At 56.7% G+C, this 69,430-nt stretch overlaps 1 protein-coding gene across 1 annotated transcript; it reads right to left on the bottom strand.

The window, feature by feature from the left end:
* Window positions 1-22,928: 22,928 nt before the first annotated feature.
* NALF2 (NALCN channel auxiliary factor 2) lies at window positions 22,929-47,402 on the bottom strand. The gene is made up of 3 exons (XM_064462719.1): window positions 46,550-47,402; window positions 24,202-24,373; window positions 22,929-23,624 (listed from the first exon to the last, which is right to left on the bottom strand). Exons 1-3 carry the CDS (start codon window positions 47,330-47,332, stop codon window positions 23,209-23,211), a joined length of 1,371 nt encoding a protein of 456 aa, XP_064318789.1. The 5' UTR covers window positions 47,333-47,402; the 3' UTR covers window positions 22,929-23,208.
* Window positions 47,403-69,430: the final 22,028 nt, after the last annotated feature.

Genomic DNA, 69,430 nt, shown 5'->3' with positions numbered 1-69,430 from the left:
AGCGGAGCCCACCGAGGGGTACCGAACCCCCCGCCCACCTCACGCATCGCCCCTGCCGCGCACCCGTCTCCCACCCACGGGCATGCCCAGCCGGCCTGTGGCGAGCACCGGCTCGGGGAGCCCGACCTCCAGCCCGCGGCTTCCAGCATCGCCTTTGTTCTTATCTTTAAGCAAACAGAGCAAAAAGTTACAGAGCGAGGCTGAAAATAACTGGCCGGGCGGTTGCGCGGCGGGGTTCTACATCGCTGGCGTTGGAAGGAGGCTAGACAAGGGGGGAAACCGAGGGGGCGGTTTGCTGCGGCCCCCTTGGGACCGTGAACACCTGAGAGCGCGGTCACGTTAGGCAAATAAGCTCTCAGAAATGAGCTGCACTGCCAGGCGCCCGCGTGCGGGGAGGGCTCTCTGCAATCAGAAATCAGGGGAGGGAGGATTTTTGAGGGCAGGTAACAAAGACATCCAAAGCCTGGGGCTCAGCAGGCAGAGCTTAATTCCGTAGGTGCCGCTTGGAAGGCGACTGCAGCTGAGCGCTGGGCGCTCGGCAGGTTTGTTGCACGTTTTGGGGCATCAACAGTTGCCTTCTCCAGCTTTTCTGAGCTGCTAGAAACAAGTCGAAGGTGGAAAGCAGCTTGGGCAAAAGTTAAGCAGGAAAAAGCGCGGGATTTGAGAGGAAAGACTGTGAACGTCAAGAAAGCAGGCTTGAATAAACCATGAGTTTGGGTATGTGTCCCTCAGAAAACAAGGGGTGGGGGAAGCCGTCCGGGGAGTTGCCGGTTCCTCACTGGAGTTAGAGCAATGGCACATCTGCAGACCATCCCAGTGCAAAGCGAGATAGAAAGAATAGCATGAGATCAGCTTGGTCATCTCGAACACAATGAGGAACACGCACAGAAAGTATAAATCAGAGCAGTCCCTAACACCGAGCCTAAGAATAGCGTGAGCTTGTGGGGACAGAGCTGGAAGGCGCGAGGCTCCGGCGGCGGGGCAGCGCGAGGACAGACAGCAAGCGGGGCGGGAGATAAGGAAACATCGAGTAGGGCACTAAACAAGGAGAGAAAATCCAGGTGGTTCTCAGCGAGGAGGAACGCGGACAGCTGATATGGGAAGCGAACAGAAGCGTTGGGTCTATTTTAGTGAGAAATTGTATTTAATTAGGAAGAAAAACCATCCAAGTTTCAGGCAGGCAACTGCTAGCAGCGGTGACAGAACCGGGGAAGGGAAGGCGGAGCGGAGACAGAAACGCTAGGGTTTTTGCAGATAGCTGGACCTGATGAGGATGATGTTTTAGCCAAATTATTAGGGGTTATCACTGGGAGTTTGAGGGCTCAGGGAGAGCTTAAAGGACTGGTTGAGGGTGAATAAAATGGTGGGGAATCATTACAGAGGCCACAGAGCTTGGCTAAATATCCCCAAAACATTACAAATTACCAAGGAGGTAATTACCCTCCATCACACCTGGAGGGTGAGATGGAAGGGAGGGCAGCTGACGGGGGTTTGTCGAGGGAGACCTCGTCAGGCCGATCTGACCTCCTCGGCGACCACCTACAGCAAAGCCGCTTCGTGGCGATTCCCACGGTGCTCGGACGTTCCTGCTGCCGAGGGGTTCCCTCGCCTGGGTGGCTGTAGGGCCCGCCGGCCCCCAGGGCTTGCCTAGAGCAGAAGCGGGAGGGAAGCAGGAACGCGCGGCGGAGCAGGGGAGGCGCCTGACGTGAGCACCTGCACCGCAGGGAGCAGTTTATCGATAGTTTACTGTCGAGGAAGCAACAGATCCAAAGGAGCTCTGCCAAAGTCTTTGCCGGTCCTACTACCAATCCGTGTTTGATCTTGATAATGAAATAGAGAGCGAGACGAATACGTTTCTGTGTGATGCCCGCATGCCGCGGGCCGCAAGGGAGTTCCAACGCGGCGTTAAAAATGATCCTAACAAATCGGGGAGGTGGCCTGAAGAAAACAGGATGCAATTTGAAAGAATAAAAAACGAGTGCGAGGGTCTTAATACGAGCCCGAAGGCTGCGGAGGGTGAGGCAGGGGTGGCTAGGTGGCACTGCTGAGGAGCACTTCCAGCTGGTTTTAGAGGCTCAGATAATGCAGAGCAGATCGTCAGCGCTGGGGAAGCAAGCACTGCGAGGGACTGACAGAATTACCATCAGACCTGTGGGGAAGGGTGGCGGCACCGAGGGCCGTCGCCTAGCAAATCCCCGAGGGCCGGGATCCCTGGGTGACCGATGGCAGCCATCAGAGCTGTGGCTCCCGGCCTCGCGCTAGACGCACCGTGGGAAGGCCTTGGGTGCCCCGTGGTGCCCCGGGACGTGCCCTGCGAGCCCACCTCAGAGGGAGGCACCTTCTGCTGCAGGGCCGGGCTGGGGGAGCTGGGTGGGACCTTGCGGGTCCGTGTTCCCGTGCTCCGCCATCCCGTGGGTAGGGGGATTTTTCCACGAGGCTGTCCTTTCCCGGAGAAAGCCTTCCAAGTCCTGGAACAGATTGCCTGGGAATTTGTGGGGTCTTCATCACTCAGTATTTCATAGATTACAGCTATAAAGAATATTATAGTTGCTGTTTATCCTGCCTTTGGGGAGGAGGATGAACTAGATGACCTCTTTGTAGTCCTCGCTAGCCTTATTTTTTCTGCAATAGGGGATTTTTTTTCTTTAAGTTCTGTGTAATAGTCATGAAATTTTATGAGAGTCTCTGTTTTCATTTAAGAAAGAAATGTTTCCTTAATATTTGTGAAGAAAAAACTGGAAGCATTAACCACTGCCAACCCTCACAACTCAAGAGCAAAAAGCAAATGAAAGCAAATGGACCCTCTGTACAAAGTCCTGTAATTATTTTAGGAAAATTTATAATTATTTGAACGCTGAGGGTTGTTGCTGTTTTTCAAGATCGAGACTCAAATTATTTAGAAACAATGGTACATTGACCTACTCAGACTTGCGATAGCCTAGTTCCCTTTTCAAGAGTAATTTATGTTACTTTTAAGATTAATTTTAGGGGTGAAGTAAGCCCAGAAGTCCCTGAAATACTTTGAGCTGTGTATGTTCACAGGGTCTTAAAGACAAGCCCATGTTGCAAATGTCACTAGGTCCAAGCTGCCTACCGGGGTCAACCAGTTAGTAATATTAACTGGTTATAAGAAGTGAGTTCACCACTTCGGCTCCGGTCTCATTAGGGACGTTTGCCAAGTCCTCAAAACAAGGTACTTCTGCCTCCGAGAGTAGATCATCACACAGCGTCCCACCAATTAAAAGAAGTCCATCTAATGCTATAATTAATATGGGTTATAATTAATACATGTCACCCCAGACCTGAGAGGGATCCTCACGCGTTGACCCTGTGGCACCGGTCAAGCCCCACGGACGGAGGCGTTGCACGGCGCCTCCAGCATTTTAATTTAAATTCTCTTGCACTAAGCGCTGCCGCCAGGTCCAGGCTCTGGTGGGAGCGCGGGGCGGAGAGCCCTCCCCTGCCACGGCCGTTTCCCTTCTGAACCACGAGTCCCCCTTCTCTGCCCAATGCAACCGGTGCCCTTTATTTTACAAGTTTCATCCCTTTTTGCTATGTCATACCTGATAAACTTTGTTATATGGATGAAGAACCCCAGAGGTTTACGTTGTCTTCTGCAGCCCAGCCTCATTGCTCCAAGGAGTCCCGGTCCAGGAGAGGCAGGAGCCAGAGGACCGCAAAGCCTCGTGCTCGTAACGGCTGCAGCAACGACACAGATTCGTAATGCTTTGGATGGGCTGATCAAAGGCAGGGTCCACAATAGGAAAATAAAGAACAGTTCTCTTTAATCAGAAAAATAATATTACTTCTTGCACAAGGAAGAGGTCCCCCCACCCAAATTTTGCCTCTTTATATCTGCTAGAGTTTATTGGGTCCAGCTGCCCCTGCTTTTCCTCCCCGTGAACAATGGGGAGAAATCTAGGAAAAAAGGAAACATTCCGAAAGTTAAGGCATTGCTCCCTCGGGCCCGCGTCCTCTGGAGGGTGGGCAGGGGCCGGCGAGGAGGAGAACCCACAGAAGCGACTGGCCCCTGGTGCCCGGGGGCTTCTCTCCATTCCTAAACTCGCTGGCTTTTCCAGCACCACGGTGCAAGGGAGCCTTCCCGCCCGGGCAGGACGTAACCAAAGATGGGAGGAGAGCTCGCTAGGGCAGCCTTGTCGGTTTAGAAGATCTGCCTTTCTTTTGGAATGGTAAAATTCTCTCAGCATGACACAGGGCACTTTATGGCAGGTCCAAGTGCCCGTTGCTATGCATGTTTAACAGATCAGTGAATCTCTTAGAAGGCCCTTGTAAAGAAGATTTTAGCCCATTTCCCATTTACATTTTGGCAACAGCTGTAATATTAGCAGCAGCAATAGGATAGATTTTAACATGTGTGACCTAAAAGCTTTGGAATTCATGACTTTCCTTTGAGGAAAGCTCCACTAAATTGCAGGAAAGCCATCTCTTACTCTTTCGGTGATGTTAGCAGCAACGCTAATACAATAAAGTCTCCTGAAACCTGAAGTCATAGCATACCGACAGCGTGTCCTCAGCCGTGTTCATAAGCCCTTAGGGCAAAGGATCCTGACTTTTATAAAGCCTCCATACATCACTGCAGTTACAATTATCTTTCCCCAGCGAGAGCCAGGATGTTCCATACGATCTGGTTTACTTAAGATTGTCTTTTCAATAACCGTGAGCTCTGCCTGTGCAGTAAAGGTAGTTATTAGCGTCCACCTGCTTCCGTAGGGGCATGGATTGAACAATATGCTCATGTTATAGGAACAACGTGTGCTAAGCAATTGCATTCATGGGATGCCTCTCTCCCGGCTCTGTCTACGACTCTTCTGAGACTTTCCCTCTCTCAGGCCGTCACTATTGTGTCTGGAAATTTGTCTGTCCCTCCCGTCTTATCCGTGAATTCTTACAACTGACATTTAAACTGACACCTACCGAGCTGCTCGTCCCTCTCGTCGAACTCTCCTGCACCAGGACCATCCCATTCCCCCCACCTGACCGGCGGCCACTGTATCAGGCTTCGACGAGATGTGCAAGGCAGAGGATGATTAGAAAACGCCCGATATCCCAGCGTCAGCTAAACAGCCACTGCATTTTAAGCCTGAATTAATTTTTTCCTCACAAGCGCCGGGCAGTGTTTACAGAGCACGGTGTGCACAGCATCACTCAAGGGTCCCTTTTCTACATCGTGAACCATGAAAAAAGGAAAAGCAAAACCTGCCAGTGTGCACTGACAGACATTTTTCCTTTGAGGTGCACTAATAGTTAAACAGCAGTAACAACAACAACAGTTATGTATGCTTGTCCCCTTTTTACAGGGAGAGAGAAAAAAATGGGTCTGTTGACTCTTACTGTGCTTATTTACACATATTCTTCCCCTTGTACTACAGACCTCTAAGAATTAGCAGCTTGTTGACTTCTAGCTTGCCTGTATAGACAAGCCTTTGCTTTCTGTTTTGAGGGAAGATGGAGGCCCAATTGCTTAGCCAGCTTTGCTATTTAGTTTCAGTACCGAGTATACAAGGAGGAGGTTTGGCCAAAGAAGGCTAAGTTAAGCCTAAACACAGCTTCTTCTAGAGAGGGTAACTAGGATGTTGCTCTTGGTTCTGTTGTATGTTTATTTATATGTTATTTGGTGATAATGAAAAACAAATGTTAGGAATCTATTCAGTTCTTAAACTTTTATAGACTTATTGTCTTTATTTTCAACTGTGCAACTGTCTCTCAGCCTCCCCCTCCCTCAGACACATGGAAGTGCAGTCGGTGACCAGCGTCAGCTGTGCTCTTACTCATCCTGGCTGGAACAATGATATTCCACACCACATTATACAACCGCCCCGGTACTCGCTGCCTCATCGCCCCCGACCCTTCGGCTCCCCACATCCCAGGTTTCTCAGGCGAGCGGGCAGCGGAGGAGTCTTCCAAGTTATTGTCCTGGAGTGACGGTTTCAGGATTCGCTGTTGCCAATGAAAGAGGATATGGTCTTTGCCTCAAGGAATATAAGTCTTATATGAAAGACACCCTTTCAGAAAGCCCAGAGCCTGGTTTGCCCCTTGCTTGTATCAGTAATATTCAGTCACCAGCAGCCCATGTGAAAACAGGGAGGAGGAGGAGGGAGCTGCACCGTCCAGCTAACGCTTAGCTTGACTGGAGGACCATTGCCAGAGGATGGCAGGAGTTTCCTCAGGCCCCAGCGTTTCTGGCGCAGATGTTTGCCTGACCCGTCTGCCGGGGAACACGGCTCTGGATTTGCTGCTCCCCTCTCCCCCCGTGCTCCTTGGGGGGCGGAAAGGAGCCACCCCACAGAGCCACGCTCCCTTCGTCCGCGTGGGAGACCCCCAAAACATGCCCCTTCCCACCAAAACCGAAGAGAGTGACCGCCCTCAAAGCAGAAGCAGATGAGTCTTGCAGCACGCTTTGCCCATACCGGGGCTCAAGCTGTGGCCCCGCTCCATCTGCAAATGATTTCGGTCATTTGATATTTGTCTCTGTTAATGCACGGCACAAATTACCTCTTTGGAGAAACAATCCTGATTAAATTATTATCCACAGAATTTAAATCTCTGAAGCAAGAGAAGCAGAAGCCAGAAGAGGCTGACACGCACTCACGCCACAAACCTAGGGCAGGGACATCTCCCATCAGCTTCCCCTCTGGCTGGAGGAGACATTTCAGTCGTGAAACCGGGACGACAACTTGCTCTGCGGGGATGAGTCCACGCACAAGACCCAGTACTGCACTGGCGGAGTTAATTCTAAATTATATGAGCTCAATTTCTGTGAAGCACGTGAGCTCCAGTACTACCCATCTCTCCACTGGTACGACCCAGCCTGTGCAAGGCTCTTCCCAGCCCAACACACCTGGAGGTTTGGTACTCACCTGACTAAACCGATGCGCTTGCTGCGCCTCGCAGGAAAGCCGCAGACTTTTCTCGCACCGCTGCGGTTCCCCAGGGTATTCCTAGATGTCCATCAGCACAGGAGCCGTGACACGGCTCTTCCCGAGCTTTGCTCCAGGAGGGCAGGGGCTTTGGGGTGCCCCGAGGGCCTGCCCAATGTCCCACCTCCCCCTCGCCAATCCCTTCTCACAGGGCAGGGACTCGCAGGAGCCGCGGCCGCGGGCTTGCCGCGGCGAGCGCGCCAAGCACCGTCGCGTGTCACGAGGGGAGCGCTGTGGGCTGCGGCGTCTCCCCTTTGTCACCCGGTGGGATGGTCACACGAGCCCACTTGCCCTCCAGAGCCACCCCTGGAGCCGCCAGCCCCAGGTCCCTGCGAGGAGCCCTCACCCTGCCCTGCCTCAGGCACACCTGGCCTGCAGCTTCCACGTCTCTGATGCGCTGTGTATATAAGCCACCGCTGCTTCGCTATTAGCATCAAAAAGCCCAGGGTCGAGGTGGCCTCGGCACTGGCCTCCTTCCTAAGGCAGCTTTAGTTATGGCACAGTAGCACACCACATCTCCCAGGTCACAGCCGCACGGATGATTTAGGCTGGCGTAAGCAGCTCTTCTGGGATAAGCAGAAAAGAAAAAAAAAATGAAACAGCGTTGAAGAAAAATAAATAAAGAAAAGAATTAAAAATCATCCAGATTGCCATGGTTTTTGGTAACACTGTGACCCGTGTGTCCTTGTGCCTGATGCCCACAGGCGTCCACGTGAATACACCACCTCCCGGCAGCGTTCCCTCGACGGCCAGGGCAACGCTGCCGTGCCAGACGTGGGGGGTCCCAGCTGAGCCCTCAGCCCTCGCGCAGCCTCTGCCTGCCCAGCAAATAAAGCTGCAGGGTGGGAGATGGTGGAGCAAAGCCCCCTCGTGCCCCGGCTCCAGCGTTCCTGAAAGCCACATGTTTCTCGCTGCCCCCGCAGAGGTGCCAGTGGGGAGGAGAGGTCAGTAGCTGTTGGGAGCCAGGGACCAGAGTCTTACCACGTAGTTTTGGGCTAAACTCAAACTTTTAAGCATCTCAGGTAAGGTAGGGTGAAGTCCAGGGTACAGAACTGAAGCCCTGGCTTTGAAAAGGATAAATCCAAGGAATGTATATCAAAGCAGGAGCGGTCATAAGGAGGACATATGGAACTGTCTTTTTCTGCTCACTTCTTAAGTTATTGGAAACTGCACACCCAAGGCCCTGATCCAGCTACGGGACCTCCGCGCAAGGGGCTTGGTTTCCAGGTGACCTGGGATTTCAGTGATTTGCAATCTCGAGACTGTTAATATTACATGACAGCAATAACCAGGGGAAGGAAAACCCGAGCGTTTGTTCTTAGATGCATCCCAGCAGTTGCAGATTTAAGTGAGGAGAAAGATCACAAGGCTCAGATGTAATATCCTATAGTAACACAGCCTTAAACCAGCAATTTCCTCTGCGGAGCCCACGTCGGATCAAGGCTTGATAAAGAACGCCATTTGAGCATTGATTAGAGGATTTGGAAAGGGGCAGTAGCCATTTGTTGTGGTATGGAATAGTAAAAATGAAATTGCTTATTACAAAGGCATATTTCAAACAGCGAACAGATACAGCTCTAATGAGTGCCATTTGCCTTCATCTCTTTTATTACGGGTCCAGCAGTCATGGCTCCACGAGCTCTGGATTGCTAGCTTTGGGAAATGCTGCATTTCTAGGCTAAACCAGCCAATATAAACATGTGTGTTTCATCTCGGAATAAAAAAAAAATAAATGATTGAAAAATAGCAAACCATGTAATTTTTGAAAGGAGTAATCCATTTGTGATTTTAAACAACGTACTTTTGGATATGAAGGCCGGTTTCTCTGTATCCATCGGACGAAGACATCTGCTTCATTTCAGAAACGATCTGACGAGGTAAGACTTGACAGTTCTTTGTTGAAATCTTTGCTATCTCCTTTGTATATCTAAATTACACTTATTGATATACAATGTTGACGTTTTTGTAATACTTCTAAATCTCATAACCTTCTGTTTCAAATTCACAGTCTTCTACCACTTAAACTATTATTATTTTTACCAGTCCCAAGGGTGTGCTAGAGTCTCTTTGGTACAAATTAGAAAGGCTTTTATGAAAAACTTACAGTTTATAGAAAAGAGGTTCTCTCTTTGGCTTCCTAACTCCACCGTCCCCAATGCCAGCGCAGTGACGGTTTCTAGTGTAGCCTCACCCAGAACGGCTCTCCACGGCATCTGGCGTTTTAGCACTGATGCTAGACTTGTTCACAGCTAGGCTCGGAGGATCTGAAGTGGTGTTAGAAACAGAAGCGATTTTCCCCAAGAGATTAAAAAAAAAGCCAAATGCTGACAAGCTTGTGAATACAAACATGTCAGGGGATCTTCTGACAGCAAGACTTTCCTCTGAGCTGGTCACAGACTTACCTGTGGCTTTACTGTAGGCCGGGTGCTAAGCTGGGCTTAGCATCAAACAAGTGGAGAAACATTTTGGGGGAAGACCGAGCACTAACCGGTTTTGCAAGGAATAAATGCCCGGGTAGCAATGACCGGCTAATCCCTGTGTAGAGAAGGTGTGGGTCAACCCCGATTAGTTTTGGATCAAAGGTCAAATCAGAGGAAAGAAGGCTGAGTGATAGCGGGGAGGGTGGTGGGGAGAGGCTGAGAAAGACTGGAGGAAGAGGAGTGCGGGAACATCCTAGAGCCAGCCTCGGAAAAGGCAGCAGATCAAACATGAAGGGTAGCTAGGAGGCATTTCACACTGAAAAACATGAGTGAGACTGGTAGGGAAAAGGAAAGCGGGGCATAAATGAGGTGATGTGCCATAGAAAATACAAAGATAACCTCTCCCTAGTGTGGCATCGCATACAGCAATTCCTGTTGCTCGGTTCGGGTCCCTTCCCTTGATGTTTCCACAGCAAGGTGAGGAAGTTCAGTGTCATTTGACATCCCTTGGATTTATCAGGTCTGTGATCTTTGCTTGCACTTAACACATCCCTCTTAAAAGGAAAACCAGATCCTACACACTTTTCCTTACAGGAAGCTGCCCAGAGGGCAGTGCGAGGGCTGGACCCATGCTGGGTAGCACTGGAGCAATACACATGGCAGTCACGCGGCATGTCCGTGTTGCTCCCCTAACAGGACACCAAATTCACCTCCAGAGTCTCCTTCTGTGAACCCTCACCTTCACCAGCTGAAGGCTCTTGACTGCTCTCGCCAGGAGCGAGTGTTCTCAATGTACAGCTGATTTCATAACGGACCTTTGTGGAGGAGGACAGAAACAGGACGCTGATCAGGGTGATGGCTGGAACGGGGCTGCCAGAGGGAAGACTCTTTGGGGCCCAAGAGGAGCGAGCAGGGGGTCTGACAGGGAATAAAAACCAAGAGCTGACTTCTTCTTGGATAATGCAGTTGGACTGGAAATAACTCATAACTAAGCATGTCCCGCTTTCCAGTTCTAGTTGCTTATTAGGCCAACAGGAGGAGGATGAGGATTGTGTCCAGTCCTTCCCAAACTCAGCCTACAACATCAAGCCTAACCTTACTCGTCTCCTCTGCTACTATTTAAAGAGAAGTCCCCAGGATGGGACCAGCACATTCCTGCTGACCACCACCAAATCTCCTTGGCCGTTGGGGATCTACCCTTCTCTAAGCTCCAGGAACATGATGACCGAGGCACTTCCAGTGCTTCACTCTCAGGCTTTTGAATTTAATTTGTTCTTTTTTTCCCACCCAGATTACTGGGACCTACTTTTTCACCTGATGTGGTTTAATTAACAGGGCTTTTAAGTAAACTTCTGGCTCAGGGCAAGCTCAGGAGAGGGGACAATCAACCAAGTCCCATGTGGCACCAGCAACACCTTCTCCTGTGCCTGACCCTCTCCTTGAAATATGCATCTCTATGAATATAGATGAAAGAAAGAAAAGGCATTTCTACTGTGGAGGTGGAAAACACCCCCCTTCCCAGCCCTTTCCCATCAAGGAACTTCACTTCAATACAATTAAAACTGAATTAATAAAGACACCAATGTTTTTAGTGGAGGAAACACATCAGTATGACCTTGCTCTTCCTCAGTTACCGAAGCAGATCTAGCAGAATGGCAGCATCAAGGCCGTGATCCAAAGTGGGCAACGGAGAGACCAGGAAAAACAGTGAGAGAGAGAAAAGTCACACAGTAAAACCCGTCTGGCTCGTAGCATCTTGCGTATAAAATGGTATAAACCCACCTTCTACAGCCCATCCAGGCAACTCCTGCTCTGCCATGGCAAGGGGGTTCCTAGTGAAAAATAAATTATAAGCTCTTACTTAACGCAAATTTTAGACAAAAAGAAGAGAACAAAGGAGTCCTCCAGGCAAAAAATGCGGGAAATTATGATCATTAATAATTTCTTCAGCTCTTAACTACAAGATTTTCATCAGTTTTCTGAGGCGGCATCACACTAACTTTCCAGTCACAAAATCCATAAACCCACAAAGAAAAAACCCCAAAAAGACCTGCTTGACCACATAAAAACAAATGAAGAAGAACTTGCCAACATCAAGGCGCTCCGATTTGAATGTATCCAGAACATGCAGTCTTTGAAAGGCCTAGAAACATCCTTGGGCTTCCTGGTAGGTGGAAAACTGCCCAAAACCACATTCTTACAGTGAAGAGTGAGGAGGACAATAAAATACAGTTTGTCTTCAAGATTCCTAGTGTCACGTGTTCAAATGTTGGTGTGAAAGACGAGGCCCTCATGCACAGTTTTAGATCTACACTAACAAGTTGCCTAATTTTCACGAGTCCCAGGTACTCCTGTGCCCAGGGAAGACGGTGAAGCTTCAGGAGCTCTGAAGTCATTCAGAAATAGAGTTACACAGTCAGCACGATTTTGGGATGCACGTGCTTGAAAATGATACTTCTTTCTTCTTTGAGAAACCAGAATGCAGATCCCTGTGTGTCATCTATTAGACTATATAAATAAATACCGAAACAAAGGGAACTCCTAGCTCACACCCAGAAGAGATGCTGTTAGAAATCCAGACCCTACCCATGATTTCAGTGTCTGGAGAGTCCCATCTCGCACCTCAAAGCGTTTCCAAGCCTGGAGTTTGATCTGGGTCTGCAGTGCTTTGTACTGTTTTCTCAGGGGTGCAGCATTTTCCATGCTCTTTCCAGCAGAAATATTTTCACACTGCCCATTTCAGTTTTTATAGAGTCACAAGGCAAATTTACAGCTGAGAAATTTCTCTCTCACTCCACATTGCCTTCCAGCTTTAGTGTCTGCAGGCCTATAGGCATGAAAATTTATACCCTCTTAACTCGCATCAACTTTAAATGGCTGCTAATGAAATCTCTGGGAACCAGCACGATCCCGGGTGGATTTTTGGCCGCTGCATCAGTTCAGGCTCAATGTGGCCAACGAGACCCTTCCCTGCGCTTTGCCCAGTGCTCATTGCAGGCTCAGAAACAGCATCGCAGCCTCCCAGGCTGGGCAGGCGTGTGTCTTCTTGCCCCTTTCTCTGGCCCCATAAGTCTTGCCTTCTTTTTACACAGTCTCCAACCCCTAACAGAAGCCACCCCCTTTCAGGGCATCCTGGGGGGAGACGGGGCGCACACATGGTACCTCTCTCCCTGGAAAGGCAGTGACTGAGGGGAGAGATGGTTGGCGTCTGTTAAACCAGGAGAGGCCTGGAGAACATGGGTGAGGGATGCTACTCAGACACGTGGGCATTAAAAGGGGTGGCCAAGAACAAATACCTTCTGGAGCATGCAACATGGCACTCCAGCAGTCACTGCTGCAGGACGGGGGATACCGGGGGAGTAGCTGGGTCCAAGAATGCAGGTGCACAAATTCAGCAGTTAAACATCAATCTAGAGCTGTTACATAAAGAGATACCAGGAAACTCCCTGTATTTGGCTCAGAAAAACCCATTAACTGCATGTTGATGTACGGTTATTTCAGGAGCGTGTTTGCCCTGCTCTTACACAGCGTCCCTAGGCATCTGCTGCAGCAGCACACCCCGCACCCTGAGCCTGGCCCAGCAAAGCCACCCTACAGCGTTATTTCCTACAGGCTCAGCAAGCAGCTCAGGCTACACCTCCCACCCTTTGGCTGTGCTCCCCCTCCCAGGCCAGGCCCTCAAGCTTTTAATCTCCAGCAGCAGGTCCATTTTGAAAGGCTTTGTAGCTCATCACCACCACCTACCCATGGCCGAGCGCGGCGGAGGAGCCCGCCGGTGCTTTCTCATCCCTGCAGCAGGAGGTTGGTAGAAATGGGTGACGACACGTGGCTTGCTGGGACCCATCCTGCCAGCAGTGCTCCCAAAGGGAAAAAAAGTGATCCCAAACTCATTTTCTGGGAGATCTGGTGCTTTGTGTCTCCTGAAGCTATTTACCAGCTTAAGCGCTTTGCAGGACTCTTATATGTAGTTTCTAAAGCCCAGCTGAGGCCCAGAGCTGCTCAAATTGGGTCAGTTCAAGACACACCCATGAGGAACCACTATTAAAAGAACATTACAAGCAAGTGGAGGAGCCTGCAGATGTTAGGAAATGGCCGAGTTGGCTTTAAGTGCCTGCAGCAGGATATGTGCTAACCTGAGCCACCTGAGTGCTATGCTGAGATGGCCTCGGGGGGATGCTTTTCTGTTTGCTGTGCATGATCCCCTCTGTGCCAATAATAAGAGACTCCCCCGGTTCTGTTTGCTGGCTGTCATGCTTCTACATCAGAAATTCATGTTCATGCTTTGTCCTAGAAACCATCTTGACTTTGCCTTATTTTTACTCTTTGGCAGCACCAGAAAACCAAAACAATAGGCTGGAACAGAGCAGGACAAAAGGGTTTTAGAACAACGGACCCCACCGACCCTGGTTTGCAATGGCGATGTTTCCGTACGGCATCTACGCTGCCCCCTCGCTTCCCTACCAAAGGTGTGAAGGTTACCTGAGAAATCTGGTGGGAATTCGCTCAGTTATTGCTGCTGGAGACCTCGTGGGAGGTTGTAGATGGCTTAATGTGACTGAAGAAACAAGTGAACGGCATGGCTTCAGTTAAAAATGGGCTGGATAATGTTAATGTCTAGTTGCCCGAGCAGAGTAGCACCGGGATGCTCTCGGCTGCCCCTCCGGGCACCCCGAACCTCCCGCCTTGGGTTTTGTGGACAAAGAGGCAACCGGGTGGTCGCGTCAATGAAATGGCTGCCTCTGAAAGGAGGTGCGATGCCATCTTCCACCCAGCTAGTGGATACCCCGAGCACAGCGGTGTGGAAATGAAAATCAGGCACCAATCCGTCCGCTGCCGCTGACGGCCAGGGAAGAAATGCCTGTGTCCGCGTGTAGGAAGGTGTGCCGCTGCCGGCAGGGGCAGGCAGCCCTGGGATGCTCCGGGTTTCGCAGCTGAAGGGCTGAATGTGTGTGTTGGCTCTGCGTGGGGCGAAGGAGAAGAGCCAAAAGCGTCCCTGCAGGCGAAGGGAGAGGGGACGGTGCAGCAGCGGGAGCCCTGCGCGCAGCCCCCCGGGCGCCGGCAGCCCCGGCTCCGCACCTGAGCGCAGCCCTTCCAGCACAGCCTCCCGCTCCCGGGCCAGCTCCTCTCTTCGAGGAACTCCCGTGAATATATGTTGGTTTTTTTCCTTTCTGAGCCACAAAGGAAACCTGTCTCTTGCAGACGATTTGCTTTGGGCAGAGAGGAACGAGAACCTTGTGAGAGGCCAGAAAATGACGCCCTCCATTCTAGCCATGATGTATCCCGCTAATTATTCACTCGCTCAGCCCCTCCTGCCGTTCCATACCAGCCCCCCACTCCCCAGCCATGCCCTCCGTGTCTTCCCTCCTGCACCCACCACTTCTTCTCCTCTGCCCTGGTTTTACAGCAGAGCCGATGCCCCCCAGCGCCCTCCCCCTCGCCTTTGCCTTCCGCACCAATCTCCTTTTTAAAAAAATTATTTCCCTCTCCATCCAATTTCATTCCTTTTATTTTTTTTTTTTTCCTCTCTTTTCCTCGTCTTCTTTCCAAACTGAGAATTTTCAGCTCGGGGTAGGAATGGCCAAAGTGTAAATTCAGACTTTTATTACATGGCCTTTTGCAGCCTGGCATGCAGCATTCAATTTGGAGCGGAGTGTCCTAGCTCTGTTGCATGCCGAGATCTGTTGTCCAGATGAATTAATTCCAGATTATATGTGGGTGTGGACTTCAGCTGGGCAAAATTTGGATACCCTGGTTTAGTCATTATTCTCTGATGAATCTCTTGGTGACAGTCTTTGCCCCTATTGTTCTGAGGTGAGCCCCATGGCAAAAAATGTGAAGGCAAGAAACAAAAGAATATAAAGAAAGGTTACGAAATCAAATTCAGTAAGGCAGGGTTATTGTCCCTCCATTCCGCCTCCTCTGTCCTCCATTTGAGATTGGATTTTGCAGGAAAAAAAAAAAAAAAAGCCCCGTAGGACAGACAGAGGGACCGGGTTTGCAGGGCAGGTTGTGGGGGGAGCAGGGGGCCGGCAGCCCGTCCCGCCGCGTCTCCCCGGACGGCGAGCAGCCCGCCGGGACCTACACGGCCCAAATTAAACCGCAGAGAAAGGGAGGAGGAAGTTATCATCAATTCTTAACATTTTATTTCTTTACTGGGTTAAACAAGGAGCGGAGAAAACCTCTGCCCCAAAATACAACAGAACTGAAAGCATTACAGGTACAGAGACTATTGAACACAGAGAGTAGTAGGATAATATCTTTAATACAACTGAATTATAGCATGGTTTTGTGTTTTTGTTGGGTTTTTTTGTTTGTTTTCTGTCAAACCATTTTGGAAAATAAATGTAATAGGAACTAGTGCAAAAAAGTTCTAAACATGAAGCACAGTGTATAAAATGGCATAAGAAAACTGTCCCCTCGAGGACACAGTCACTTTCTTATGACAGAGGGGAGAAAGAGAAACAGAAGGGGGGTGGGAACAGAGAGGGAGGGTCCGGGAGGCAGAGGAAGAAAGCTGGAAAGAAAGAGAAACCGGGCAGGGGGATTAGAAAGAATATTTTGACTTCAGCAGTATGTTTGTTGGTTTTTTTGTTGGTTTTTTTTTCTTTTCACCTCGCCACCGTGTACTGTAAAAGGACCCTTTTCTGTAGGTCTGAGCTCTGTAACCACCGACATTTCACAAGCACTTGAGAAGGGTTCGGTCACAAGCAGCCTGGTCACACACACACGCACAGGCAAAGCCATCCCGGCGGGGGTCCCCCCGCGCCCCTCGCGCCTGCCGCCGCGCCGGGACCCCCCGGCCCGGCTCCCGCCAGCAGCAGAGGGGCGCAGAGACCTCGCCCCGGCTGCCAGAAACAGCACCTCCCGCGCTCCGATGGAGACGGGCGAGAGGGCACGGGCGCCTTCCTCGGGGCTCTCCTCGCTACTCTCCCCTGAAACGGTTCTCGCTGAACCGCGGCGCTTGCTGTTCTCGCTCCGTGGCATCCCCGCCGGACCAGCGCGTTTAATTTCTTCCAAATTTAACCTCCCACACGAACATGTGGGAGTATCTCTGGTTTTGAAGGCATCCCGTAACTGTGATGTCTGAATGCATGGGAGGCTAGAAGAAGCTGGATTTGTTTTGGTTTGGAAAAGAAAACAGAGCTTGGTTAGTGGGATGGCTGAGGACCTAGAGAAGACGATGTGCTTCCCGCCAGGCAGCGGGACCTCAGCAGCGAATTCCCAAGGGGAACGCGCCCAAGCGGCTCCCAAGGTGTTTTATCCTGGACTGGAACCGTCCTGGTAAGAAAGGCAGCTCTCCAATTCGCTTTCACCACGGAGCCGCTCAGCCTGCTGCCCCCAAGAAATTGGCTGGATGCTATTTTAAGTAGAGCTGGTTGGAATTCCTTACAAATTGCTATTCTCTCCGAATCCACTGCCACCGGTTCCAACTGTGCGAGCAGAAAAAGTGTGATTGATTTCCCTCCCCCCCCCCCATTTTTTTTTTTGAAAATGAAAGGTTTTGTGGGAAAGGGCCGTTCTTGATCCATTTCTCAATTTGAAAAAAAAATCGGTCACAATTATCAATATGGCTTGTTTTGACAAGTTTCAAAATAATTAAAAAACCAGTCTGCCTTGAAATGTCTTTTTGTTTTGCAACTCAAGCACGTACAGTTCCCAAATACGTTTAAAAATGGCAAAACCACCCCCAAATTTCATAAGCCAAACCTAATGTTTTTTTTTTGGGGGGGGAGTTTCAGTTTACAACAAGCGAAGCTGTCGACCCCCTGGCCTGAAAAAGGATCGGCGTTAAACGCTAACGAGGCTGGAAACCACTCCTGACCTTGTTTCGAACAAAAGTACTAGACACGCAGCCTATGAAGGGAAGCTGGTCTTTAGTAACGCAGCCCATCTCCTGCCCGCGAACACCCGGTCCTGCGCGCAGGGGCTGAGCTTTGCTCAAACCCCAACAACTTTTAAAAGGAATTACATAATTTTCTTTTAAAATCACCCTTAATTGAAAATCACCTATCCTTCGCGTACGGCCACAGCGTTTCCTTTGCTCCCTCCACCCCAGGGGGGGCAGAACTGCAGGTCGCTTTGGACACTGCCCCGGAGCCGCTGGTAGCGGTGGCCTCCCTCGCAGGGTCTCGGCGCGGCTCTGCACCACCCGGGGCACAGGTAAGACCCCTCCTTCGCCTACGGCCAGCGCTCCCCGCCCCGCGGGACGAGCGGCCGCCAGCCTGCGCCCGGGGCGGACACGGGCCACGTGTGGGACCCCCCCAAGGACCAGCCCGTGGGTGGCGGAGCGAGCCCCGTATTTGGGAGGAGGATGCTCTCCCCCGCTCAGCCATGGGGAGCGCGGTCGGTGCCGGCTTTGTTGTTTGAGACGGAGCCCGGGGCTGCAGGAATGGTGTAAAACACCTGGATTCTCTTGGCTGGCACTCAGAGCACGAGCAGAGCAGGCTTTCCCTATCCCCCTCCCTGCAGAGACGCACAGGGCTGGAAGCAGTCGCCCCAAAAGAACACCCAAAAACCTGATGAAAAGCTTCACTCCTGAAATAAAACTAAACGGTGCTTGGACCTGCGCAGCCCCCCCCACACCCCGGGCTGCCGTGATCCGAGAGCCCTCCGCGGGGGGACAAGGGGTGACTGCGGGGTCCCTAATGTAGCCTCACCCCGCTGGGACGCCCAAGAGCTGACTTTGATGGGCTAAAGTAGATCGTTATTAACGTCCTGCCTAAACATCAGACGCTGCCCTTCCTAACTTTTCAAATATAATTTAAGAGAGGTTTATACCCCCACGGATGGGAAGCTGCGGGGCAGCTCAGAAGTCCATAAACAAAATCGTCTGCCACACCGCATGGATTTTAACAGGGATTTTTGCAGAATCGAGTATGTTTCTGTCCTGATTTTGTCTCTCCCCATTTCTATAGGCATTCCGTTCCGGGGTGGTAGCGAGGTATCATATTATAATTTATCACAAGGCGCTGCATGACTTTCTGAGGGCAGAGCCTTCCATCCCAAGGCTGAGCAGAGGACAGTGCCCCTCCCTGCAGGACGGGGGTCCCTGTCCCACCGGCAGCGCAAGCGGCCCCGCTGCGTGCTGTAAATCACCCGCCTCCCCTGCAAGCGCGGCGCGGGGAGGCCTCGCCGCCCCGAAGGGAGGTACAGAGCTGGGCAACGAGACGCTTCATCGCAGGGCCGAGGAGGATCCTGCCCCGGGAGCAGCAGATATCAGGGAGTTTCTTTTTTCTTTTTTTAAAGGCGGGCAGAGGAACCGTCTCCCAGCATCGCCTGCAGTCCTGAGTGGCAGTGAATGAACTGCCCTGACATCTCCTATTGAAGCACAGCAAAATGTGTTGAACAAAAACCATTTCAAGATGTTTTCTGAGTGTTGCCAAGTTACTCAACATGTTCTGCTTTAGTTGTCAGATGCTTTCAAAGTGATTTCCCTAACTCAGAGCACGAATGGTGAGGGCTCTCCCTGGGAATCTTTTGCCTGGGGCTACCATGGATCTGTATTTTCATAAGAAAAAGGCCCAACTAACGATTAATCTTCACCAGAGGAAGCAGGGCCTTTCTTTGGGATTTTTCTTCAGTTATTTTTAATTAATTTGTACAACTGGCAGTTACATTAAAGTGCAAAACCCAGCACTAACGCTCCAGCTGGGCAGGACCCGGCTACCTTTCCTCCCGCAGCCCCATCTGCTCTGCCCTCCCGCATCCGGACCCTGCCCGCAGCATCACCCCTCGGCTCCCCGGTGCCACGGGGCAGAGAAAGCCTTTGCCAGGGAGGAATCACTGCTTTCCAATGGGCATGATTCTCTGAGCAGAGAGAAGTTTATCCACTGAAGGAAAGGTCGGGTTTTATAAATTAATCGCAATATGTGGCACCTTCTTTAGGGAGAAGAAATAAGATCATTGAATGAGAAGGAGAAAGCACCTTGGTTTTAATTTCCCGGAGGATAAATCCTGGTGTTTTCCAAGGTCCCAGGTGGCTGCAGGAGCGCGGCTCTGCCAAGGGCTCCTGCTCCCAGGCCTGCGCCGGGCACAGGAGGGGCTCGGACTGAAGCGTACCTGCACGCAGGGGGCAAAGAAACCCTTTCTCTCCTCATCCCAGGCACATTCACTCCATGTTCTAATAAGAATAATGTCAGTGGCATTATCTGAGACAATGTTAACGTCTCTTTTCTGGACTTTTCTCTTGTACAGCAAAGAGAAAGCTAATATAGATGGAGGATTATTAAGGTTGTAATGTCAGACCAAAGCGAAGATTTTTATCCGACAGCCTTATAATGATGGACTGCGACATACACCGCTTCCAGCTGCTCCGTCCTGTTCTGTGAACGGCCTCGTCTGGATTCATTTAACGAGATTGGCAAAGTGTTGAATACAGCATATGGTGCCCTAAAACCACAGAACTTATTGACAGCAGCCCAGACTCGCTAAATAAAAGAACTCCTTCCAAAAGCCTTGGTCTGTGAAGACTCAGCACTTTCCTTCCAGTCACACTAGGTAAAAGCCCAGCCCTGCGCCTGCCAGCGCGGCTCTGCGCCCCGCGCGCTCCCCCTGCCCGCGGACCCGGCAGCCTCCCTGCCGACCCGGCACGTTATCCTCACGTGAACGCCTCCCGGGAAGCCGCCGCTTGGAAAACGTGCGGCTCTCCCCTGGCTCCAGCAACAACTGGCCCTGCAGAGCCTCCTCGCTCCCGCGCTGATGAGGCTGACACAACTACACCTCCTCAGCAATCACACTAATGACCCCAGTTTTGAGACGGCTCAGCTTTCAGGCCATTCATCGGGATGCAGCGCGGGCTCTCTGCCTCCTGAGATGATGCTCATCAGCTGACGTTATGGAAGGTGAAGATGTTTGTCGCAGCTCCCAGGTTAATTTAGCAAAACCCTGCCCGCCCCCCCGAGTCCCTGAAGGTAACTCAGGCTATTCGACCTCACTCCCGCAGCCCTGCCGAAATCACCCATCACAAAACCTCCGCTCTCGGTGCTACCAGAAACTGCCCGAGGCACCGCCGCTCTGCTCGCCGGCGGCGCGGAACAGCCTCAAAGCTGGCGGAAGGGCACGCACCCCTCGGGAACGGTGTTTGCACTGGATTCACCAGAGCAAGCCCACAACACCATGAGCCCGCGACACGCCGAGCCCGCGACACGCCAAGCCTGTGACACCGCGAGCCCGCGACACCGCGAGCCCGCGACACCGCGAGCCCGCGACACCATGAGCCCGTGACACCGCGAGCCCGCGACACCGCGAGCCCGCGACACCATGAGCCCGCGACACCGCGAGCCCGCGACACCGCGAGCCCGCGACACCGCGCCGCCTGCGAGCGTGCGGGCTTGGGCGCTGCTCTGTGCTTCACCAGCAGACAATGAATAGGGCCAGTGACTCAGGGCCACTTGCTGACGCACCACACTGGGCTATTCTTCTCTCTCTAGATGAGTCGTTCAAAGATTGGATGCAGCCTATCTCTGAGAGAGGCGCCTGGAATTAGCTTAACTCTTGGCAGTACATGAAAAATCTAATTTCCTTAAGAAGGAACTGGATCCGGCTGTCTCGAGGCAGGCACAGGACTGTGCTCCCTCCCTCGGTCTGGCTGTATGCTTTTGCTACTCATCAAAACAGCTACCCAACTCATTTCTTTGCAGCAGAGCAAATGGAGTTGGATCCCTATTTGCTGAACTGTTGCATGCCCAAGTTCTTGGCCTGGTGTAAACTAGACTGAAAATATACCGATGCTGTGAGGAACAGTCAAATGAGAACGGTCCTACCTTTTTCTGGGTAGCAACAGCAAGGAAATCTGCTGAGGAAACGATCTCTGCCTCCTCCGTGAGCTCCACCTCTCCTGGCCCAACCACCAAGGGCCAGCGGGTTCACAGGCTTTGTATCTGCGGGACTTTGGTAACAGGCAACTGATACGTGTAAACATCACCCCAAAGCTCCGAGATTCAAGCCAAAGCAGAAATCAAACATTCAGCTGCTTCTCAGAGCCTCTTTGGTCTGGAAATGGGCTGGAAATGTTAGGAAACCTGTCCTTCCCACGAGATGCCTGGTACTTCCTTCTTCCAGCCGGGTAGGAAGTAGCTTTGCTCATGGGGCTCTGCCTGGGTTTGCCTCACGTCAACAGACCAGAAACCACAAAACTCTTACAGGCCTCAACTCTGGGACTTCTCAGGCCCTCGCAGGGGTCTGGGATCGGTTTGAGATGCAGCAGGACGTTCCTCCTGCTCCATCCCTGCCTCCCAGCAGGGCTGCAGCCCTCCACCCCAGGCTCTGCTGTAGGCTCCCTGGCAAGAGGCAGCCTCGAACCAGAGGGACCATCGCCCGTCCTCTGCAGGCAACGAGCAGGTTCACGTCCGTATCGCAACCAGGACATTTTGCAGCTGACTCGTGCTAAAACGCACCCTCCTCCTTCCCCTCGCCCGCACCCAGAATGAACTTTCTCATCTCTGGTGCCTGGCCTGGAGGTGCAGCGCTGTCCCCCATGCACCACCTCGCAGCGTTCACACTGGGAACAGTTCCTGGTGGGCGGGTGGGGAACTTGGGAGCTCCTAGGCAAGCGGGACCTGATGTCTATTTGGGGCTGAATCCCTGGATGTGCTGAGCTCAGGTTAGAAAAAAAAAACAACCAAACCCAAGTGAGCCAAATGAGGCTGCACCAGAGAGCACCTTGTCCGGCCGAGTCCAGCTCTCACAGCTGGGCTCCTAGAAATTTTCTGATCTGGGGGGGCATCCGTGGATAGAAAGTATTGACAAAAACTCTCTTCCCCAGCTGGGCTTTATTAGCGCCTCTTCTTTGTGTGGGAGACTCCCCCTACAAGCCAGATTTCTCCAGCCCTTTTGCCCAGTCCTTTTGCCTTCCAATTGATGATTTGTAGCTGGGAAGCATGGAAGGATGCCTTCTGACACCCTGCATCCGATTGTTACCGTGCGTGGCCCCACGCCCCCGCTTAGCCTGCGCACGGCCGGAGTCACACCTCCCTAACTCCTCTCGGAGACCAGCCACTCCGGTCAGGAAAGAAAGCAAAAAAAGGTTAAACCAAATCATCGGGACGCTTCGCAAAGTGGGATGCGGGAATGCCAGGGATGTCCCTCCTGCCCCGTGCCTCCTGCCTCCCTCTCCACCTCCTTGCACAGAGGAGCAGGAGAGGTAAGGCTGGCGGAGCAGGTTGGGGATGTAACGAGGCGAACCCCGAGTAGTACCACAGTGTAGCGTAATAGTGTCCCGCTCCTGTCCCCCAAATCCCACCAGCGAGGGGAATGCCACGCTGAGGACGCTGCACCCCGCCGGGATGGTTCTGCCTTGAGTTGGTGGGTTTTTTCCCCTGGGACAGGAGTGGGGGGCAAGGCTGTGCCAAGAGGGGCTGCCTCCCCGCCCGCCTGGCCCTTTGGGATTTACAGACCGAGAAGGAAAAGAAATGGGGGCTGGGATGACTGTCAAACCCTTGGCATGTCGCTGGCGGGTGAGGTGCGGGCGCCCAAGGCACTCACGGCAGACAGCCGGGAGATGCGCGGCAGTCCCAAGGGGACACCTCTTCTGAAGGGACCCCCTCCCCTCCGCTCCCCCAGCCCCCGTGCCGTACCTCCCTGCGCTGGCGCCTCGGCGAGGCCGGGCACGCCACGCCGCCCGGCTGCTACTGACCGAACCCTTCTCAAAGCCGAGTCCCGCAGCCCTGTGCGCATTAGAGACTCTTCATCACGGGGATGCCCCGCGGCGAGCAGCTCTTGGGGGTATGTGCGGGGGTGTGTGTGTGTGCGTCACCCCCAATCCCGTGCCTCCCATTGGAGGAATAGCATGTGCCCCCCCTTAGTGGAAAAAGATCTGGCGTTCTTCTTGGAGGTCGGCTTTCCCCTTCGCATCACTCGTCCCGTGCCACACTCTCCTCCAGGGCGGGCAGGGCCTCCAGGCTGAGCCCTCCGCCGGCCGCCCCGCTGCCGCCGTGCACGCTCGAGAAGGACACCATGGTGTGGAGAAGCATCAGGACCAGCACGCAGAGTCTGATCCTGCTGCTGCCGAGGCGAGACCCTGCGGAGACCGGCAGCAAGGACGGGGAGTGGGGCTGGTGGTACTGGTGGTGGTGGTGGTGGTGGTAGAGGTGGTAGTGGTTCTGCCGCTGGTGATGGAGGTGGGGGTCGTGGCGGTGGAAATGGAGTGACTCTGATGCTGTGGATTTGGGGGATGTGTGGTCGTTGCTGTCTGGGGGGTGGTCGCAGGAGTCCCATTGCACCTCGCAGCACTTGGCCTCCTCATCAGGCAGCTGGTTCTCCAGCAGCCCTGCGGGAAGGAAGCGGAGGAAGAGGAGGGGGTCAGCGGGACACCACGGACGGGGCTGCTGAGGGACTGAGCCCTGGTGCCTGCCATCCACGTGCCACGGGATGGGCAGAGCCTGAGAACCGGGACACCCTGAGACTCCCCAGCCCGGCCCCAGTGGGGCTGTGAGCCTGCGCAGACCACAGCGCAGGCAGAGACCGCGGCCCTGGGACGTGTTCAGGACACCCCAAACACTGCTATTAGCAGTTAAATGTCCCAGCCCTGCTTTAATCCCGTCACCTTCAGCCCCTGACATGCTTTAGCTTTCAATTAGAGGTAGGGCTTTCATTTCCTGCACTAAGCCATGGGCTGTTGCCGTGCCTCCATTAACCCCTTACTCCTCACCCCCAGATGGCCACATTTCGGCAGTCGGGCAGTGCTTTGCGTGTTTCCACGCTGTACCTCCTTCCCCCTCCGCCCCAAAAAGCCTCCAAAACCTGGTGCACCGCTTGCAAAGCACGACGGGGCTCATCATCACCCACCCCTGCCCCGTCCCCCCGCGGCATGCGGGACCCCAGCCCCGCTCCCCGGACCTCCTTACCCGTACAGATGAAGCCAGGCAAACCTCCATAGATCAGCTCGTCATTGTCCGGTAACACAAACGGGCACCTGGTCTGCACCTCCAGGCAGTATTGCTTGCATGGGATCCGGTGTTGGCACTGTTGTTGGGTCACGTTGAAATACTCGGAGCACAGCCAAGCCTTGTAGACAGCCTAGGGGAAGCCACCGAGAGGGACATGTCACCTCCCCAAATGCCGGGGCAGCCAAAGCACTGCAGAGACGTGGGGGGGGGGGGAAAGGGGAAGGGGGATCTCCTCTTAGCTCACGCGAGGAATGTGTGTCACTACGTCAGGGTTGCTTACTGAGCCCGCCAATCAATTAAAATAAACCGTTGAAGTGTTGGGACTGTGGAACTCATCTAATCAACTAAATCCACCACAAAAACAAAGCTAATTAACCACACGGACTAACGTCCCTACAGACAGGGACTGCGACAGACCGCGGTGACTCTGCCAAGACCGGTGACCCGAGAGCTTGGTCCATCAGATGAAGAATTCAAGCACTGCTTATCGCCTGTCTCAGAGCATCTTCCTCCTCCCCGAGACACCCCGCCGCTCCCCGGGGCAGGGTAGGGATTTACGCCTCCTCTGAAGCACTTTGGCCCCCATCACCTCTGAACATGGGACATGGGACAGCAAAACAGACCGTGGGGTGATGTTTACTGGGAATTTCCAAAGGTCTCTGCCTGCTGGAAAAGCTGCTGGCCAGAAGCAGGTGGGCACGGCTGGGATGCAGCACACGCAGCCGCCTCAGCCTCAGGCTCATCCCTCTCTGCCACCAAATAACACCTTCCTCACCTTCCCCACCCAACTCCCTGGTTCTGGGGGAGATTCCCAATTCACAGAAAGCTGGCGCTTTTCGCTGTGCCATTTCTTTTGGCTCCAAGGGGCAGACCCTGGGGGAAACACGTCCGCTTTGCAGGCATATTTTGACACTCAAATGTACCAAATGGCGGTACAGATGCCCCTGTGCTCTCCGCTCGCCTTTCCACTGGACAGAGCTGTGCTCGGCAACGTTTCCAGAAGGAAAAGCAACCTGGGGGTTCACCTGCGACTGCAGATGCAAGGCTGTGCCACAACCCCCGCCTCTCCAGCCTGGCCGGTCCCTGGTCCCCCTCCCTCGGGACCGCCACCACTGATAGAGGAGCTTTCATCTGCAGCCGGCCGAGACGACCTTCCTCAGCAGAAACCAGCTCTTGAAGAGAAAGCAGAGGCGGTGGTTCCCTTCCACCCTCCGTGCGTTCGTGCCCATCGCAGCCGGCCAGGCACAGCCCAGATGGCTTCGGTTAAGACCGTATCTCCCGCATCTCCCTTTATCTCCCCAGCATCAGGCACGGGTGGAAATTGTTTGTCTTCGCTTGCTGTAAAAGGGAGGGAGATCTCTTGTTTCTCATGGTCAGCAGTCATTCCTCAGCCTGCAAGAAACCCACGACACCGCTGGGAAGAGCAGCACCCTCCGTGGTACTTCCAGCTCATCTCTGAATATATCTAGGCACCAGTGACAGAGTTAAGGTCATGTTAATGACCACATCCAACTTCCTTTGAAACCAACTAGAAAGGACTCCCTGTGATTCAAAGGGAATGAATGTCCCTCCTCGGCGTGCTTGCAGAAAACACTGCACTCCTCCTTCCAGCTGCATTTTTATTTTCTGGAGGCTTTAAAAACATCAATTCTTTGTTTCCCCATGTTTCCATAGATCCTTATCATCATTTGTTTGGACCATGGTAGTGTTTCGGGATTAAAGCTGGTTGGGAAATTCTTGGCAAGTTCTTTTAGTTTCTTGATTTTTTTTTTTTTCCTGGAAAATGCCAGATCATGAAAACCAGAATTTTCATGGAAGCATGTTAGTTTTGGTGAAACTTTCATCACAAAAAGTTTAATCGGGACCAGGACACAATATATGGAACAAGGCTTTCAGAGCAGTCGTAGCCCTGTGGTCAGGGCTTTCAGCTGGGATGTGGGAAATTCAGTCCTGCGTTTTCTCCCTGGCCCACTGGATGTCAGTTATTTAGACAAAGTGGAACGGCTCCAGAGAAGGGACTGACTCTGCGATCAGAGTGTGAGGACAGCTTCGAGGTCTGGATCTGCATCTGCCTGAGCTGATCCCCCCTGGGGCTGAGGAGGAGGAGGAGGAGGGGAGACGGGCAGGGCGAGCACAGCCCATGCCCCAGGGATGCCACAACCCCAGCTGCAACGTGTGTCCTCCCCAGCGGCCTCCGCTCCCTCGGGGACAGTGCCGGGAGCAAGGGGACGGCGGGACAGCGAGGAGGATGGAGGAGGACTCCTCAGTGGGGTGGCACATGACGCTCCACAAGCGCCATGAGCTCCTCTCCTTCGGGAAAGCATCTAGCATTGCTCTCCACGGGAGGGAACTCAACAGGTTAGACATCTCAGGAGACAGTGACACCTTACAATAGACGGGACGGAGAACCAGAAGGTATAAAAGGGGCTTCAAACCATCAAGCATCACTTAGCCAGATGCGACACATCCCTACTTTGGTCAAGGACTCAGCAAGTCCCTGCCTCGACATGACGCTGTTATTTACACATGACTACAGATGCACGTGTAACCTGGAGCAAAACAGAGAGGTTCCTGCCTAGGAGAGCCTGCAGCTGCGAAGACATACTATGCGATAGCCCGAAACGTGGGGATGCCTCTGGGGGGGACATCCTGAGGACGGCGACCGAGACTCGCAGCCCCAGGAGAGCCCAGAGCCGTCCCGCAGGCTCCCCAGGCTGAAGGCGACACCTTCCCCTTCTCCCTGTTAGAGGGCACAGGCATCCCACCGCAGCCGGCCGGGCCGGGCAGGCAGCGGGCAGGCATGCAGAGCTGCCCCCAGCAAGCTCGCCAGGGGAAACTGCTATGAAACACATTTTCCAAAGAGTTTTTAGGTCTCTTGGAGATTAAAGGCATTTGAGGTGGGGTCAATTTCCTTAATTTCAATTCTCTAAAATTAGTTATTACTTTAATTATTAGTAATTATCCAAGTTGGACTGCCTTTATAGGCAACAGAGAGAGGGCAACACATCCCTCCGAAGCACCAGAGTACCCCAAGCGCCCAACAGCAAAAGGGCTGGAAGTGCTGCTCTCTTTCCCTGCTGCCTGTGGAGGATTTCGACTAGCTCCTTGAATTTTAAATGGCTGAAGTTGGGTGGGATGAATTCTTCCCCAAGTTATAAAGTTTTCAGGATTACAAACAGGATGCGTTAACTACACCCCAAACAGCCTGCAAATTTAAACAAGAATTAAGATACGTACCAGAAGTAGATAAGTTGCCATTCGCTTTTTGTGATTAATTATTTGGGCTTTTGCTATGCAACAAACCTGCCGGATACACAGTGCCAACAATGTCCTGCTACTTAAGTCTTTCTCTCGCACCCACTCCTCAGTGCTCCGTGGTCATGAATAATAAATAGCAAATAGATGCAGTGCATACATGCCGCTCGCAGTGTTATATTTGCTCACAAAAATTCTGCTGCAAATGCGAGGCGAGAGCGCACACAACAGCAGACCCCAGCATCCATCCACAGCCGAGTCAGGAACGGCAAAGGGATCAAACCTGCAACGTGGCCCGCAGCCGAGGCGCTGCCCAGGGCCGGGGGTGGGTGCTCCCCTCCCTGGGGCGAGCAGCGGTGCGAGGCTGCCGCTCCACGCTTCCCCAGGGCTGTTCGGCGGTGCCGGGGGGCGCAGGCGTGCTGCACGTGGGCCCTCACAAGAGAAATGCAATGTCTGCGAGGTAACGACTGCGTAAGGACGAGGTCTCCTGGTTTCCCAGCCAGCAGCCCTGGGGGACCTCCCGAAGGCCAGCGCAGCCCACACGGAGCGGGATGGGTGCCGCTGGTGGGCCCGGTCCCGTCTGCCGGCCTGGAGGGTCCAGATGGGACGCAGACCCCATACCTCCCGCTCACCCCTTTTTCCAGGTCCTCGTCTGGCTTAATCTTAAACCTCTCCATCAGTGGGACTTTCCCACGTTTCCCGAGGAGGTTGTTTTACCGCTGAAAGCACTTATCTCGCTGCCTACAAGTTCTCCTTTGTACTTGACCTACATTTTTCCATCCAAAAGTTCATTCCCTTCAATCATTCCATAAACCATCCCTCTCCCTCCTCTGTGTTTACACATTTCTAATATTTACAGATGTATCACGCTCCCCACTTAGTCATAACTTAGGCAAGCTCGACTGATTTACTCTCTCACATTTCCTGCGAGTCTCCCTTTCAGTCCTTTAATCATCCCTGACTCTTCCCCACGCTGTTTCCCAGGCCCCGGTCGCATTCACGGCCCCCACCTGGGGACACGAGCAGCCCGGTGAGGAGGGAGGCTACACCCTAGCAGGGGGCCGTGGCTGTCCCAGCTCCAGCTCTGGGCTGCAGCAACCCACGGTTTGGCCCCACAGGCAGAAGGGATGGCCGAGAGGCTCCCGAGAGCTCGGCAGGAAGGAGCTCGGGCTCACCCCGCTCTCCTGCGGAAACACGGCTTGCACAAGCAGACCCTGCATGGATGTGCCTGTTTTCCCCCTAAAATGTTCCCCTTGACTTCTGTCAGGGAGTTTGGCAGAGGGTTGGGGTCTCAGACAACGGCATTCCTGGGAATTTAATGAGAATACTGAATGAAAGGCTGCAAAGAGCTGGCGGCACCTCAGCCACCTCAGCACAGGAGGTGCTCTCACCTAGAAATGGTGACCAGGCACCCGGATTTCCCAGGTTTCCCGGGTGCCTTCCCGTTTCACTTTCCATTCCAGCAGCCCCACTTGCCCAGAGGGAAGCACCGGAGCAGTGCGGCTGCCCCAGTCCCATCCAGCCTGTGTCCAGCTCTGCCGGGGGCTGCAGCAGGCATTGCTGCACGTGATGGAAACCGCCCATCTTTGTCCAAAAGCAAAAGGCAGTGAATGCCTGGTGGTACAACGTGGCTGGCGGCTGCCCCACTCCACCGCAGCCCGCGCTCTGGGAGACACCAGCATCCTTCCATCACACGCCTGCATGGCTCTGTGTTACAGGCAAGGAGCAAACCCGCCGGGATGCTCAAGCAGCAGCCTAACGGCTTTGGTTTTTTGACAGCTTTAGATACCTCAGAGCTTACCCCGCACAACCTGCTTTCTCTTGCTGTTATAAAGGATGTGTGAGAATTTAGGACAGGAAAAAATTTATTCTCTGCCTAAATCAATGGGGAAAGCTCGCTGTTTTTCAGGCTCGCTCTTTATGGTTTCTTCAGGAAGTGAGTTTGGTCGCAATCAGCATTTCTTCCATTCTGTTTTTGCTTTTGGCTGATCTCCAGCCTGGCCAAGTAAATGTAAGTGACCTGAACTCCAAAAAGCTCTATTTCAGTGCCCTCTTCCTCCGTTTTTAGCTCGGAGGACTGGCTCAATGGCTCCAAGAAAGCACAAGGAGTTTTGCTGCCTAGGAAAGGGGCCAACTTCAGACACCCGATTTATATGTGAGGAGGAGGACAGGCGATCTATCCGCATCTGAATTTTGCAGGTGTGCTGAAACACCCCATCATAAAAGACATTAAAAAGAAATAAAATGAACTGGATTTCCAATAGCTGTCTAATTAAGCTACCTGTCCGCTGACACCTCCACCGATATCTGAAGGCAGCAGTCAGAGGGACAGCCTTTTTGCAGGCACTTCTGTGCCAAATTGCGTTCCTCGCTGCCTGCGCTTCTCCCGCTGCCTCCTGTCAGTACCAGGATGGCATCTCCCCTCAAACAGCTTTTCTAGAGCCCTTATGCATGCTCAGTATTTCTGCACAAAATAACATACTCATTTTTTTAAAGTATTTTGGCCATTTCAATGCCGATCTAGTTGCTGCCAGTATTTTCTACAGACTGGCACTGCCTGTTGAACCACGCCGGCTAAATTTCAGGAGAACCGGGGGGCAGGGATGGAGCAGCATCCTTGGGATGCAACACCTTTGCAGAGGATGCAGTGCTTGGGATAGTCTGGATGGCCACGGGGATCACCAGCTATAATTAACCCAACGAGCTGCTGTTTTCCCGTTAGAGCAGGAATCAACGCTTGGGAGGTTTCCACCAGGAAAATTCTGCTAATGGCACAGGGAGCCTGGCCCAGCCACAGTGACCCCTTCTCTGTAATTAGAGGCAGGGGCTGGGGCAGCACCCCTGTTCCAGCACTCGCTTCTCTGGATGGGGGATTTGCAAACCGGAGGAGGAGGATGGAAAAAAACCTTCCCCTACAAAATAACCTATTTCTGCATAGAAAAGGCAAGACTCGGTGCTCACCCTCTGCTAACCTCACGCCTGAGCAAGGCGGGGATTTCCCCCGTCACAGCACCCGAGGGCACCCCCCAGCACAGCGCTACCGGCCGATCCCCCCACCCACGCCGCTGCCACCGAGGGGACGCCCAAGGAGAGCAGAGCTGCTGACCCGCAGTAATAAGCGGTTCCACCAGGTGCAGGCAAATTGGATGCTTTGAGAAACCAAGTGCGAGTTTAGAGCTTGGCAAAGCTGCCCGGGGCTGTATTTAATTACAATAATATTGGGCTCTGCTGACTAATCTGAGGAAGCGCTGGGGTCAGCTCTGGAAGGGGACCTGGGAGCGTGCTTGGGCCAGCAGCTGGGGGTTCACGCTGGGAGCTGCTGGGCTTTGCTGTCACGACTCTGCTCCTCCTCTTTGCTGCTGCTGAGGCCACGAGTGCTCGACCCGGCCACAGCTGTGCGGCGCTGGGGTGGTGCATGAGCATCCCGCGAGCCCCTGCCAGCCCCACCGGGCTCGCCGCTCCCTCACACCAGACCCCCATCAGCACCCCAAACCCTCCTCCCCAAACCGCCCCATCCACCTGTGCCCGCAGGGAGCTCGCTCACGTCTCGCTCGTCGGGACACCGTCTGCGCCCAGCCATCAGCTTCCAGGTGGGCCGGGAGGAGAAATCCCTGTCTGCCCCTGCCAGACCCCCCGGCCGAGAGCTGCCCCTTCCCCTCCCAGAGTGGTTCCTGGGACTCTCATTTCCATCATGGCCCGAGATGAGCATCTGGAGTGGCTGTGCCTCATTAATCTTGGACACAGGGAAATGAGTACTGCTAATGAGCCGCTCGGGCATCTCTCCAAGCTCTGGCACATCAGGATGCAGCGCGGGAAGCAGGACACGCAGAGGGGGAGAGAAGAGCTCCCTTGGATGGCAGAGGATTAAGGGAATGCTAACGTCCACGGCCGGCCAGGAGGAGTCACAAACACAAGCGGCAATGTCCAATTACCATTGTATTCAATTACTGTCGCCTGCAATTCTGACATTAACAATGTTGAGCTTTTAAAAAAAAAAACAACAAAAAACCCACGCTGTTTAAATTAGCCTTGCTATAGGCTGTTCTAACATCATATCGGTAACAGCTGGTTTTTTGGTAACTTCTTTGATAGTTTTGGGGCTGCGTTATCCCTGCCTTGCCACATTCACGTGCTGTGGTTTGTGGGGGGACACCAACCCAACCCCAAAACCCAGTAACAGTGTGCGATAGTTGGGCTGGGGTTTGTTTTTTTTTAATTGTTTTTACTTTTTTTTTTTTTAATATAATGTTGACTCGTGCCTGGTGATGACAGCGCCGGAGCCACGGATCCTCCGTTTCACAACCAGGGGAGGCGAGGGCCGGGGCGCCTCTGCCCATTGTACCCCGGCACCGTAGGGCACAGAGGGGAGTCGGCATCTGCGGCTCCGGGCACCGTGACGGAGGCTGCCAGCGGGAATGGCGTGGGATGGGGCCGGGCGCTCGGTGGGAATGGGGCCGGCTGCTTGGGGGCTGCGGGGTGCTGGGAACAGCACCGGTGCGAACCCCAGCTGCTTGCCAGAGCCACTGTTCCTCAAACATGGCTGGAAACGCCATGCCGTGGGACCGGCATCCCGCCTGCTGCCCACCAGCGCCGGCTGGCTCCCTGCTACCCTGCAACCCACCCATCTCCGGGGTTTATTTTCCCATTAGTTCTTCCCCCAGCCATCCCGTGCACAATGCCTGTTTGCACCCCGGCTCATCACCCCAGCACTGCGGCCGCGCGGTGTGCCGGGGCAGAATGGGCACGGGAGGCTGTGCTGGGTCTGGCACCGGCCAGGCTCGTCCTCGGGAAGGGTCCGGGGCAGGGGAACCACCCCCGTGCTCCCCAGCCACATCCTGGGACCAGACCCGCATCCCTTGACCTTATTGATGAAGTCGCTCCCAAATTACCCAGAAGCAACATAAGTCAGAGCTACCTGCTCACAACACTTTACTGACTTCGTGAAAAAGCTCGAGTTTTTAGCATTTTAGTCTCTTTAATCCAAGAACTGGGAATTAAAGCTATCTGAATATCCCTTCTTTTATAGGGGGGGAAAAAAAGCCTCCCAAAATAAACTCCCCTCCAAGCTACTCAAGACAAGTCTGAGACACACAAAATTCCCTAAGCACTCATGTTTTAAAACTAAGAGAAAATAGCTTTAAAGCATGGCTTCCATGCACCATATACACTCAAAGCCCAGCAACAATCCTATCGCACTAAAGTTCATGATATTGGGTAGCTCGACACACACCTTAGGAACACCTGGAGAACAAGCATCTCAGCCTGCCTCTGCAAACACACCTTCAACACCCACGGGCGTGCTGGGCCGGGGTGGCCCCGGGCGCTGGTTAGCAGTGCCAGCTCCCAGCCCGGGGATGCTGTCAGGGGACGGGCACCACGTCTACAGGCTCATTTCTTTGCTAATCTCATGGCAACTGAGGGCTGCTGTGTGCAGAGGCCAGGGAAAAGCCTGGTCTCATCCCAGCAGATGCAACTCTGGAACAAGCTCAGGAGAATCGCCTGTAATTGTGGTTTGTGCTGGAATGGGAAGCATCCCTTGGAACGGCAGTGCTCGCGGCCTCGCTTCGGACACCGGACAGCCCGCAGCAGCACTGCGGCCGGGACTGCGCTTAGGGGATCTCAGCGTAGCTGTGTGGCTGCCTCTATTACACAGCAAGCAAAAGGGGAAAAAAAAAATCACACTAATTAATGTCACAGCTGGACGAACAGAAAGGCAGCGAGCACTGCCAAGCCCCCTTGCGTCCCACAGCCGGTACCTTGTGCCTGGGTGTCGCAGATCCCCCATTTCCCTGCACCCCCGCCCGCCCGCAGCCACCCAGCCCTGCACCACCACTCCTGCTGACCCCAGCCCGCTGCAGTAGGCTTTTGATACCATATCACTGCTCAAAAACATTACAGTTCCCATGAAACAATATTTTCGTTTCAGTATCGAACTCCACCTTGGGACAGACGCCTCCTTCCTCCAAGGGAGGATGATGATGGGGTGGAAGTGCTCTGCTCACTGCTGCCCACAGAGCCCCGCTCTCACTCCAGCGTACGGGATGCCGGTGGTGTGTCAGTCCCCCCCACACCCTGGGTCTGTCCCCTCTATTCGCCCTGTGATTTCTTCTGGCAGCGACTACCCGTGCTTGGACAGCTTCTAGTACAATGTGGCCCCGGTCTTGGTGGGCTGCCTGCAGGCGCTGCTGTAAAACAAATGTATTGAATCCAAACAAAATGCACATGGAGCCTGCTCCTTCTGGAAGTGCCTTGGAAGGAAGGACTGGGCCCCATTGTGCTACAGGCTGCACAAGACCAGCAGCAGTCTCTGTCCTGAGAGATGTCTGATGCGCACAAGCCCACGAGCACAGCAAAGGCAGAAAGGACCAGCGCTCCCATGCTGAGCCCGCCGAGAAAGAGGGGCAACAGTAAATCCAGACCGTTGCTTTATGGTCTCCTTTCAAGAAGGGTTTTGTCTGGTGTTTACAGAGAAGACCAGCTCACCAGGAAGGTGAGGCCAGGACAGGAGCATGAAGGTATGCCTGGGAAGGGGATGGACACTGGGAGAGCTGGCCAGGAGGCTGGGACAAACTGCTGGTGGCCAGGAAGCGAGCAGCTTCTCCTTGGCATCTGGAGGGCTTTGTCCTTCTCCACCTCCCCTGTGACACTGCATGGCCAGGGCCCGAGGGGGAAGGTGTCCAGAGGCTGGGGGGAGGCCATGCCACGCAGGCGCCGAGCCCCTCCCCAGAGCCTCGACTCCGCCGGCTTGCGAGGGCTCCGGCACAGCAGCACTGGCACCGCGGCGCCAGCCAAGGGGTGGGAAACACCAAAAGAGAGCGGCATCGCCTGCCCCAGACGTGCCAAACCAGACTGGACACTCCCCGGCCACCCCAGCACAGGGGCACCCACCCATCCTGCTCCTGCGGGTTAGCCAGAGACGAGCGGGGAGAGGGGACAGCTTGGTCACCCAGACACTTGCTGGGGACATGCCAAGTCCTCCCTCCCAAAAAGACTCTGACTGCGGTGCAGCCAGGGATGCATTTTGGCAGGCCCCCGGAGCCCCAGCCCTTCCCTCTCTCCTGCCACAGGGGCATGAAGCCACTGGGATGCTCCAGCATCGAGCTCACCTTCCATGTCTGGGCATGGGAGCCTGGTGCTCTGCGCTCATGGCCAGGCTACATCCCTGCACTGGGAGGAAGCCTTCGGCCTCCCGGAGAAGCTCCCGACACAACACTTTTCAAGGGAAGGCCAGTGGGGAGCAGATGAGGCAGAGAGCCCCATCACCGGCGCGCGGCCGTGCGGGGAGCGTTTCTGCGCCAGCCCCTGGCAGAGCGGGGCTGGGAGCGTGGGGTGCTGGGGGGGTCAAGGCAGCAACAAAACCTGAATAACCCGTAACAGAGGATGAGTGACTCTAGCTACTCACCTACACACCCGTCAGGTGTCACAACAAGACAACGATGAGAAATTTCATTTCTCCGGAGCAGCCAGCCTGAGGCCACGGGAGGCTCGAGCAGCTCCAGCAACACAGACGCTGGCTGCAGGAGTAACCGAATAACCGCTCCGTAACGGCCCCCCCAGCACACGGTCCTGCCTGGCTGCCTTGCAGAGGGCACTGAACAAAACACTAATGCCAAAAGATGGTGAGAGCAGAAAGAAGAGCAGCAGAAGGCAAGAAAAAGCCAAGCAGAGGCCGGGAGAGCAGCATTTTGCTTTGGTGCAGCGCTTTTTAAGCAGCTATAACTGAACCATGGCTCAGCTACAAAAGCAAGGATAAAATGTGGATGTTGCCTGGGGGAAGCATCCCGCCCCATCGGGCAGCGGGAAGAGGGAATCCAGAGGACCATTAACCAGCATCCTCAAAATAACTCCTGGGGGTTTCAGAGCACCTTGGACGGTGGGAGGGCTCGGCGAGGCAGGCAGGAGGGCTGCTCGCGAGCAGTGATTCCTTTGCGGCAGTTGCACTAGCCGGCATGGCTCCGGAGAGACACGTGCCCATCACTCACCGGCTAGCCCCCCGGAGAGGCTGCAGGTAACTGGTGGGTTAGTTAGCAGCCTAGTCTGCTGTCAGCCCAATTAGGTAAGAGGTAATTAAAGACCGCTAGGAAGCTGAACACTATCGAGTCGGGACAGAGGGAAAGTCAGGTCCCGGCAATCTATTAGCATCGCTTGAGGAATTCACTCCCATTAGATACTGCTGCAGCAGGAGCTTAGCAGGATTCAAAAGCAGATTAAACATTTATACAGATAATGAGAACATCCTGTTACATCAGATAGGATATAAAAAAATAAAGGCTAGACACTTCAGTGCCACGAGTCATAAATTACCCACCAGCTGATGGGGGCGAGGAAGAAGTTTCTCCAGCAGAGCGGGTACATCTACCTTCGAATGAAGCGATTGGGCTGGAGCATCGTTTTTGGGAGGGTATGAGCACCCAGCCCAGCAAGGGCTACTCTGGGATGTCACGACAGGGCTGCCTTCGCACCCGATGCATGTGGAAGGGCCCGATCCCGCACGGTGCCAGGAGCCCCTGGTTCTTACTCAAGTGCTCGACTGGTGCACAGCATCCCGCAAGGCCTCGTTTTGTACGAACAGGAACACGTGGCAGCGGGAGGAAGCCGGGCTGCCTCACACCTCGCTTCGTGCGCCTCACGGAGCAGGGTGAACGGCAGGATCTGGGCCATCCCCGCCCCATCACGCAGCAAACAGCAGGGGGACGGGAGCATCCTGCCTCGGCAGCCCGGCTCCCAGGCACCTTTCGGGGTCAGAGGGAGGCGCACAGCCTCCCACACCGATGCTGGCGTTGTTTGGGCAGCTGCAAGGGCCTGTTACACGTAACTTGTGTGCAGAGGTCCCTTAAACTAAAGGCAAATGGGCAAAAGATAATTTCTTAGATGCTTATCATCACTCCTGGCAGATTCTACTGATGGAGACACGAAGTCGGGACACAGCTCATGCCAGGTCTGAGAGCCAGAACCTCTTTTTTTTAATCCCTGGCTGAACACTGCTTGCAGAAATCTCCCCTTCCTTTTCAGGTGGGGCCTTCATGCACCCGGGGAGATGGGGAAAAACCCAGGATGACTCTCGGGCTCCATCAGGAGCAGCAGGTGGGTGCTCCCAGCCCACATTGAGCCTCAAGGGACACGGTCCTGTGGGGAAGCCCCATCCCTGCTGCTCTCCCCTGGAGCAAGCTCAGGACAGGCTGGGGCTCTCCTCTACTCTCTGTAAAGCTGCGACAAATGCAGCTGCTCATCTGCTGGGTCCCCCCTGAGCCAGCCCTGCCTGCAGGCTGCCTCCCCTGCCAGGCCAGGAGTTGGGATGTGGGCAAGCCCCAGGGGCTCCCCTGGCCACTGCTGCCTGCCAGACCCCTGAAAACAGCCGGCACACGGAGCCTCGGGGCCGTGCGCCCAGCATCCCGTCACCCGCAGAGCGGACGGGTGCGGGAGGGAAGGCAGCGAGTCACAGGCAGGGTGCTGCAAAATAAAGGGGTGAGCAAAGGAGTCGGCGTCTTTGGTAATGCTAACACACAGAGAATTGAACTTCCAAAGCACGGTATGAAGGTTAATTATCCTCCGCAGAGTGGAGATGTTTCCCCTGCATTTCCATGAGTGAGGAATGTCCAGAGAGCTGCCCCATGCCCTGGGCTCATCGCTGCCCCAGGACTGTGCTGGGAGCCAGCCCTCCCGCCCAACAGCTACTGCCATTCCCTGACAATCTCATTATAACAGGAGAGCGATGAATGGTGACAAACAAGGAACGCATCACGGCAAATAAATGCTGCTCTTGCATACGTACGCAGAGACTTCTGCGGACACTGCTTTGCCAGCTGTGCTGCAGAGGTAACGGGAACACCGGGCGAAGTTCATAAACACCCCTGAGTCACAAGCCTCAATTATTGCAAGCACCTCCCCAGGTATATTTTCCACGTGCCCAACTAGCTCGCTATCGGGCTGCAATTCTCCAACTTACTGGCGTCATTACAAAGACCCAAATACCTTAAGGTTGAATAGATCCAAACCACGCACCTAGAATTCACCTAGAAACTACGCAGCAGGCAGCAAATATCACAGGACTTTGGAGTTGCACATGCCTTGCCTGCACAAGCAGCCCTCCTCAACAGGCAGGCAGATGCATTCCCAGGACACAGAGATTTCCAATCCCTGCCAGTCCGGCGGGAAGCAGGGCTGGGCTGAGCGGGGATGACGGATGCACTGGAAAGGTTACAAAATTTTACAAAACACACACAACAAAGAGCATTTCTACAGATTGTGTCTCTGTTAGCAGGACCCGTAGAGAACCCCAGGGATCAAATAAGGATCTGGCGACCGCATCCAGGAGCAAAACCCACCAACAGCACTAGGCAGCCAGTGCAGGCAGCCAGCAAAACACGCTGCTTCTCCACCCCAGCAACACCTCTCCTGTCACCTACCTGTGCCTGCTCCTACAAGCAGCCTGACCCGGAGCAGCAGGGGGGCCCACACTCCTTCGGGATGGAGGTGGGGGCTGCAGGAAACATCTCAAACACACCCTCAAAGAGCTCTGCAAACTAAGCCAGCATCCGCACACCCAGCTATCTCCTCTCCCCAGGCTGGGGGCTGCAGACCCGTTAGCAACAGCTCGCACGTGGCAAGGGGGAAAGAGCAGCTGCCGCTTGTGAAATAACCATGGCCAACACCTGCCCCTGCTGCCTGCAAATGGTCTGGCTAAAGGGTTTTTTTCCCCTTTTTGAAAATGCCAGTTCTTGGGAACTGAAGCATTTCATGGGAAGACGGCAGCTTGAGGTGCTTCCCTGGTCTAGAATGGAAATTCTAGTGAAACCAGGAGGAGGTCCCCCACGAGTGAGGCCGAAGCGGGGCCAGGGTGGGAAGAGGGAGGCTTCCCTGGGGTTTCCCCCCAGAGAAACCAGGACCTGCCTCCACCTGTCGCCAGCAGCCACCAGAACCAGGGGCTTTAGGGATGACGCTGGAGACCCTGTTGTGAGGAACAAACCATCCAGAGCAGAGCTCCCATCTAACCCCGGGCTCGCAGTAGTTGCTCTGTATCCCCAAGCATGAGAACTTCTCTCCTTTTACAGCTTACTCCTTGGTTCTGGGGTCATTCTTACTCTCCGCCGTCCAGCTCCCTGGAAGACGATGCTGAAGACCAGGAGTGGGTCAGGGAGAGACCCAAGTCTGGAGGAGGTTGAACTTTGCACTCTTGTTACATTAAACGCAAAAATATAGCTCTTGCTGCCCTGGCACTGGTCAGCCCCCACCGCCCTTCCCAAACTGCGTCTGTTCAGAAGCTTCTGAGAAAATCTGCACTTTTCTCCTCTCCCCCCGTCACAACCAGCAGCGGAGGGTGCTGGGGACCGGGGCAGCATGCTGCCTGCAGGCACGAGGTGCGCCAGGCTCCCTGTTGTGGGGAAACACAGGCGCCGGCACAGTCCTCACCGTGAGAGCCCCCATCCCTGCTACTAGTGCTGGCTCCAGGCCCCCCTCCCTCTCCAGCTCCCCTCGCCGCTGCACCACCCCTTCGCCCTCCCACCCCTCCGCAGCCTCCATCCACCAGAAGTGCTGCAGAAGCTGCCGTGCAGAGATAAGATGTCAGCCGAGATGCCAAATGAGTGTATCTTTTACTCCCGAGGGGATGAGCAGAGCAGGCAGCGTTTCCTTCTCCAGCTGGGACCAGGAGTACCGGGATGCTCACGCAGGCACGTCTCTGGAAAGCCAAAAACTTGGCAAAAGGCAGGCAGGGAAGAGGAGTGAGGCCGAACTGGTGAAGCCTCCGCAGGCAGGCAGCTGCCGGCTCTGCCCGCAGGAGCTGAGGGCTGCAGGCAGCGTGGACAGATGGCTACTTCTCGCCCAAGCAGCCTCCGTGTCTCATTCACAGATTTGCTGTCCCTGAGTCATTGCCCTTCAAACGACAGCGGAGTCAAGCTTCCTCTGCACGGAGCCAGGCATGAGTCGCATCCTAATGGCATCCCAGTGACAGCGGGAATAGCCCCAGGCAGCCAGGTATATCCTGCACTCCTGCCTCTGCTGCCTGCCTGCCTGCTGCCTCCCACCCTGGCAGGCAGCTCGGGAGCTGGGCAGCAGAAGAAAAGCCCCGTGGGGCATCTGTGGGGCCAGGCCCGGGGCTGTGGGATGGTTTGATGAGACCCTGCTGCCTCCTGGGGTGCGGAGGGGCTGGAGCTGCTGCCTGCACTCCTCGGGGCTCCCACCTGCAGTGGTGCCTGGGGTCTTGGCACCTCAGTGCCTGGGGAGAGGCCAGGCTGCGAGTGATCCCTGCTGTGCACAAAAGGTTCCTTTCCTGATGCAAACGATGCCTGTCTCCGGACAGGGTCGACATGAAGCCCTTTGCAGGCATCCATCGATGCTCTGGGTTCAAGCAGACACCGTGGGCATCCTCTTCCACCTCTGGGCGGCTGGCTGTGGGGAGGGTGCTGCCTCCTCTCCCCCAGCAGCACAAGGATGCTCGCATGGCTGGCGGACGGCGTGACACAAGCAGATCCCTCTGTCCGTGGGGACAGCACGTATCGCTGCCTGTTACGAAAAGTGGCATCGCAAGCTGTCCCTGATCTGGGCCACCCCAGGCAGCCCATGGCAATGGGTGTGTACAGCATAGGGGGCTGGGGGGGGGCGGGCTGTGTACCAGGTCATGCATTTTGCCAATACCATCGCACACGCTGCTGAGCTCACGGATTCCCAGGGGCTGCCCACACCCAACAGGACCGTGGCACATGGGATGAATGCCTTTCTAAAAAGCATTGTTAGCTGCTGAAGTATCGCACCGCGCCTCTGCTGCCAGAGCTGAGCCTGCTTCTCCAAGGAGCTTGTTCCACCCCACCGGTGAAGCCCCCACGCACATCATGCTCCCAGGGACGGGCGCAGGCGGAGAGGAACCGGGGCTCACGTGCATCCAGCACCGACAGCAGCAGGCACAGCCGGGAGCACACGGGCGCAGGAACAGGCACCGGCACCTGCGTCACTTGCAGCTACTTGGTGACAGTTTGATGGAGACAGATCTCTCGCTCGCCCTCCCTCATGCTCTTCCCTGCACCATTTGCTGGCCTGCCTGTTGCTGCATGGAGAATCGCAGCCTTTATAAACTTCTGTATTTTTTTTCCTCTTAAGCACCACCAACAGACATTAACAGGCGAGGACTAATAGACAACCAACCAGCCCAAAGCAGGCAGCCAAACATCACTGAAATCAGTGGTAAATCCCCCCTGCCATTCACATCACCACCCAACAGCCCAGCCAAGTGCTGGGGGGGAGCACCCCATGGCTGCTGCCCCCACCCCAGGCTGCTTCACCCCAGAGCAACCACCTGGGTCCGGCCACCAGCCCACAGCACACCCCCAGGCATCCTGAGATGTCTCAACCCCAAGGAAAGCTCAGGACTAGCCAAGCACCGGCTCAGCATCCCCCTTCCCTCCTGGGCTGCAGCACTGCCAGGTGTCCCGGGCACCGCCAGAGCATTCCTGACACCTTGAGAATTTTTATTGCAGAGCAAACTCCTTTTTCAGTCAGTTTTTGGTTCTGTTTTTCCATCTTTGATCTTTGTTTTCAAGCACCTAGGTGGCACCCGACACGAGGCCCAGGAATTGGGCTGTGCCAGCGGCTGTGGCTGCAGTAACTGCACGCCTAAACCCACGCATTCCTTTTGTTCAAATTCTTTACACAATTTGTGCAGGGCTGAAAGAAATTACCTTTGCTTATATGGAATTGGTGCATAACGTGGAGCTGCACACTCGGCTAAGCTCGTGCATGTGGTCTTGCTAAAATTGCCAAGTTACGTCCTGCGCTGATCCACTGGCATTACTCTGGAATTTATTCTGGAATTTTTTTTCACCCCGTGAAATGCCAGTAAAGCTCCATGTCACCACAGGGGCTTGTTCCTCAGGAAAAGCTCCAGGTGCAGACACCAGAGCTGCCCGGGTGCTTGGGAGCAGCTTCTCCCCTCCTGGGCACAGCACCCACAGGGCCACTAATGCTGCACGAGGGGTCCAGGCGCCCAGCCCAGGGTGTGGCTTTTTGGTGGATTCACTGCGAGCTGCGATGTTAATGCAACTCCATCCTGGACTTCACATTAAAAAAAATTTTAAAAAAGCAAGAATTTGGTGAAAGCACTTTTGCCGTGGGTCTCAAGGGACCTCCCCTCTGCGTGCGGGTCTCTGTGCAAGGAGCCACTCAGGCTTGGAGCCAGAGTGCGCCAGGTTGAGCAGCATTTTTGTTAAGCCCAGACCAGAAAAACTCAACCTGAGATGCTTTTGTGAAGGTAAAGCGCTGCTTTGGTTCCCCCAGGAGGTGTCCCTGGCACTGGGACGCCCCCAAGACATGGCCCTCCCAAAGCTCCCAGCCCCAGCGTGCTTGGGTTTGCAGGAGATGCTCCGCAGGGAGGGATGCTCAGCAGAGACACCGGCTGCTGATGCTGGTTCTGGCTAAACGAGAGCAAGAAAACAGGACCCCCGGGGGGTGTTGAAGCCGGGCACCGCAGATTTGATCCCCAGCTGCTTGGTGTGGGCTGTGCCAGGCATGATGCTGTGGCACCTTACAGCAGGGACCAGCCTCCGTCTCTCACCGCATCGCCCGTGCACCCACAGCAGGGAAACACCAGCACGTCGCGAAAGCCTCGGGAGTGAAATCCTGCCCTGCCAGGCCCCCCCAGACGGACCCTCTGGTACGTAACAGGAAAACCAGAGGTGCAGAAACAGATCTGGCCAGGGCCGCAGCAGGATTCAGCAGCCACTAGCACAGAGAAACCCTGGTAATCTAATATAATTTGAGATGCTACAGGTCCTGTCCAGCCTCACCATCCCACCAGCGCTCTGTTACCAGCCCCGGCCCTGCAGCTCCTGGCTGTCAGTCCTTCTCTCTCCACAGCTTTGTTTCTTGCAACCTAATGAGTCCTTAATTCAGCAGGCTCTGTCCCATAGATCTTGATTTGCCCTAGTATCGGTGGGAGCGTGCACTTTAGGAGAGCTCTCCGTAACGGCTGTTGGTGAGGGAGAGAGCATAAACACAGCGCTCTGCCTTTACAGAAGCAAAGCTCTCCTCTGGCGGGGGCTGAGCTGTGCCGCTGCTTTGTGCTTGTTCAGAAAGGCAGAAAAAAGGCACAAACCAGCCACGAGCATCCCACAGGGCATCGCTTTGGAGGGATGGGGATTTCTTCCTGCGCTAAGTCCTGCGAAGCCCAAGCCGATGGCTCTCGCGCTGCAAGGGCTGCCGCTGCCCTGCGACATCCACGTCCCCGGCCGTGACCCACCGGCGCCCTTCTGAAGGATGCTACCAACGTGTCGCCTCCACCGCTCAGCGCACGAAGTTCACTGTGTCTTGCAGCGACAGAGGGTACGAGCCGCCCAGGAAGAGGGGAGGTGGGGGTTGCAGGCAGCTGCTCCCCACTCGTTTAATGAATTTTCCCTCTTGTAGGCATTTTTATGTAGATCACCACTAAATAGCACCACAACCCCAGTGCCTGGCACTCAGGTCTTCTTCACCGCAAGAGGTGAAACGTATTTCAGAAGACGGATGCACCTTGCAGACCCGTTTCGCCCTCTCCCTCCCCTGTCCGCACAGTGCCAGGGGAGCTGCCCGCGAGGGACTGGGGGAGCCAGCCTCCACCAAACCCCTGCCAACGTAAAACACAACCAAACAATAAACCCGAGACACGTATTTTCACGCTTCCCTGTCTCTCAGCCATAGGGGATTTTGCTGTCGGTTGTAGGAGTAATAAGGAAAACATTTTCAGAGTATGATTTGGAAGCTGCCGGTGCTGCACGGGAATAACAACGTATGCAAAAAGTGGGATCTGCCCGGGAACTACTTCCAAGCAGAAAATAAAAAGGCCTAGGAGAATATTACAGCAATGAGTAATCGAAGCAGATGAATTACACAGAGACCCCACCATTTCACGGCATTTCTATCTCCTGCAGCTCCCGGGGAGGTTTTGGCCCAGCCTTCCCTGAGAGCTCCTCCGGGCACAGATGGATCCGGGGTTTGGATACCCGGGAGGCTGCTCACCCCCTCTCCCCCTCACCCACAGCACCTGCCTTTCCCCCACCGAGCAAAGCGCCCTGACACCAGGGTCTGCCCCTGGGGCGATTTATTACTGGGGAAAGACGGGACTTGTGCGTCCCTGTTCCTCCTGAAACCAACCCGCAACACTCTGCTGTTTCCAAGTTTTTAACTCGGGGTCAAACTTGCTGCCGTAAGGAGGAACCGGCTGCTCCAGCGGGGCTTTTGTTGTTGTTTTAAAGCAGATGCAATAAAGAGCCAAAATCACCGGGGTGATTCGGCTGCCAGAGCGCTCCGTGTGTGCTGTTTATTGAGCCGAACCGCTCCTTGGGGACGGAATTACAGGGGGATACGTGGCTCTGCAGAGGGAGGCTGAGCGCAGGTGAGCTGGAGCGGCTTTCTTCCCCCCTCCCCCTTCATTTTTCCAGCCACTATAATGGAACAGGGAGGATGTGAATGGGAGGCAGCCACGCGGCGCAGGAGCCCTGCTCCCACGGCGAGCACGGTCCCCTGCCCCGCGCACTCACCCGGCACCAGAAACGTTATTTAAATCCTGTTTACCCAGCTACAGGGCTCTCCGCAGCCAGAGTCCTGCTACGAGGATTTTGCAGGAGCCTCTCACGCTGGCTGAGCTGTCTGTTACGTTTTCTTCCACTCCTCTCCTATTTTGCTGTCATTTGCTCTCATATGTTGTTACCATCGAGCGGAAGCTCTCCGCTGTCGCTTACAAGCGGGTATTCACGTGAGCAACGTGCAGCCGCCAGTCACATCAGAAAAATGCAGTGTTATTCAGCATCTGGGTAGGAATTACAAATTCAGGCTGCTTTAAAAATCCCGCCGGCCAGCTTTTCCCAATGCAACGAGTAACTGAGCCCCTGCTGAAGTCCAGGGGACTCGGAATCAGGCCAGAACTTGCTCATCGCCACCACACTGGAGAAGTTTGGCCTTAGCCTCATTTCACAAATGGGGAACAGCCACCGAGAGGGTGAGGTTGAGACTTGCAGCTGTGAAAGTCTAAAGTAAGGCACCTAAATACGTATTGAAGCACCTTAAATAAGAGGCCTGATTTTCACGAGAGACCGAAACGAGCGGGAGCTGTGAGGGCTCGGCGCGTGCAGGCTCGGGCACCCACGCTGGAAATTTCCTCGCGTACAGGTTGGCCCTGCTGCTCGCGCTCTCCTGTTGCTTCCCAAATGCTGCCTGTGAAATCGCAAAGCTGGTGCTCACAACGCTCTAAGGATGCAACCGCCAACGTGACAAGGAACCAGCGAGGAGGTACGCGCCTCGCTGCCTTCAGCTTTGCATCTTCTAAGCCTGTTTCCTGCTTTCTCATCAAGGATGTTAAGACCAGGGACACTTAATTAAGACTCGTCTAGGCACAGCTCTGTTTCTAGATGCTTTAGAGTCCATGGGAACATCTCCTTGCCCAAGACCCAAAGGTAATGATTATTTTCTTGCCTCTGCTTTTCTCTCCGGGTCTCTGTACCAGCGATCACAAGTGAGTCAGACTCAGCAGAGACGGACACTAAGCCTGAAGCGAGGGTGTCTGTACGCTCTACCGGACACAACACGGGGAAGATCCTGCTTCCAGGATCCATCTGGGCCCCTGGGAGTGGGAGCAGCGCAACGGCGGGCAGTGCTGAATCCCCTCATTCACCGCGGAAGCAGAGCAGCAGGACCAAACCACTCGGTGCAGGCTGAATACTATGTACCTTTGAAACCGCAGGGGGAATTTAGGCAAGCAGATTGTAATTACCTGGCCTGGCACCGGCCCAGAACGCCAGCACTAGCTCCATTCCAAAAACTGGCTCCTTACAGAAGCGATGCAGAAACGTGGGCCTGAGAGCGGCGGCCAGGATCTCGCCGTTGTGCCCTTGATGAAAGACACCACCTCGGCGTCCCCAAGCGCCGCGCCCCAGTGCTGCTCCCACGCTTTCCCAGGGGACGAGCGCTGTGCCAAGAGCCACCCGCGCCGCCACCGCAGCTCCAAGCGTCCCTCAAAACTCTCCCAGAAGAGCAGTGGCCAAGCCCTGTCCTGTCACCGGGGGATGCTCTGCCACTGTCCCTCGGGGGATGATGCTGTAACGCACCCCGCTGCCTCTCCTCCAAGACACGGCTCCGAGAAAGGGAAAGCGGGTTTAATTATCAAGACCTTTATGTTTCCCAGAGACAATGTCCGGAGGGAGCGTGTACAGGTGAGCCAGGAAGCTTGGAGCAGGTGGAGGCTGGAAGAGTTGCGGCGCCGGGGCTCGGGAGAAAGCAGGGGAGCGCCCAGCAGGACCATGCCAGGCTCCAGACGGAGACGCGACTGTGGCTCTCGTTTTGGAGGGGAGATGGCACCATGCTGAGGCTCGATCTGACTGATGCTGGGGAAGGCAACCCCTTCGCTTTCAGAACCCAGACCATGCCCCGCCGCTGGGGACGCTCAGTGACGCTGGGGGAAACTCCAAGAGGGGACGCACATCCTGGCACCCTCGGCACACCTCCCTGGGGAGAAGGGGTGCAAGGGCTAACAAACAGCTGCTGCATACGGGGAAGGGGCTCCGGCACCACGGTTCATCTCAGGTCACCGCTTGTCTACACGCCACAGCTTACTGACGGCCGGGCAGAGCCCTGGGCCGCCCCAGCCCTGCGCAGCACCCCTGGGCGGCAGCGGCAGGCCAGAGGCAGCGGTGAGGAGCCCCGCGCCCATGCCAGCTCGGCCTGCGTGCGCCCAGGCGTGCGTGTGCACGTGTAAAGGGGTGTGGGTGACGCTCGCGGGGAGCAGCGTGTCGGGAGGGTGGGTGTGAAGGGATGTGTGAATGCACGCGCGCTCAGGCTGAGCCCCGCTCCAACCTCTCGCTCCCGCCACCCCGTCCCGGCTGCCCGGAGGCCTCCGGACCCGTCCCGCCAGCACCACCGCCACGCCAGCACTCGGGGTGAACAGGGAGACCCCCAGCCTGGCGGGCAGGGGGGAGCACAGCTCCGGCAGGCGTGCGGGCAGGAGGCCCGCAGCACCCTCCTGCAGCCGAGACCCCCGGGGCACGCAGCTCGTCCCAGGCGGCACAGGGGGACACCCCGGAGCACCCCCTCCTACCTTGCAGTCCGTCAGGCAGGATCTGACCGAGTACTCTTCCGATTGCAAGTACTTCTCCAGCAAGAGGTCGAACTCCTCGTATTTTTCCTGAGCGTGTTGGTCCAGCCGCTGGTACGCCTGGACGCAGCTGCTACAGGCCTCGCCGCCCAGCGCCCCGGCCGCCGCCACCACCAAGTCCACCATCAGGTTGTCCACGCTGCAGTCCAGGCCGTCCGGGCCGGCCATCTCCCGCAGCAGGTCCCAGATCGTGTAAGTATCACAAAAGGAGAGGTTGAAGTTCCTAAAGTAAGCCTGCAGGAAGGTCCTTTTGGAGGAGGGAGAGGCGAAGAAGGGGGCAGCGGCGGCGGCGGCGGCGGGGGGCGAGCGGAGGGGCGCGCCGGCCGGGGAGCCCCGCGGCCGCTGCAGGGCGTGCAGCCGGGCGCAGGCCGAGTCCAGGTCGCCGCGGGCGGCGGGGCAGGGGCCGGTGGGACCGGGGGCCCGGCTGAGGTTACCGAGCAGGGCCTCGCAGCTGCCGCCCGCCGGCTCGGCCGCCAGCAGGGCCCGCGGCCCGCGGCTCCGCGCCCGCCCGGCGCCGCTCCGCTCCCGCGCCCGCAGCTTGGCCCCGGCGCAGAGCCACAGATGGTCGGAGAGGAGAACGGTGAAGAAGAGGAGGGAGGCCAACGACAGGCGCCATTTCTGCGCCCGCTCGGGGTCGGCCACCGGTTTGTCGCTGCGGCGCGGCGCGCAGCACACCGCCCCGCCGGCGGCTCCCCCGCGGGGGTACATCCAGGCGCCGCGGATCATGCTGCGGGGGCGGCGCGGCGGCGGGGAACCGGCGGGGGCGGCGGGGAGCGCCGCGCTGCCGCCGCTGTCACCTGCGGCCGCCGCGCCGCGCCTCCGCCGCCGCCGCCGCCGCCGCCGCCATGCCCGCTCCCCCGCCTACAGGCCGCCGCCGCTCGCCCTACCCCGGCCCCGCGGCCGCTCCCCGCCCCGCAGCACCGCCCGCCGCTCCGGGGCATGCCCCGCTCCCGCTCACTCGCTTTTCCGTTTCCCCGTCGGCCGCGCCGGCTCGCTGGCCCCGCCGCCGGGCCCCATGCCCCCCTCAGTCTGTCGCCATCTTCGGCCGCGCCGCCAACACCTTGAGGAGCCGCGCCGCCCTGCGCCTGCGCGCCCGCCCGGTGTGTGTGGGTGGGTGGGTGGGTGGGTGGGTGTGGGTGGGGGTGTGTATGTGTGGGGGGGGGTGGGTGGTGTGCGCGTGTCCGTCCGGCTGTCCGTCCGTCCGTCCCCCCCGCCGCCGCCCGGGCACCGGCAGGTGCCGTGGTGCTGAAGGACAGCTCCGCGCCGCCGCCGCCACCGGGGCCCGGGAGCGGGGCGCCGGGACCCCCCCCCCGCCCTCGGCCCGGCGCCCCGTCCCACGCCGGCACCCCCCGGAGCACGGCGGGGCCCGGCCCCGCTCGGCTGGGGCTCGTCCCCTCCTCACCCGCCGCCACCAGCCACGGCAGGGGACACCGCGGGGGGGACTCACTCGGGTCCCGGTGGGCAGAGCCGAGGGGCAAGGTGCTGCCCTCGGAGCCCCAAAGGGGCTGATCCCACCCACAGAGGGGTCAGAACCATAGAATCATGTCCCGAGTTGGAAGGGACCCGCAAGGACCGTCGAGCCCAGCTCCCGTCCCCGCACAGGACACCCCAAATTCACACCGTGTCTCTGAGGGCCTTGTCCAAGTGCTTCTGGAACATCGCCAGGCTGGTGCCGTGATGCCTCCCTGGGGGGCCTGTGCCAGGGCCCCACCACCCTCTGGGGGGAAGAACCTTCTCCTAATGCCCAGCCTAACCCTCCCCTGGCACATCTCCCTGCCATCACCTTGGGTCCTGGCGTTGGTCACCAGAGAGCAGAGACCAGCCCTGCCCCTCCTCTTCCCCTCGGGAGGGGGCTGCAGAGGCCATGAGGCTGCCCTCGGCCTCCTCTGCTCCAGGCTGAACAAACGACTTCAGCCGGTCCTCATATGGCTTCCCCTCTAAACTCTTCAACAACTTTGTGGCCCTCCTCTGGACACTCTCTAGTAGCTTTATATCCTTATAATTTCTGGTTGGGGTAAAATCTGGGTTGTGGGGTGCTCTGCTGACAGAGATGGGCACGCTGCCCTCAGGGTCGTGCGGCTCTCCCGGTGCAGACAGATGTTGGACGTCCCCATGGCGCTCACTACCTTCTCACCCTCAGCCCCTAAAAGAGCACCCAAGAATTCCATTTCTGGGTCACCGGGGGTGAATTATGAACAGGCACCAAAGCTAAAAGGAAGCCAGGTCCCAGGGACCATCATCTCTTTGTGTCCCAAGCCCTGCTGGCACCTCATTAGGGGTTTCATGGGCTCCTTAAACAAGAGACTATTAGCTTACTGGGAGTGAAAAATAAACAGAGCTCTGCAACACAAAATCCTGCCGTAAGCAGAACAGCAGGCAGAGCCTGCTCTGAGGCTCCTTCTCCATACCTGAAGCCATCCTCAGCCTCAGGCACTAACCTGGCTATGGGAACTGGTTCAAGTGTTCCTATTTCTGGGGTTTTCATCAAGCTCTGTCCCAAAGTGAACCAACTCCCTCATGCCGCTCAGCTGTGCCGACAGCCCTTCAGCAACAGAGGTGCCGGAGGTGGTTGTCCAGGCTCCATCAGGCTGGCCCAGGTGGGATCCTGCTGGTGCAGGGAAAGTCACGGGAGGCTCTGTCCTTCTCCTGTTTGTCTGCCTGACCTGTGAGGAGAGCGAGCCCGGTGGGAAAGGGGAGCTCATGGCCTCTGTGCGTGCACAGGAGGGCTGTCATCTCAGCTGGTGCTCAGAGCGCCGCTCCAACCTGAGCGCCACGTGTGGAAATCCGCCCGCCCGCCACACTCCCTGTCCCAAATGCCCAGGCCAGCAGATCGGGATTTGGCTTTGCTATGGCCACCGGTCCTGTTTAAAGCCATGCTCCTCTGAACATGGGCTCTGCACACCAGGGCACGGGCCACTGGCCTCTCTCTGCGACAGCAAGGGCAGGGCTGCTTGGCACCTCGGGAGCCGTGCAGCCAGAGCCGAACTCCCACCCCTCCCACCACACGGCACGCCTGGAACAAAGAGCATGTTAATCATGAAGGCCAATGTGTTTGAGCCGCAGATACTCCAACAGTTAGCTCTGCTCTAGCTGAGGCACTGAGGTGAGAAAATATCTGGTGTAGAGCCAGGAGAGGTTTTACAGCCGGAACGAACAAATGTCGAACATTACTGAAAGTGATATAAGGAAAACCGCAACCCAGGCTGGAGACTGAACTTCTCTGAGCCATGGCACAGACACCTGCTGCTCCCAGAGCACAGCGCAGGGCTCAGGAGGCAGCTTCCCTCTGGCTTTTCCACCCCATCCCTTCCTGCCCCTCCAGCATGCTCATGGCGCAGCTGGGGAGATGCTAGAGTAGCAAAGAGGGTTATTCCTGCAGATCTGGGGTTTCTCTGGTGTGTTCCTTTGCTGGGAAACATTGCCAGTGCCTACCTTGGACACACAGGATCATACCACAGGTTGGGGTGCAGCAGCCATTATTCTGGAAATAAGCACTGTGCTCCCTCTGTGTTTACAGTGAAATGGCACTGCTACCTCAGGCACAAATGCCTCACTGTCTTGTGTGTGGTGTGGGAGCAGCTCCAGAGACAGTGCTGTGCAGGCAGAGCTCAGCAGGGTGCAAACAACGGGTGGGAAGCACAGAATCCAAGACTGCTGGGGGTTGGAAGGGCCCCCTGGAGCTCATCCCGTCCCACCCCTGCTGGAGCAGGCACCCCCAGAGCAGGGGCACAGGGCCGCGTCCAGGCGGGGGGTGAATGTCTCCAGGGAAGGGACCCCACAGCCTCTCTGGGCAGCCTGTGCCCCTGCTCTGGCACCCGCACAGGGAAGGGGTTTGTCCTCATATTCAGGTGGAACCTCCTGTGTTCCAGCTTGTGCCCGTTGCCCCTTGGCCTGGCGTTGGGCACCGCTGAAAAGAGTCCGGCCCCATCTTCTTGACACCCTCCCTTCAGATATTTATAAGCACTGATGAGATCCCCCCTCAGCCTTCTCTTCTCCAGGCTGAACAAGGCCAGGACTCTCAGCCTATCCTCAGAAGCACAAGGCTGCTACCACAGCAATTCCTTGCTGCTGGGAACAGAGCCCCAGCCTGCCTGGCAGAGCCGAGCATCCTGCTTTCTGATGGGAAACTGAGGCACCAGCATACTCAGTACAGGCTCTGGGCATACTGGCAAGGACCCCAGCTCCCTAAGCCGTGCTGCCTTGCCAAAAGGCACCAGCCTTGGGACTCCAGTTCAGTTGTTCACATTCTTGACAGGCTGTGCTGCTGAGGGGCTTTCATCTCCCCGTGGTGAGGTACTGCTGTTTCAGCCCAGAAGGCTTTAAATTTTATGCTGTGCAAATCCAAAATAGCTGAGGGAGAGCGCTGCAGGCAGGAGGCTGGCAGCATAGCGTGTTGTCAGGCCTAAAAAGAGCAAACGGAGACAACAACAGGGTACGCAAGGGTTTGAGGGGCTCTGTTCTATCTCCAACACCAATCCCCGCTGTCCTTCGGCCTTGGCTGCCGGAGGCAGCTCCTTCCCTTCTAGCGCTCTGCGTGCCAGCCCTGGCAGGCTCAGCACAGGAAGGGACCCGGTGTCCCGCATTCCCATCAGTGGGCTTAGTGACCCCTGCAAAAGGCCAGCTGGCTCCCAGATAAGCCCAGCACTTTAGGCCCTATTTGTGTTGCCATCTTCTCCTCCTCCTGTCTTCAGCAGGAAGATGCTCTTTAACTCTCTTTCAGGCCTTTTCTCTGTTATTTCCTCCATATCTCCCCAAAGCCCCACTGTTCCCATCCCATTTCAGCTTCTTCCCCAGCCAGAGGACCGCTTTCCTCGCACCCCTGCACTTCCAGTCCTTCCATGGGTGCTTGTGGGATGCAACTAGAAGGGCAGGCAGCTCAGAGGGCACTGGGAGGGCTGCCTGGGGAGCCCACCCACAGCAGCACAGGCTGCGAGGCGGAGGTCAGCCCCGGCCTCAGCCTCCTCATGCAGGGCTTTGACAGGAGCTCATCACTCCCATGCCCGCTGGGAGCCGTTCTCGCTGCAGAGCCCCTACCCTGCTCAGCATCATCCAGCTGAGACAGGGCTGCGCAAACACTGCCCTGTTTGGTGAAGGGCTCCGTTTCCAGGGCGCAGAGCTATTTCAACCCAGGAGTTTCTTCTTGCTGAGAAAACATTAACTGCTCCTCCCACTCCCTGCTCTTGCATTGCAAAAACAGCGGTTTATGCATGGCCCTTGGTGAGAGAACGGGTTCAGTTGCTCAGCCTTCCTTGGGTTTCTCTCTATTTCAGCTGCTGCTGGTATTCAAAGGGCAACATGATTTGCTGATGTTTTTCTTACACCAAGCAGAGATGCATGGGCTGGCTCTCAGGACCAGGGCTCCTCGGGTAGGAGAGGCAGCTCTGGGCCAGGCTCTGACCCAGTGCTCAGGAGGCTTCCCTGGGGAGCACCGGCACCTCTGGGGATTTGGAGACCATTTCCATCATTACCGGGTGCTAATGAGTTAGCTGACTAGTCAGGCAGACCCTCGGGTGGGGATAAGACAGTGAGGAAGTCACCACCAGCCTGAGGCCAGCATTTTCTTACCGTGCGCTGCAGCTGACTGAGCCTGGTCTTTGTGAAGGGCTCTCCATGCTGCGCTTTTATGGGATCTTGATGCCCTGCTGGGAAAGGCAAATTATTAACTAAAACATGAGGGGTTCCAGGCACCAGAGGAAGGGATGATGAGGAGGACTCCAAGCAGCTATCAGAGGCACCAGGGCATATGCATCCCCAGGCATAGTCAAACCACCTCAAAGAGCCCCTAGGGCCTGACACGATGGGGTGGCAGGAAGGCTGGTCACACCAAGCCTGTGTCACCCTGCTGACACGTGGCTTTTGGCAGGCACACAGAGCACTGCGATGCAACCACTGCTGCACCCAGCCGGCCTTTGGGAAGGGCCGCTCCAGACTGCCTTGGGTACCCAGGGTGCAGGGAAACCTTCGCTTCCTGTGATTCAAGTCAGCTGGAGAAGAGGCACAACCTGGCTGGCTGCACTGGGGCCTGAGCTAGCAAGAGAAGAGCATAGAGCAGGGCATGCAGCCTCGTACGCCCAGCTCCCACGAGAGCCCTTGTCTGGTGTGGTCCCAGAGGGAAGCCTGGACTTGGGAGGCTACTGCCAGCCCCTGCCTCGTGGAGCAGAGGGAAGACCTGCGGTCAGAGGAATCACAGGGTGGCAGTCCTGCATGATAGCTCAGTCCAGGAGCAGTTCTGGCCACACTCGTCCCCCTGCATCCTGCAGCCAAGCCAGCAAACTGCAGGGCTCTGTCCTCACCTCCTGCCAGGGCTCAGCATAGGGTAGCTGGGCTCACGCTTGTGTTTGTGTGTGTGTTTACATGTACACACACACTCTCCTGCCCGGACCCCTTCCCACCCTGCCCAGTGCGGCTCTGCAGCCCCTCCCTTTACTCCTTACCTGGCTGCAGGGGCCAGTGTCTGCCTCTGAGTCATTGAAATCCCACCCTGAAGCGCAGACCCTGTGCTCCCACTGGAGACTGGCAGCAGGAGATACTTTATCCACCATAGAAACCTTACATGTGCTGAGCTGCAATAAGCCTCGTGTTGTGATTGCACATCTTGTTTGCAATGCAGTGACAGACCCAGCAAGCCCTGCTGCTCCCCAGCTCCCAGCTGGGAGGGAGGTCGGGGACTCTGCAGCAGAGGCAAGCACTGCTGGGGCTTCGGGGACTCTCCCAAGGGATGCCCCCAGTGCAGGATGCTTTGCTGCAGCCAGAACACAGCTGAAATTGCTTCATGCAGAGAGAGGCCCCAAGAGCTCCACAGCCACAACAGCTCTTGCTCTGGTAAAAAGTAAATCAAGTGCAATCAGATATAACAGCCAGAAGGTAGGGAAGAAATGGATGTACATCCTGGCCCTTCCTTCAGTGAGACTGGGAAAGGCAGGGAAGCCATGCCTTGATGCCCAGGGTTTGCTCTTTTGGTGTCGGTCCTCAGCAGTCCCCTGCCCGACATTGCCCATGGGACCCCCTTGCTCTTGCCTTGTGCCAGGCTGTGAGGGGATAGCTGGCTGCCTGCAGGGAGAAGGGCTCAGGGACCCCCTCTCCGGGGGGCACCCCACAATCTTGCCCCACCGGCACTGCCCATACCACTCTCATTCACAAATCCTCATGCCCAGGCTGGCTCTGTGCCCTCCCGACCTCAGTGGCCCTTGTGCAGCACCGCTTGGCTGCATTTCTAGACATACCCAGGATGATGTCAACAGCGTCCAGCCCTGCTTCTATACGGCCCTCCTGGGAAAGCCTTCAGACCACAGAGCCGAGCTGCTAGCCAGACCTGCCAGGCTCCCTGCTCCTTGGGCAAGGGCTCCTATTGCTTCAGCTCCCAAACAATGGGTGGTGGCAGGGGCTCTCAGCTAGCCTCCGAGGCATGGGCTGGTTTTCCCATCAGGTCCTGCAGCTGGTGCCGCCACATCACCTCTCGACACAGCCCCATGCCCAGGGACCCACAGTGGCAGCCCGGGAGGGAGCCACCTCGCACCCCTTCCTGGGAACAGCCCCATTTGCATCCTGCTCCTCCTGGGGAAGAGGGGAGCTGCGGGGTGCGGGGTGCAGCTGGCCACGAGGGAGCCCATGGGACAGGGCTCCCAGCACCACCAGTGCTCCCAGAATGGAGGCTGTAAAGATGGCACCTTAACAAGAGCCTGTGCTGGTGGTGAGAGGTGCTCACCAGCTGCCTGAGACCTCACACACTTGTGTCATGCAGAGCAGTGCTGCACCAGGCTGAAAAGGAAGGTATGGCTGAGCTCCCCCTCTCCCTGTTACCTGCCTCATTCCCTGCCCTCTCACTGGGTCTTTTTCTTGCATTATTGGTGAGGGAGGATTTAATCTTGGTTTCTGTCCTACATTTGCAGGAAAAAGGCCATTTTGACCCTTGCCAGAGCCTCTCCCTTCTGCCTGCCCCACGGCTTTGCTGGGAGCTTTTTGGCCTTGGACCCAGCTCTGCCAGCCGTACAGGAGGGTCCTTCTCTGCCCGGCCTGTCCCACCACTCATGCTGCAGCCCGGGCATCATGGGGTGAAGCGGCCAGCCTGACCCCAGACCAGTATCTCCAGGAGGAAGAAGTGGGGATGGACAGAGAGCATGGACCTTGTTGCCCTCCTGGTGCTACTGCCTTCAGAGAAGGTGCCTCCTGTGGGTCCTCCCTGTGCAAACCCCAATCTGTGCCCATCCCACACAGGGTCCTGCCACCCTGTGCCCCAGTACGGGCCAGGGATCCCCACCTCAGAGGTGAGCGGGGCTGGGGTGGGAGGCAGCACCCTCTGCTCTCCCCACAGACCTCCACCTCATGCCTTTCCCATCCCTTCCCTGGTGTTTCTTGCTGCCTCCTGGAAGAGGCCTGGCTGCACACACCTCCCCAGGGTTCCTACACTTACCTGGCATAAGAGGTCTCCAATTCCTGTCCTGTTTCAGGCTCTACCACCCCATGCTCCCCCATGGCCCTCTGCCCCTTGCTCCCCGCATCCTCAGCTGAAGTCAGGCCCTGGACCCAGGTCAGGAGAGTGGTGTCGGAGGTGGCGTGGCATGCCACACCGGCAGGGCAGCTGCCCAGCCAGGGGCAGCCTCTGTGGCTACGCGGCAGAGCTCCCCTGGCCAGGGCTGGCTGCAGCCCCATGCTGCTCCCAGCTGTGAGTGCTCAGAGCAAGGGAGGGGAGCAGGGAGAGGGTTTTACAGCCCACAAAAGCAGATGTTGCTAATTGAGCCTTTGAGCTGCATGCCAAGCCATGGCATGGAGGCTCTGCCAGGGTTTCAGAACCACTGCCAGGTCGCTGGCTTTGAAGACGGTGGGGGTGGGAGAGGGGGCTGGCGAGGGGGAGGCCATGCATGCCTATCAGATTCAGCACACAGCCCAAAGCCAGGCTGATAAACCCATGTCCACACCAGTAGCTGCTGGGGCAAAGGAGCCCTGGAGTGAGGATCCTCACATCTGCTCCTCAGCCACGGCTGGGCCAGGACAGGTTACTGCCTCAGCATAGGAGGTGGTACCTACAGACACCGGTGGCTACTCATTTCCCTTCTATTTTCTTTGATGGTTAAAGATGAAGACGCCCTCATTAGCAAAGGTAGGTCCTGGAGCTGCCTAAGGAAGGAGGGAGGATCTGAACGCCTGACTTGATCAGAGCATCCTTCCCGTCAGCCTGGGGGCTTGCCAGCAGCCACAGCCTCTGACCAGCCGATCTTCTGATCACAGAGCCACCCCTTGCTCCCCAAACCCTCCGAGTTCCCTTTCCTCACCTTTCTGACCACACTTAGGTCAGAGCCCAAGTTTATTCCACCAGTGCCCAGCTCTGGCCAGGCTGCTGGCCATGTTGCTGCTTTCGGTCTGTGCCAGTGGCTGTCTGTCCCAGCAGCAGGGCGAGCTGAGCCCTGGGGTGACCTGGGTGCAGTCTCGCTGTGACAGCCATGTCACCAGGCCCTCACCGATACACCGAGCCAGCCCTGCATTTGTCTGCAAGAAACCCTCACCGTGGCATCCCTCCACTCGCTCTGGGCACATCATTTTTGCCTCAAGCAAGTCAGATGCCCGCAGGGTCCACCGAGCCGGGCAGCTCAGCAAGGAGGCGTTTGTGGTTGTTTTTAAGGCAATCTCTGCAAAAGCACTTTTGGGCATGTCGGGGTTACCCGAGGGGGTTCTCAGCCGCACCGTTGGGTCAGCGTGGTGCGGGAGACCGGCCTGCGGGCACAGGGATGGGGCTCTGCTGCCCTCCCGCGGGCCGCCGCCGCTCCCATCCTGCGCGGAGCTGCGCGGGTGCGCAGCGGGGCCGGGGCTCCGCCAGCACCGCTCCCCGCGACGGCACAGCTCCCGGCCCTGCAAGGCTTCCCACACGCGTGGGCATCCCCTGGGCAGGCGTTGGCCAGCAGCCGTGCAGGGGGTCCCGGTACACGCTGCACGCGTGGGGCTGTGCACGCTCCTCACACGCGTGTGTGCAGGCAGAGGTGCTGCGCTCCCCTCCCTCTCTGCCCGGACACAATAACACAGCCACACCGTTTTCTGGTCTTTGCCTTAAACATTGCCATCTGCCTCCCGCTCGTCATGTGTCCAGGGGTCCTCCTGCACCCCACCACAACCCTGGGCTGCTCATCCCCTACCCTGGCTGCTCTGCAAAGGGCCAGAGCATTCACCCCGTGCTAAAGTGTCTTTTTTTAGCTCCAAATTAATAAAAGCCAAGGGATGTTGGGGTAATGGTCCCAGGAGGAAAACTAAAAACAAGGCTTTCCTGCAGCGCAGGAGGGCTTCATCAGGAGTTGGGCTGAGGGAAGGCTGCAGTGAAAACAAACTCTGTGCAGGAAGGGAAAGGGGGGATGAGTGGAGAGGGGAGCCCAGGATGCTGCAAGGGGGAAGGGGTAGCAGGAAGAAAGCACCCTCACCTCTCGGGAGAGCCTCCAGGCTGGTCCAGCCCCGCACCCAGGCAGAGGAGGATTAATCTCTGCAGCGTGCATCGAACACAGCAACGACTCACCCTTCCCACCCGAGCAGGCGCTCCCACTGAAACAACCAGCTGCTGCTGAAACCCACAGCCATCACCCTGGGGCAGCAGGGAGGGATGCAGAGTGGTGGGAGAGCAGGGGGAGTGGGGGGCCAAGGAGGCCCCAAAAACAGCCCAGAGCACCTGGTCCAGGTGGTGGACAGTGCAGTGAAGGGCCTGGGGCTTGCAGCCATCCCCATGGCTCAGGGCTGGGTCTCTGTGCAGTGATGGCAGAGGTGACAGAGCCTCCCTAGTGCCCACGGCCTCAGTGGGGACAGGGCAGCATCACCTCGATGGGGCTGGAGCACTGCTAAGGGCTGCAGGAGCTGAGCCCACTGCCCTATAGCTGTGCTGGGGAGCACAGGGGTGGCTGCTTCCCAGGAACAGGCGAGCTGGGGGTGACCCCAGCACAGGCAGTGCCCTCCCCCACAGGGTGCAGCCCCCCAGGTCAGGCAGAGCCGGGTGCAGGCAGCACAGGTCACCCCATCAGCAACCCCAGGCAAGGTGAGCACCAAGCCAGGCCCAGGGTCCATCCAGGCAGGAGCAAAGGGATGCAGGGCTGGAGGCAGGGCTGCCCCATGGCCCCAAAACCCCCAGGAGCTGGGGGCAAAGTAGGGCTGGGGACAAGCCACAATGGGCATCCATGGTCCCAGAAACAAGTCACCTACACAGCCAAGGCCCATCTGGGAGACAGGGCCAAAGACAGGCACATCTACACTGAGGTGAAGAAGAGGCTTATGGCCCCATGCTGAGCTTAAATAGAACCAGTGGCAGGTGTGGGGAGCCTCAGGTGAGGCTGCTCAAGGCATTACAGCCCTGCAGAGCCCCCAGGACCTGACAGCCCAGTCCTCCTGCCCTCTCCTGTTCCCACCCTCACTCTTTTCCTCTTTTCCCCAGCCCGTGTGCCTGTGCTGGCTCCCCAGGCATGGTGTGGGTGGCTGCCACATCCCCCTGCCTAGCCATTGGTGGTGGTGAAAGAAAAAGCCTCCCTCCCCAAAAATGGGAGGCAGGAATAAGTTGGAGTTCAAAAAAGATTTAAGACAGAAAAAAGTAGGAGGCCAAGCAAAAACGGGGGCGTTGAAAAAAAGAGTGGCTGCCAACAAAAAAAGTGGCAGCCAGAAAAATTGGAAGCCAAGGAAATTGTAAAGGGAAATGGAAGCCAAAAAGGGGTGGCAGGCTAAAAAGGAGTAAAAGGTCAGAAAGCAAGTAGAGGCCAGGAAAAAGTGGAGGCCAAAAAGGGGTGGGATGCTGTTGGTCAAGTAGAGGATAGAAAAAAACAGAGACAGAAAAAAATGGAGGACAAAAAGGGGTTGGAGGTGGAAAAGTGGTGGGAGGACAGTGGGCAAGTAGAGGCCAGAAAAAAATTGGAGGCCGAAAAGGGGCGGGAGGCCAAAAAGGAGTGGGAGGCTGGTGGGCAGAAGAGGACAGACAAAAATGGAGGCAGAAAAAAAATGGAGGACAAAAAGGATGGGAGGCAGAAAAGGGGTGGGAGGCCAAAAAGGAGAGGTAGAGCAGAGTGCAAATAGAGACCAGTAAAATGTGGAGGCCAAAAAGGGGTGGGAGGCTAAAAAGGAGTGGGATGCCAGAGAGCAAGTAGAAGACACAAAAAAAGTGGAGGCTGAAAAGGGTTGGGAGGCCAGGAAAACTGTAGTGTGAAGTGTAGTCTGAGGATGAAAGAGTCTGATGAAGAGTGGAGGCCACAGAAGAAGCTGAAGAGAGGCTGAAAAGGTACGGGTGTCTTAAAAAACAGTGGAGACCATTAAAAAGAGCGGAGGCTATTATAAATCTGGGGCCAAAAAGGAGTAGAGGCCAAGGGGAAGTTGGGGTGGGGAAAAAGTGAAGGGCAAAGAGTGGGATGCTGAATAAATAGAGGAGCCCCAAACAAATGTGGAGGTTGACAGGCTGTGGGAGGCTGAAGGGTGGGAGTTCGTTCTTGGTGGGGCTGGGCTCCCTCCTTGCTCTGCCCTGCCTGCCCGGCCCAGCCCGGCCGTGGCCCACCGCGCCGTGTCATGGAGCCGGGCGTGCACTAGAGGACAGTCGAGCTCCACGCAAGCGGCTCCATGCAGAAGCCCCGCAGACACTGCCCTGCCTGCCAGCACCCTGCCCCCGGGCACCCTGCCTCTGCGCCTGAGAGCACTCTGCAGCCCCCGAACACCCTGCCTGTGAGCACCCCGCAGCCCCGGGCATCCCTGCAGCCCTGAGCATCCCTGCCGGCCTCGAGAATCCCTGCAGCCCCAGGCATCTCCACTGCCCCAAGAATCCCCACACCCCTGAGCATCCCCGCAGCCCCGAGCATCCCTGGCAGCCCCAAGCATCCCCGCAGCCCTGAGCATCCCCACTGCCCCAAGAATCCCCGCAGCCCCGAGCATCCCCACAGCCCCGAGCATCCCTGCCAGCCCCGAGCATCCCCACGGCCCCATGAATCCCTGCCAGCCCTAAGCACTCTTCCAGCCCCGAGCAGCCCAGAGAACCCCTGCAGCCCCAAGCATCTCACTGCCCTGGGCACAGCCCAGCCTCCTGCTGGCCTCGCAGGCCTCCCAGACCTGGAGGCTGATGGGCCTGGAGCTACTCGCTAAAACCCTGCCAAGCAAGCCATGGCAAAGGTGAAATTGTGGGATATTTGGTACTTCTGCTTGTGTGTGGAGTCTAGAGATCCTTGTGCGACTTATTTGAACCCAGAACCGGGAGCGTTACTTTGGGTGAAGCAGCTGTGAAGGTTCCTGCTCATGGCTCTGCCCCAGAGCTGATGGGGTTGCATGGCAAATATGGGAAATGTTTCCTTTCTCCTCAGTTTCAGGTCAGACGGGGTGGGGACCTCTGTGGGCTGGGGAGCTGCCGCTGGCCCTGCTGCCAGTAGCTGCTACTTGCATTAAAATTAAGGAAGAAGAAAAGAACATGGGAAATCCCAGCCTTGATGGTGTGGTGGGCATGCAGCCCCCACCGGGGGTCCCCCCAGCCAGCCCCCGCTGCACCGCAGCCTGTCCCCACAGAGACAGCTCACTGCTCGCCCCAGGAGCCGGCTCTGCTGCCCAGACCCTGGCTAGAGCTGGAAAGTGTCTGCTGATGTTTAAACTCCACTTCACCCCGTCCTCCACGTGGACACAGACAGCTGTGTCCTCCTGTGCCACCATCAGCCCGTCCTCTTCCCGCACACCCGCCACGTCCTCCTGCCTCTGCTGCTCTTGTCCCCAGGCTTTGCAGGGGACAGGTCACCTTGCCCCGCTCACACTGCCCTGCTGGGCACCTCCTTCCAGGGGGGTCTGCTCATCTGCTCTTTCCTGCAAGGACAGTCGAGCTCCATGCAAGCGGCTCCATGCAGAAGCCCTGCAGACACTGCCCTGCCTGCCAGCACCCTGCCCCCAGGCACCCTGCCTCTGCACCTGTGAGCACCCCGCAGCCCCGAGCACCCCTGCCAGACCCAAGCATCCCCACAGACCTGAGCATCCCTACAGCCCCGAGCATCCCTGCAGCCCTGAGCATCCATGCCAGACCCGAGCATCCCCGCAGCCCCGAGCATCCCTGCAGCCCTGAGCATCCCCCCTACCCCTAGCATCCCCAAATGTCCCTGCCAGCCCTGAGCATCCCTGCAGCCCTGAGCATCCCTGCAGTCTGGAGCATCCCCCCTACCCCTAGCATCCCCAAATGTCCCTGCCAGCCCTGAGCATCCCTGCAGCCCTGAGCATCCCTGCAGTCTGGAGCATCCCCACAACCCCGAGCATCTCTGCCAGACTCGAGCGTCCCTGCCAGCCCCGAGCATCCCCACAGCCCCGAGCATCCCTGCAGCCCTGAGCATCCCCCCTACCCCTAGCATCCCCAAATGTCCCTGCCAGCCCAGAGCATCCTCACAGCCCTGAGCATCCCTGCAGCCCTGAGCATCCCTGCAGCCCTGAGCATCCCTGCCAGACCCAAGCATCCCTGCAGCCCCGAGCATCCCCACAGCCCTGGGCATCCCCACAGCCCCGAGCATCCCTGCAGCCCTGAGCATCCCCACTACCCCTAGCATCCCTGCAGCCCCAAATGTCCCTGCCAGCCCAGAGCATCCCCACAGCCCCGAGCATCCCTGTAGTCCCGAGCATCCCTACCAGCCCCTTGCAGCTCTTTCTGCAAGGAGAGAAAGAGACTGGCCCCACTGGACAGGCACCTTTTTGGGATGGCTCATCAGGGCTGGGACATGCCTTCCCACGCAGCCTGTCCCCTCACTGGGGCAAGCAGCACTGCCTCAGCGCCTGACCCATCACACAGTGTGGGAGGCTGGGTGTCCCCAGCCCACGCTGCCACCCACGCTGGGGGCTCAGGACACCTGAGGGGTCTGGCCCCAGGCCACTCTGGCTGCTGCCCTGCCCGCAGGCATGGGGCCACGGGCGTGCGTCTGCCCTGGCAGCGTGTCCTCACCAGCTCAGTGTGGGGACCACCGCGGGGTGGGGGGGCTGGGGTGCACGGCCACTGCTTGGGGTAAGTGGAGCAGCTGTGTTTAGTTTCCAACTGCTGGTGGGAAAAACAGGAGGGTTTTTTTATTTTTTTAAATTTAGTTTTATGTTTTTGAGGCTTTGTGTGTCCTTCACCAGCCAGAAACCATCATGTAAACATCCTGCTGTTCGGCAGGAGGAGAGAGCACAGTGATGGTGGTGTCCTGCCTCTTGCCCTGCAGGGCTGCGCCTCATGCACCCACACACGCTCCCTCTCACACCCACCACCAAAGGGCTGGGTGGCACAGGAGGGTGCTGACACCCCCCCAGCTCAGTGTGGTCTCCGTGGCAGTGGGGCCAGGCTGGTGAAGGGTGCGCAGGTGACCCCACGGGTCCCAGGGAAAGCACAAGACACCAGGGCAGCAGCCTGCTACCCATGCCAGCCCCGAGCACAGCATCCGACAGCAAAAAGAGGCTTGTGCTCTGCTTGCAGGCTGGCTGGAGGGAGAGGAGATGGTGTCTGGGCATTTTTGGGCAGTACCTCTCTGGGGGAAGAGAGAGGGGGATGCCTCAGGAGCAGCAGGTTGGGATGCCCCAGGGAAAGCCATCGACCCGTGTATCAGGATATCAGCCTGCTGTATCCCATGGGCAGCGGAGAGCTGTGGGAGGCAGAGCACAGCGGGAGGCTCAGAGACGAGAGCAGCACCTGGACTTGGGACTGCAGTGTGACTGTGGAGTTTGCTCCAAGCATCCCGCAAGGCTTTCCTTTCCTGTACTCCAAGCAGGGGCACCGGCACCCTCATGGTGGCGTCTGTGGCTGCATTAACCATCAGGGTGTCCCCCGCAGTATCCATGAGCCCTGTAATTTGAATCCCCGTGAGCAGGGACTCCTGCTTAAGCAGTTTCCCTCAGTCCCTACACAGGAGAGGGGTCTCGAGTCCTTCAGGGTCTGAGGGAGAGTTTAGAGGCCATCAGGAACCCCTCCTTAAGCCTTGTTGCACAGCTCTGCCTCCCTCCAACCATCGGGAGCACCTTGGGTGCAAGGCTCCCGGCACCCCGCTCACCTCCCCTCCGCAGCGGAGCCTGGGCAGCGGCCCCGCGTCACCACCCGTGTGCCCAGTGCCTGTTGCTGCTGGGGCGGGGGGCATGGGGGATGTGGGGGACATGGGGGGTGCGGGGCACACGGGGCAGGCAGCTGCAGCGCTGGTGGCAGATGGCTCTGGAAGAATGCAGTCAATCGCTTCATAAAGATTTCTGAACCCTTGTGCTGTGCCGGTGCAGGGGGCAAAGGGAAGGCCCTTAGCACACACCGCCGCCTCTGCCAAGGCTTAATCAGCAGGTTTGTTCCAAGTTGTGGCCAGCCTGATTAATCCAGGCTGTCTCTGCTGGGATGCTGATTTCAGAGCCTGCCGCTGAGAGCAAATTTCTGGCTATTATGCACAGAAAATTGTTCAGGTTCTGGCTGAATTATCGGTGTCCAGGGAAACAGAGCAATACCTCAGTGGGACTGATGCTAATGGCTTGCGGTGATGCCGATGCCCCTTCGTGGGTGTCAGGAGGGCTCGGGGGGCCTGGGAAAAACCCCACGGCTGGGAGGCACATCGGTCCTGCGCTGCGCTGGCTGGGAGAGATGGGACCCACCGCTGGCCCAGATGTCATCATCTCCAGTGAGGAGGAGAGGAAGCATCTGACTTTGAAGGAGACATTAACCTCCCAACCCCAGCACTCGGGCCAACTGTTGACTCATTTAACATCATCCCCTTCTTGGCCAAGGATACTTGGAAGAGTGCGGTCAGGCAATGCTGGAGCCCAGCTGCCTTTGCAGCGTGGAGAGGGGCAGGGGCTGTGCGTGCTGCCCCAGGGCTGGGCAAGGACAGGCCTTTGCTGAAATCAGTGTCTGCTGCCGCCGAGCCTGCGCCCCGAGAGCGATGCTCTCCAGAGTATTCACAGGAATGTTAGCACTGGGGGTGACACTGCAGCCATGATAGCAAGGCATCCTTGGTTTGGGCAGACGGCACGTGGCAGCATCCTCAGCAGCACCTGGGGGGAAGCTGGGGGCCAGGACGAGGGCAGTGGGGTTGTCCAGCTGCCGTTGGGGCCAGGAGCACAGCCCCAGTGCCCGGGCGAGGCTTGGCGACGGCGGCGGCTTTGCTTTGTTTACTCTGCAACTTTGGCTATGGCTGGAGTTTGTTAAGGGGTCAGGCTGATTGGGTTGTTTTCCTGTACTTTACAATTTCCTATGTGGTACTTTAATAGACGTTAGGGCGCCTACAGCTACAGAGAGGCACTTTATTTTATTTTAGAAATGGAAGTAAATAAAGAAATAAATGCACCCAGGCATTGCCTCCCCCTCCCCAGCCGCCTCGCTCACCCGCTATCTATCCACAGTCCCTCACCGGCTTCCTCTGGCTTGGGGGAATCTCATTTAAACCAACCACAATATATTTTTAACAAGGACTGGTAATTAGCCCCGGCCCCAGCCCGCTGTGCATGGCTTCCTCGAAGGCGAGCCGGGGCTCTTTGGAGCAGCATGGAGTCTCAGCGGTGGCTCTTTCCTTGGTGCAAACACCAAGATCCAGATAAGCACCAAGCAACCAGCTTTAAGTTCGTCCCTAGAGGAGGCTCCTCTAGGAAGGGTTTTGCTGGGATCAGGCAGAGGAGCTGGAGAGCAATGGGGAGGACCCAGGCATGATGCTGGTGCACCCTCAGGGCGTGCAGTGCATGTTTAATTCTGGGTGGCTGTGACCTGGAGGGTCAGCCCTCCATCTTGCTGCCTGCTGCTCTCCCCCAAGACAAAGCTGTCGCTGGGTCCTGAGCTCCAGCACCACCTCTGAGCCGGGCAGAGCTGATGCTGCTGTGATGGATGGACTCGCCAAGCCAAACGAAAACCATCGTCGCTCCGGTCACACTGGTGCAAACCGCGGTGATAAGCAGGAGCGAGATGGATCCCGGGGAGCTGCACACCCCACGTCACATCACCCACTGCCACCGCTCGGCTCTGCTGCTTCCCCCGCTGAGGATGAGGCAGGGCTCAGGGCACAGGGCTGCTGTGTGCCCAGGGTGGCCAGAGGGCAGGTCCCCCATTGCCGCTGGGGTGATGTGCCTCCCACGGCACAGCGGGTGCCCATGTGGTTGGGGGCACCACCGCACCCGCTGGCATTCTGCTCGGGGGCAGGGGCAGCTGCCGACCCAGGGACTGGCCACTGGCACTCATTTTTGTGCAAACAGTGGGGCTGGTGTGTCGATAAGGTGCCAGCGGTGCCTTTCCCTGGGCCTTTCCCTGCTCTCCCAAGCCCTGAGGGCAAACATTCCTGGCATATTTGTCATGTTCGGCTCAATACAGCATCCTTCACAGAAGAAAAAAATCAAATAAAAGAAAATCCGGTTCTTCCACTGCTCCCTTTAGTGTTCTTTTACATTTAAGCTTTTTAATTCCAGCTCTGAATAACACTCTTTATGGAGAGGCCTGAAAAGCTGCAGCCTTCACCCAGCCAGTGCAGGGTGAGCGTAGCCGGCGGCGGGGCTGCCGGGGGCGCAGGGGGAGCCCCGGTGGTCGCCCCCTCTCCTGGCACCCCCAGGGACCCTGCTCCCATCCATCCAGCCCTGCGGTGCGGGCAGGAGGGAGCTGGGGGTGCGACGGGGCTGCTGCCGGCCGCGGTGGGCAGGTGCCCTGGGGCTTGTGGGTGGCAGTGACATGGGAAGGGTGGCCTTAAACTAGACCTGGGGAGCAGGGGCTGATAAATAAAGGGGTTTCATGGGTGCATTTTTATTGAGATAAGCCGAAAGGCACCTGGATCCCCAGGCTGCCCTGTCACCCCGGGTGCCCTGGGTGCTGCGGTGGGCTGGGGTGGTGGCACTAGACCTGTCACCCTGTGGTCAGCCACTCGTGGGTGCTGCGTGGTGGTCTCCAGCACAGCTGCTTTCCTTTTCACCTTACCCCCTTGCCTTTTCACTTTTCCATCCCACTCCTCTCTCCCCACCTCACCTTCTGCCCTTGTTTTTTGCCCTAAAAACACCATCCCACACATTTACAAACGTTGGCTGTCGAGGCTGGGGCTTTGGCAGCAGATGAGCTTCCACGGCTCGGGGTGTCAGACAGCGGTATCTCAAGTCCTGTAATAAATCGCCCTTTCTGGCTGCCCGCTCCCTGGCAGCCCGTGCACGCAGCCCACCAGCCCTGCCCTGCCGTGCGGACACTCCCCGGTGCTGCCCGTGCCGCGGCTTGCCGGGAGCCGAGGCTGCCTGCTCCCTTTCAAAGGACACCTGGGTACGGGGGCGAGCAGCACCCAGCTTCAGAGAGCTCTCCGAGCTTGGGAAAAAGCCTCCGAGGCTCTTCCCCAGCTGTTTGCCTCCCCGAGACTCGTGGATTAGACCATGCCGCTGGCATGCTGCCTCCCTGCCGTGCTCGACACCACCTCTGCAGCGGACACGCACAAGCCTGGGCACTGCCGGGAGCTGCCTGGGGGGACAGGCTGGGCTGGGGACTGGGGCACATGGGATGGGCTCTGGCGTGGCTGCCCCCCATGCATGGGGGTCTGGGAGAGGGCGACGGGGGCCAGGCAGGTGAGGGGGGGTGGCGGGGGCAGCCGGGAAGGGGCACAGGCAGAGGCCCCGCTCCCCGCATACAGCTGGCTGCGATGTGCTGCCGGGCCCCGGTGATGTTCACTTCTTTCCCACTCCCTCCCCCTCGCCCCCCCGAGGAAAGTGATGTTTTTGGAGAAGAATGAAAGGAAAGCTGGGGAAAGCTTGCTGTGCTAATTCTGTCAGGGAGCCAAGAAATATGAAGCGCCCCTTTGTTTTTTTTGAGCAATTATCCTCCACGATTTGGCTTTTTGTATCTCCGTGCATGTAAAACTAGTCATTATATCCTCCCTTATCTGCAGGGAGCGTGCTGCCTCCTCTCTGCGCCGCCCTGCGCTCCCACCCCTCTCGTCTCACCTCCTTCCCGGGCAGCACCGGCTGCATCACACTGGGCGTCCCAGCCCAGCTCCCCCTGCCCTTGCTGCACAGCGAGTCAGAAAGATGCAGAGCATCCCTAAAATTGGTCCTGAGTGCAGGCGTTTGCTCACAGCAGTTTCTAACCTGAGCGTTGCGGCTGTTTCCCCATAGCCATCGCTGCAGCGCCGCCGGCAGCTCCCTGGGAGGGGTCCCCCTCACCCCAGCTCTAGCCCAGACTGACCCATCAGGTAACTTAGAGCAGCCTCTGGGCTGTTCCGCCCTGTGCCAGCTGCCCGTAGCTCCGTCAGCCTGTCCCCAAAATGCCCGCTGCCCTGCTCAACCCCACTGCAGAGCAACCAAAGGCACCCCAAAAGCTGCCCTGCAGGCGAGGAGGGTGCAGGGGGCTCTGCTACTGCCAGCTCCTGCGCAGCACGGACCCCAGGGAGCGGGGCCACCCACCCTGCCCTTGGCCTGGGCCTGTCCCAGCCGCCCTCTGCTCTTGCTGCTCTAAAGGGAATTTACTCCACCCTGGGTTTTATGACTGTTTAAACACATGAAGCTGCCACACGTTCCACCTGCCTGAGCCCAGAGCCATGCAGAGGAAAGGCAGCTGCACCCTGGCCATGCCCCTGGTCCTGCACACCCCCTGCGCCCCATTTCCCGCAGCCTGGCCCCTGCAGGCTCTGCAAGGTCGTGCAACGCCAGCTCTTGGCAGCAGCAGGAGTGGCTGGTGTCCTGCTCCTGCTTTGCAATTTTGCTTCCCGAGGCAAAATTTCCCTGCAGCCGATTCTGTGTGTGTGTGTGTGTGTGTGTGTGCATGTGCGTGCGTCCCCCTGCCCCTAGCAGAGGAGACGGGGACGGGGCTGGCAAAGGCTCCGCAACGGCCCGAGAGCGTCCCTCTGCTTCAGCTGCCCCCGCACTTGGCTCTCCATCACAGAGGCTCCTTCTGCAGCACCTTTCTGAGCCAAGGGCTCCCTGAGACCCCTCTTATCTCTTTGCAGGTCTGGCAGATTTTACGAGGGGCTTTTCTTTAAGACGCAGAGCAAATCTGTTGCTTATGCAGAGGCTGGTGCGCGGCAGGTACCGCCTGTGCTGCAGGAACCAGCCCTGGCTGCTGGCACGGGTCTGGGGTCCTCTCCACAACGATACCAGTGTAAAATGTGACGTTAGAAGTAGCTGCCAGATAAAAACATGCCTGGGTTTGCTGGCCGAAGGATCCGAGCAATGTTCCTGCATTTGGCAGCCCTCATATCCATCCCTGTCCCACAGAAGGGGCTCAAGACCGCCACGTGCACAGAGACCTCAGCAGCAAGCAAGCTGGAGTGCTCTGTGCGTCCCTGTGCAGAGGTCAGCTGTGGGGTTTCGGCCAGGGAAGCCACAGCAGGATAAACAAGGCTGCACTCCTTGGGCCGCCTGCACGCCCAGCTCTGGAGAGCATCGCAGAGCCCCCCTCCCCGCGTCCCTCCTGCAGCTGCAGCTGCCTCCGGTTTGCAGAGGGTCCGGGTGGGCCGGTAAACACTGCTGGCGGTCCGTAAACAGGCTTGGGCTAAACAGGACATGAGCGATTGCATCCGTTCTTGGGCTGCGCCAGGGCCGGCACTGCCGGTGCAGAGGCACGGCGCTTCCCGGGGGGACGGGGGAGCCAGGCTGGGTGCCAGCAGCGGTGCTGGGGGGTGCTGAGCCCCTGCCGGGCCGCAGGGCAGAGCGTCCAGCCATGTCATCCTGCTCCTGCAGTCTGGCACCCTCCGTGTCCCCCCCAAACAGGAGGGCGCGCAGATGCTCCGTGTTCGCTGCGTATGCAGCCAGGATGGTTTGCCTCCTCCTTCTCACAAAGAAAGGCTGGAAAGCAGCAGCCGCAAAAGCTGCTGGTGAAAAGCAAGGAACCTGTGGCTTAAATTTGATTTTGATATCTGGCTTTGTACATGCTTGGAGCTGGTGATCCTCAGCGAGTGCCAACGGGAACTGCTGCACTTCTGGGAGAATTGAGTGGCAGTTTTTGTCCCAAAGACAACAAACAATTGGCTTAATGCTGAGGGAGAAGCCCTGTAACTTGCCCTCGGGCTACCTGGAGGAATCAGTGAAACCCACTTGATATTGTGATGGCTGGGAAGAGCCGAAGCCCCTGCCCAAGACAATGTCGCGCTCATGCAAAGTCTGGACAAAAACCAGCCTGCTTGTTTAATGAGCTTCCCGCAGGATGAGGACATGAGCAGGGCTTGGGTTTCCAAGCCATGGAGGGGGGGACAGCAGTGCCGGTGGGTGCAGGGGGGCTCCGGGTGCTGCTGGGGCAGGGCTGGCCTCAGCTAGCAGGCAGGGCTGTGCCCTGCCCACCCCACATCTGCACAAGGCAACTTATTTTCTTATCAGAAATGACCTGGCAAAGCCCCAAGCGCCAGCGAACTGCTTCAGCTCAAATAAACAAGCTGACAGCTCTATGAGACGGGGGTCTCCTGGCAGAGGGCGGCGGGAGAACAAGCCAGCCGCTCGGGTTTTGGCCGCTCCTCGGGAACATCTTTGCCTGAAGGTTTTAATGGCAAACCCAAATGTGTGTGACTAGGTGTAAGCCAAGGAGCCTGTGCCAGGTCTTGCTACCTACTTAATACCTGGGGCCCATTCAATTATGACAACTCCCTCCTGGGTAATGAATATTTTTAGCACTCTGCTATAGTGATTTTAGTGCCCGGAGAGGCCAGCTCTTGGCCAGCCTCAGAAGGCGGTGCTGGGGCTGCTTATGTTATTCCAAGGATGTCTTCCCCTATACAGATCCTGAGGGACCTACAGAATATCCTGATTTCTTTCTCTCTTCTTTTTTTAAACGTTCTCTGATGTAAGCGGAAATAAATCTGCTGCTTTGGAAGCGGGGGAAACTGCCGGTCCCCTCGCCGCTTCAGCATCAGGCTCAGAGCTTGGACAAAGGGCAGATCTGTCCCTCCTCGCCCCCTCTGGAGCCTGGAGCTGAAGAAAAGGTTCGTGCTGAGA

The sequence above is a fragment of the Phalacrocorax carbo genome, chromosome 11 (assembly GCF_963921805.1).
Source record: "Phalacrocorax carbo chromosome 11, bPhaCar2.1, whole genome shotgun sequence".
Taxonomy (NCBI): Eukaryota; Metazoa; Chordata; class Aves; order Suliformes; family Phalacrocoracidae; genus Phalacrocorax; species Phalacrocorax carbo.
Note: the sequence above shows the minus strand (reverse complement) of the source record. Positions and strands in the feature narration are given on the sequence as shown.

What these genes read in the sequence shown, in the direction of transcription:
- NALF2 (XM_064462719.1), bottom strand. Translation starts at nt 47,332, where the DNA reads ATGATCCGCGGCGCCTGGATGTACCCCCGCGGGGGAGCCGCCGGCGGG. An exon ending in CCTGCCTGACGGACTGCAAG is followed by an intron (nt 24,374 to 46,549) that starts GTAGGAGGGGGT and finishes GGCTTCCCCTAG; the next exon opens with GCTGTCTACAAGGCTTGGCT. An exon ending in GCCTGGCTTCATCTGTACGG is followed by an intron (nt 23,625 to 24,201) that starts GTAAGGAGGTCC and finishes TCCTTCCCGCAG; the next exon opens with GGCTGCTGGAGAACCAGCTG.